At 39.4% G+C, this 72,089-nt stretch overlaps 1 protein-coding gene across 1 annotated transcript; it reads right to left on the bottom strand.

Annotated features, from left to right (window-relative positions):
* Positions 1 to 20,075: 20,075 nt before the first annotated feature.
* tyn (trynity) lies at positions 20,076 to 64,535 on the bottom strand. The gene is made up of 14 exons (XM_089234220.1): positions 64,163 to 64,535; positions 51,097 to 51,254; positions 36,889 to 37,158; positions 34,832 to 35,098; positions 34,612 to 34,724; positions 33,473 to 33,701; positions 33,233 to 33,370; positions 32,939 to 33,114; positions 31,368 to 31,501; positions 31,126 to 31,265; positions 28,370 to 28,451; positions 25,265 to 25,409; positions 25,000 to 25,168; positions 20,076 to 21,837 (listed from the first exon to the last, which is right to left on the bottom strand). Exons 2-14 carry the CDS (start codon positions 51,164 to 51,166, stop codon positions 21,677 to 21,679), a joined length of 2,094 nt encoding a protein of 697 aa, XP_089090346.1. The 5' UTR covers positions 51,167 to 51,254; positions 64,163 to 64,535; the 3' UTR covers positions 20,076 to 21,676.
* Positions 64,536 to 72,089: the final 7,554 nt, after the last annotated feature.

The raw sequence follows: 72,089 nt of genomic DNA, 5'->3' as shown, positions 1-72,089 counted from the left end.
CACCTGTCGTGGATCACCTTTCTTCTGATTTTCTCCCGTGGCCCCCTCCCCAGAATATCCCAGGACCGCAAGGGGGCCATATGGCCCCAGGATGAGAACCACTGCACTAACTGAATATAGTCAACTCTCTGTTTGGATTAAAAGTTAATAATATAAATCACTGAAAGTCCTTTTAATGACTCACGCACGTCGACAGCCAATCGTCGGCTTTCGAGCAAAAGTCACCGAGTCCAGTTTTGAGATTTTGCCGGTTAAAACCTTTGTGTGAGTTTAGTTTAAAACAGGAAAAATAAGTTTAAAAATTGGTAACTTCTGCGGTAGATAACTGTTGCCGGTCGAGTGGTCATAGTCGGGGCCGGTCCTAGAAATTCTGCCACCCGAAGCGAATAATATTTTGCCGCCCTTAAGATACGACTATCTAAACAGGGCCTACCGGGAGGGCCTCCCCCTCCCCTGAGAAGAAGGGCCTCACAAAAGAGCGATCTGGTTGAGATTTTCGACAATTTGCCGGGTAGGACCTCGGAAGAACCTCTTGGCCCCGAGGGCCCATGATGCTCTTGAGAAGACCCTGTAGCTGAAAAGAGTTTTCACCTCTATTACCTTGTTACACTGGTTCCCAAAGTGTTGGTCATGACCCCCTTGGCGGGGGGGAGGCGAGTGTAACGTTGATGATTTAAGATGTCACACGAGAATTTCCTAAATAAAAACGTTCTGATGGAGTAAATATATTCAAATCAGTATAATGATTCTTCTTTGAATGGGGCGAGGGCGGTCCCATAGAGGGTGCAGTTGCTTACATTTTTTCTTCTGGGTTTCGGAAAAAATATCTGCCTAAATTCATCAGGGATAAGATACCTATTGGCATGGCTTAACTGGATACTTGGTTAACCGGGCAACTACTCATTTAGGCACTCCCCTCGTAATGCTGAAGGACAGGTTAAGTGGTTAAATTCCCCCCCCCCCTTTTGTGGTGCACCCAGGGCACCAGACCCACCTGCTACCCCCCCCCCCCCCCACCCCAGTTGCGGCCCTGCCTATTGGTAATATTATGTGGCCATTCTAAGATTCAATGGTTTCCCTTTCGAGTCCGGGCTTAGGAGAATTTCGCGGCAAAATGCAAAAAAAATTTTTGCGGCCCCTCTAAAAATTATTTATATAGTTGCTCCCCGACTTACAAACTTTTCGAGTTACGAGCATAAGTCTTGAAGGGGGAAATTTTTTTCAGAAAAAACGCATTTTATTACTCATTTTTTCATTATTTCAGGAACGCGTTGACAGTCGCAATCAAACACGATCCATTGAGAGGGAATGGCATTTAAATTAATTTTATAAAATTCATAAATTATTAATAATAATTAGCGTTTGGATCATCTTTGGATGCCCTACCTGAAAAATTCTCGAAAAATTCAACTACGTCTAGTTTTTCTGATGAGGCCAGTGATGGTAGCATCGTCCAGTGAAATTTCACCTTGAAAAAATTTCAATTTCGACTATATTTCCCCCCACCCCCAACACACATTCCGAAAATTTTGCTGCCATCTATCGGTGGAAATATGGAGTCATGTATTTTTCACGAGAAAAAAAAGCATTTGTGTGTGTGTTTTGCATTTATATATTTTTTTCAATAAAAATTCTTTTGTTTGATTAACTCTCAAAATTTCCCATGTGGATCAATTTTTCCCACGAATATGGGAAATTTCCCACGAGTTACCATCACTGCTTGAGGCCCTTCGGGCGCGGCCCGGGGAGAGGCCTGCGTTGAGACGGCACTGCCTAAGGTTCGCACCAGGCGTCCTCCTTTTTCAGTTTTGAATCTGGTAACCCTATTATCTAAAGACCACATAATCCGTATTTTCACTTATTTGTTTGATCATCCATATTGTTCGAATGTTTTTGTGGAAAAAAAATATTATTATTTCTACATGAAAAAATCGATTATTTCAAATGTACGAATTTTGTTACCGAAATTTTCCTCTCTCTCTCTTTTTTTTTTCATCATCGCATGAATAGTCTGAAATTTCGAGATTAGATGGCAGCACCAACAGTACCAGTATCAAGTCTCAGAATCCTGTCGTCTGCTTCTCTCCAGCTACCTTGTTTTGGGCGTCTCCCTGTGCCCTGAAAAAATTACTGAACTGGCAGTTTGAACTTCCAGTTCTGTTTGTGAGCTTAGCTTGTAGGGAACCGAACAAACCGTCTGTCGTCTGCTCATTAGGAGGTTTTTTTGTTTTGGACGTCTCCTTATGCTCATATAAAATAACCGAACTTTAAGTTTGAATTTCCAGTTCAGTTTATGAGCTTCGTTTATAAGGAACTGAGCGGAATAAAGAATATAGTTTTTTTTCACTTTAAACTTCATCACCACTAGAGTCGCTTTTCAATTTGAGATTAGATGGCAGCACATTACTATAGAGTGGGAGTGCGAAAAAATTCACTTTTTACGATCTTACCTTTCGTCTGCTTGTGTGGAGGTATGTACTTTGTTTTTGATGTCTCCTTGGGTCTTGAAAAAATTACTGAACTGGAAGTTTGATCTTTCAGGTCAGTTTATAAGCTTTGTTTATAAGGAGCAAAGCTGAATGAAGGATTTACTTTTCTATACCTGAGCTTCGTCATCACCACATAAGGCACTTCTGATTTTGAAAGTAGATGGCAGTACCAACAATATTTTTAAAAATGAATGTCTTAAAGCATTCTTTAGAGCAGGGGTTCCCAACCGGTGCTCCGTGTGCACTTCCCGGGGGCTCCGCGGCGACTCGAGGAAAATCATATAAATTCGTAAATTTGATAGATAAATAAATAAGAGGCCTTCTGGTTCTCTTAAAATTATGTACAAAAAAGGGCTCCGCGAGTCAAAAAAGGTTGGGAACCGCTGTTTTAGAGTATATTCGCGGCAAATGCTACAAGTAAAAAAAAAAAAAAAAATGCTATTGGCGGACGGCGTAACGTTTCCAGTCACCCGGTATATACCAAACTCATTACTTCCTAGATACAATATCTATAGGACGTACTGGCCTAGTCGGGAAGATTGGATGCATTTATCGCACCCACGTCCTACAGCAGGGGTCGCTAGGTTGGGGCCTTAAGCCGGGTTTTCCTAGGAATAGGTTTGTTGCGTAGCGTGAACCGAATCAGACTATTTCGCGCCGACAGAAACGTGTTACATAATCACGCTACGCGTTTGTGTTTTCCTGTGATGCATCAGATCAGGGCGGCTATATTATAGTATATGGCCTTGGCATTAGCTACTCTGTCCTCTGCATGTTCCGGTTTGAATGGAAGGAAAAGAAAACAAACAAGAGTGAAGAAAGTATCGGCAAAACCGCGGCGCACGACGCATTTGAGTCCTCCAGAAGCAGTCGGCCAATTACGCCCGACGTAAAGCGCTGTCGTGAGGCGTATCGCGCTCTGTAGGAAAACAGTCATGCTGCTTTTCTTACTGGTGAGTGGACGGCGTGCCGCGCTGGGCGAATCACGTTGCGCGCGGCACGGGTTCTGGTTTACACGAGCACTAAAGATGCGGGCGCGCCCACACCCTTAGCTTGAAATTCGTGAATAAAAGATATTTTTTTTTCGCAATTTTTGTAATTATTTTTCTCCTTCATCCCTCATCCAGAGTGCCCATAGGCAGCCTAGAGCCATTCTTTGGTGGTTTAATCTAGAGCCCCGTAGAATATGGGTATAAAGATGCCTTCAGTTCGATCCTCGCAAGTAGTCGGTGGGAGAAAATATTTTCAAAAGATTTAAAAAAAAAAAAGATCTAAGATCTATCTTTTTGGAAAATATGAAAGAAAAATGGCGGAGACTTTCCTCAAAACGTCTGTGCGTAGAAACATTCACATCACAATTCTGTCTTAGGCCGGGTATTACACTATAAAAGTTTTGTAAAAACTCTTTGATAAAAAGTGAAAAATTCGACCAATAAGATCACCGGTTTCATTTGCTTGAATGCAACCGATGAGCCTATTGGTGGAATTTTTTAACTTTTATATAAAAGATCTTTTATAAAACTTTATAGTGTAACCCCGGCCGGATTACACTATAAAAATTGCATAGTAATTCTTTTAAAAATGCAACCAATAAGCTGATCGGTTGCATTCGAGCAAATGCAACCGATAAATTTATTGGTTGCTTTTTTGTCAAGTTTTATAAAATAACTTTCATAAACCTTTTAGAGTGAAATCCCCTCCTTAGATTAGTCACTTCTGAAATATAAAATTTCACTTTTTTTTTAGTTTATAGACTTAATATCGTGTAAAATATACGTGCAGGTATCGGGGGGGGGGGGGGCAACAAAGCTATTCAAGTGCTTAGGGCCATGGCCCCCCACATTCTGAAGCAGGGCCCCTAGGGTGGGATCTTTTACGGGCCTCCCGAACAGACTTTCATGATGAATTTATGAATTTATAGCGTGAAAAAACAAAAAAAATGATTAAAATCCTCCCGGGCCCCAGGGCTGGAGCCTTGTCAGCCCACCCCTTGTGGGGGGGGGCCATGCTTAAGGCTTTCAAACGTCTTAATGCGGCCCTGTTGATTTCATACTCAGGAGACATTCGCCAACAACTCAGATGAACACCTTGTGATTCATTCAATGATTAGCATCATGATTATTTCAGTTCAAACCATATGTCAGAGTTCTTGTGCGGGTGCTTTTCTTCTGGTGAGGGTTATAATCAAAGTCCTCGATCCGTGAATATGCCTCCCAATATGACAGGGCTTCAATCTCGTGAATTCCACCCATGAGTTCAACCGGGCACGGCACGGAGATCCATGGTCCCATGATTCATCTCGCAGTAGGGTCATAGGCTGAGATCTTTGGTGGTCCCCCAGTTAAGACTTTATATGAATCGACTCTATTATGAATTTGTAGTGTGAAAAACACAAATAGAATCACATCTGATGAGAATTATATCGGACCTTCGGGCAGAAGTCCTGCCCGACCTGGATACTACTTAAGCTATCTAGGAGTTATTGGCCCGACCTGGATACTACTTAAGCTATCTAGGAGTTATTGGCCCGACCTGGATACTACTTAAGCTATCTAGGAGTTATTGGCCCGACCTGGATACTACTTAAGCTATCTAGGAGTTATTGGCCCCACCCACTCTTTTTGTCGGAGGGCTATGCAAGGACCTCTGTCCTGCATAAAATAGAAGTCTCCACGGTAAGATCTGGCACAATGATTTATGACAAGGGTGACCCACAACTGCCCCGCGGGCCACAGTTATTTTGTGCGGCCCGCGACAAGGTAAAAAACAGCACCGTGAAAAAATTAAATTTGTGATCATTATCGGAAAGATCGGTTCCAACAGCAGATTTCTTGATTAACAAACTGTTTACAGACTTCTTATTTCTAGTGACGACACTAATTTAATAACTAACTAATTAATTCAATTAATAATGGAGTGGCTTATACACTGATGCGGCCCGCGACCATCCTGTTGGCCCGCGGACAGAAAGAAGTTTGCCACCCCTGCTTTATAACAATAAATATGCAAATTAAGAAGTGCTGCCTAGGCAGTCTTTCATTTTGCTCTGAGGCTATGATTTTGTTGGAGAAGCAGTAGTAACACGCCTTTTTCTTGGATTAAATATGCAAATATTTGTTTGAGTTCCGTAGAACAGCCTCATTATCATCATCAAGGGTTCCGCGGACTAGCCTTATAACTACTATCAACGGTTCCACGAGGAACTTTACCCTGGAATAGAGAGCAGATATAGGTATACAGAAATGGGCAGTCTCAGAACATTCCAGAGCTAAACAGCACCACATTAGAGATTCTTCTACACTCGTGTGCAAAATTAAGAGACTTTGCACATTGTGTGTGTCTATTTTCACAAAAAGTACTGAACCAACGGTGCTAATAATGCCACCGAAGAAGTATGCAAATATTCAGTGTCGAATACGTAAGCGGTACACGTGCGCGTGGGCGGTGCTGTGACCACGGAGGGGATGATAAGGGCACGAGGCGTTTTCCCCGATTCGTGTGCTCGTATTCCTCGGCGACACTCGCCATGTTTCTCGCAAGAGTTTGGCAAATTTTATAAGCTATCAGGTAAAATGAGTAGCCACGAACGTATGGATGACGGGATGAGATGGAGAATCGTCCGTAGATTGGAGGCAGGGCAATCACAAGTGCAGGTGGCAACAGAGCTCGATGTTACGCCCAGTGTCGTCTGCAATTTGTGGAAACAGTTTCAGGACATTAGATCCATATCGAGAAGACCTGGGCAAGCTCGACGAAAAGCTACGACGACCAATGAGGATCGTTATTTAGCACAGGACTGCTACAGCATCACAGCTCTCACGTGAGCTGCATGCTGCCGCCACTGGAACTCGAGTTGGACGGTTTATTGTTGCCCGAAGGCTTCATGAGAGAGGGCTTCATGCCAGAAGACCCACTGTTTGCGTCCCGCTAACTGCAGAACACAAGAGAGAGCGTTTAGCGTGGTGCAGACAACATCAGCCTTGGACCAGACTTCGATGGAACACCGTACTCTTCAGAGATGAGTCGAGATTCAGCCTGGACACTGATTCTCGACGTACACTCATCTGGGGAGAGCCTGGTACTTGATACCACCCCTTCCACATCAGGTAAATGTACCACTATGGTGGTGGAGATGTCATGGACTTGGCAGGCATCATGTTTGACGGCCGCACACTCCTCCGTGTGTTTGGCAGAGGGTCCGTGACTGCTAGGAGGTATAGAGAGGAGATCTTAGAGCCCTATGTTCGACTTTTCAGGGGCGCAGTTGGCCCGCGGTTTCTGTTCATGGACGGCAACGCTCGTCCACATCGGGCTCACCTGGCCAACGATTATCTGGAAAGTGAGGGAGGATATTCGGCGTAGGGATTGAACAATCAGATCTCCTGACCCTATAGGACATGCCTGGGACGCTCTTGGGAGGGCAATCGCATCTCGTCATCCTCCTCCGAGAACCATCCGGGGACTGAAAGCTGCGTTGCTGTAGGAGGGGGACCACCACCAAACCAACCGTGATCTCCGCTCTGTCCCACTAGGAAATATAAGCTGGTCCGTCTCAGGAGACGTGGGCCACGGTGAAAAAATCCAATGACATCCAAGACCAGCAAACCACCCACACCAAGCCACAGGAGTGGGACCGATTGCCACAGGGACTCCTCGACTGCCTCGTGTCCAGTATGCCGGAATGTGCGACCTGTCTGACTGTGAGGGGGGGGGGGAACCATACCCCATATTAGGCCAGTATCACACTATAAATGCTTTCTAAAAGTCCTTTTACAAAACTTGAAAAATTCAACCAACTAATAAGATTATCGGCTGCATTTACTCGAATGTAACCTATGAGCTTTATTGGTTGGATATTTTTTGGGTTTTATAAAAGAACTTTTATTAAAATTTTACAGTGTAAGGCCGGGATTACACTATAAAAGTTTGATAAAATCCCTTTTATAAAACTTGAAAAATCTAACCAATAAGGTTATTGGTTACATTCTAGAAAATGCAACCGGTGATCTTCTTTGCTGCATTTTTCAAGTTTTATAAAAGGACTTTTATCAAATTTTTATAAAAGTCCGTAATACCGGCCTTATACCGGCGAAAAGCCGGGTTTTCCTAGGAAGAGGTTTGTTGCGCAGCGTGAACCGAATTAGACTATTTCACGCCGACAGAAATGTGTTACAGTGCCCGAGTGGCATGGTGGTAAGATGCTCGTCTACCATCGTGAAGGTTGTTGTCTGGGTCCCGGGTTCGAACCCAAGAGAGGATATAGATGAGATATTTTCCATAACGAACTCGAGGCGACCACCGATAGACAGCGCCTTCACTTCCAACCCATCTCACTAATGGCAGTAAATAGCGATATGGCCAGAGTTGGTGTTTGGTGGCCGACACAAACGTGTTACATAATCACGTTACGCGTTTATGTTTTCCTAGCATGGCGCATCAGATCAGGGCGGCTATATTATAGTGTATGGCCTTGGCATCAGCTACTCTGTCGTCTGCATGCTCCTGTTTGAAGGGAAGGAAAAGGAAACCTGCTCCTAGGAAATCCCGGCTTTAGACTCATTTTCGGTTCGATCTCACAACGTGGATTTTGGACATTCCTGCGATGATGAGCTTTACTGACAATCATGCGTGCGTACTACGACTTTTGTAAGGTACATCTTTTTTTCTCCGTTATAGCTCTGCATTCGTACCAAATTTCATCGAAATCTGTCCACTAGTTTTCAGAAATTCGACATAACGTGCCGATTGTTTTAATTTTGCGCAACAGTGTATCATGGTATTGGCTGGAAGCGGCATTTGTCGGAAAATGAACAAGGAATCAAAACTTTGGGGCGATTTGACCAAAGAAAGGAAACTCAATTGGAAAAATGTTGATAAAGAGCGAAAAGATCTTTCACAAAGAAGAATAGGAACATGTGACTTTTTTCTTCACACTTTTTGGAAATGCAAGAAAGGAGGTGTGTGTGTGTGTGCAGGGCCATCATTTCAACTTTTTCCGGGGGGGGGGCAAAGCACATGCACTCAATGTATGTATATATATATATTTGTATATAGTATACATATATACCATTTTTAGTGTATTTTCAAAAGCCGGGGGGGGGGGAACGCCCCCCCCCCCCAAATGACGTGAATAGCGTCATTTCGACACTGAAAAGTATTGTATTTACCCGCGCTTATTTATCAACGCGGCTTTCCCTTCAAAATTATTTCGATACCTCGTCGCATCATGCCCGACGCCGGATCTGGTCATAATGACGGATTCGCATCACGAGGTCCTGGGTTCGAACAGCACCTCCTGGAGATAGAAGGCCTCCGCACTGTTTGCCATAAACGTCATTCAGACTACCTAGCAAGTTTGCGACATTTTGAAGCACAGCATCCTATTTCGTTTCTTTTTATTTTGGCGTAGAATCTTCCTGATTGGCTCACAAATACCGCATAGTGATTGGATGTGGGGCTTAGAAATCGCCAATTCTGAACCCGATCATTTCTTTTCCTCACAACGATAATCACGAGAAGGGAATTATAGAAGGTAATTCCTGGAAAATTTTGCTGTGATTATGGCTGGCAATATTTTAAACTGTTGCTACCTCCATAAGTCACTAATTCCAAGTCATACGAAGGATTGGATTATTTTGTCCAAGAGATATAAACTTTTCTCAAATCGTGATGCAGATACAAAGGAGGCCGAGGATGACAAAGCGGGTATCATGGCCCTGGTGACTAGACTTGTTAAGTCGTTAGTCACTGACGCAAAAGTCATTGCGGACATACCTCAATCAAGACGCATATGCAAGGATGACCTGCTGTTTAGACAGACATTCAAGAGTGCGATGCTGTTGGAAAAGCTGGGATCACCTGTGAGCAAGCAAAGGTCCAACCAAGTGTTTGAGGACTTCCTTACGCTTACAACGGTCTGCCCGGATGACTCATGCAACATTGCCCGAAGAAAGAAGTTCAAGCAGAGGATGGAGCATACAGTAAAATCGATGGCGCCGATTTTCTCTCCTGTACCTTTTCCCTCGCCAGGAATAATTGAGACTAGCGAAAGCGATCTAACCATTCCTCTTCAACCATTGGAGCCGACTACTATGGTTCCGGATCATGACATAAAGAAGAGTGAAGGGGACATCGACAAACCGCTACCCTCGATGATGGTGAATCGAGGCCAAAAAAGAAAAATTCCGCCCATCCATATCTCCAGTTTGGGGAATTGGAGAAAGATATCCAAAGAACTGGATGCCTTATGCCCTTCTGGATTTCAAGCTAAGATCGTGAATGATAAAGTCATGGTAACTCCAGAATGTGCTAATGATCACCGCCTCATATCAAGATATTGTGAGGCAAATAATATTGTCTTTCACACATATCTTTTGGACTGTGACAAACCCGACTCTTATGTCATCAAGGGTCTGGAAATTGATTCCTCAAGTGAGGATATTTTACTCTCTTTACAGGACTTAGGTTTCCAGGCAACCAAGGTTCAGCAGCTGAGAAGACGTCGGGATGGTAGAAAGCTTCCTATCTGGAGAGTCGATCTCCCGCAAGCCCCGGAGTCTTCAACGATCCTGAACCTCAGAGTCATCGACCACCTAAAGATCAAGGTTGAAAAGTTCAAGAACATCAATGGTCAGAGGAACATTATCTGCTATCGCTGTCAAAACTGGGGCCATCACAGCTCGGGATGCAAGGCTGGTGAAAGATGCGTCAAGTGCATACTTCCACACCCGTCTCGACTGTGTCCCAATGTACGTGGAGTGGATACGCCTCAGTGTTGTAATTGCTTGCAGTCTCACACGGCAAATTACCGTAATTGTAGGTTCTCACCGTATAGCAAGCAATACAAGCAGGCCAGAAAAGAAGTCAAGCTGAGCCAAGCTGATAAGATCAAGCCCAAGGTGAGTATCAAGGAAATTCTCCCGAAAACCCCGTCCAGAGAGGGGAAAAAAGATAGGTTGGAGCTTCTATCTCCAGATTATTCTCCTGGAACAAGTGTCGACAGTTGTGTTAATCCAGTTGATGAACTAGCTGTGGAAATCCAGCCGTTTATTCTCAAATTCATCGGCGAAAACAGCGAACTAAGCCTAAATAGGCTTATTCGTCAGCTTCAAGATAGCGTCAAGAAATCGGCTTCTATCATTATGAAGTCGCTTCCGGTCATCCAGAGGGACTGAGATTCAAGAAAACTAGGGGTTTTTTGCGTTACAGCCCGCAAGGGCTGGTGTTTTTTCCCCTTCTTCCATCCTGAACGAAAGAATTTTCGGCTTGCATCATGTCTGTTCAAGCTCAACAGCTATCAACCAATCAGATAGCAGCAATCTGTTGTTCGGCCAATCAGGGTGTTCCTGCCAAGGAGTCGCAATTCCTGAGGTGTGATTGGTGGCATCTTACCCTGCAGGCCAATTTTGGACCATTTTTCCCGATTTTGTCAAAATTTTTCTTACTTTTCTCAACAATTTAAATCAACACAACACAGGCAGTTCTCACAACCTAACAACAACTGGGTCGCCGTGACGAGTGGTCGCATTTTTCGGAGCTCTTCAGCGTTAGTAGTATAACGAGAATCTACGGAGAAGCAGTGAATCGTCAAAATCTACGGTGTTTGGGTGTCCTGCTTGGATCGCATGTGGATAATGCATCAGCTTGCTGTCAACGAAGATATCTTTTGATGGCGAAGCTTTCTCATCGTGAATCAGTGTGTACAAGTGTCAGTGTTTCAGTTCAGCCGATTTGTGTTCTCCCTGTGATTCCCCCAGTGGTTTCGTCTGCCCCTTTTCCCTTGTGTTTTTCCTTTTCAGATTTTCTTGTTGGATCTATCCAGGTGAGTTCTATTCTTGTAGTAAGTGCTCAATGGGTTTGATTTGTCCTTTTGCAAATGTGGGGAACATTCATGTTGTCAGAGAACTGTGCTCTCTGGCAGAGGATTACCATGATTCCCTTAATAAGAAAGAGGAATTTGAAAAACTTGTATTTAATTGGTTGAAAATCAGTTATGAAGAGGGTAATTCCCTAAATATCAATGACGAATGTGAAATAGCACTAAAACTTGAGGATGTATTTGCTGTATATGTTGTCTTGTTGGAATCCTCCCCTAGTGAGGAGGAAATTTTGCATGAAAAAGTATTAAAAATATCTCATGCATTTTTTGAAGAGGTCAATGCAAGTACATGCATTCATAGTAGCAAGCTTAGATTTAAGTCGGTAATTCCGAAACTTAGTGAAACCCCCACCTCGCCCTCTTGTGAAAAGAGGGCAAGGCGCAAGAAAGATAGGGGCAAAAAGAAAAATGGGAAAATGAGGAATACTGATGAAGAAGTTTCCAAAAAGGAAGATAGTCCGGATAAGTGTTATGATAAGGGGGATGATCATTTCTCTGGGACGAGCACCTCTAAAAGGGCAGGTAGGAGTAAGAAAAAGGTTGTACATAACAAAATAGAGTACGACTCAGTTACTTCGTCGTGCTCCAGTAGTGATACGTGTGACACCTGTACATCGGGTTCTACGGACAGTAGTTCATCTACTGTGTCATCAGATTCACCCCCGCCTGAGAGCTCAAGCGTGCTCATGGGGCTAAATGATTCTAGTGAATATACGCTTCCTATATTAGATATTCAGAATAGTACACTAAATTTTTCGATAAATGACACAATGGCTATGTCAAATGATAACATACCCAATAATAATTCGACGCTGTCTCCTTCTAAATTGTTACTGGGAAATACCTTGGATGTTTCAGAGGCAAATGATATTGGTCAAGTGTTGGCTGAACAATCGGACAGTGCTAATGACACACACAGCACTCCTGTACAAATTAAAACAGGTACAAAAACAAGTAACGACGAAAGATCAGATGGTAATGAAAGATGTGATGAAATTGCTGATAGCAATGATGGACTTTCGGTTATTTTTGGTAAAAAAAAGGAAAAATCAATAGATAACACATTGCACAATACACAACACTTACAGAACTTTCAAGTTAGTGTTCCCACTACTAATTCAGACTCTGATGGCTGTAATGATGATAACGAAGGGTTCATTATGGTAACAAAAAATAAAAAAAAGAGTAACATTCCCCCAATAATACTTTCTGATTGGGGAAACAAGTGGTTACAGGATTTCAGTGAAATTAAAGCAAAATGTGAATTTCCTCCGCAACAGAAGCCAACAGGTGATAAAATGACTTTTCAGGTTTTTTCGGAGAAAGATCACCGTACTGTCACAAAAATTTTTGACGAAAAAAAATACAAATATCATACATATCAGACTAAAGGTAATCGAACCATCAAATTTGTGATAAGAGGTCTGCCTGCGAATATAAAACCGCAGGAGATATCGGATGACCTGTCTAAACAGGGGTATCCCACTGTGAAGGTAGTTAATATGAAGAACTACTCGTCTGGTAGAGTACTACCGTTATTCTTAGTAGAGGTGACGATTGAAAATAAGAAGTTTGCAAATGTAAAAAACATAGGGGATATCCCAATCAGTATCGAACGTTATAGGGGTAACCAGGTGCCTCTTCAATGTAGGAACTGTATGTTGATGGGGCATAGTTCATATTTTTGCAAAAATTTGCCTGTATGTTCGTTCTGCTCAGGCAATCATGAGACTAGAAGTTGCGTTGTCAAAGGTGATAAGAAATATCTGAAGTGTTTTTTCTGTGGAGGAAGCCATACGGCTAGATTTTCAGGATGCAGTGCCAGACCTGGAGTTACAAACAGGAACACACGTACTTTTTTGCCTTTAATACCTACTGGTATTAAAACACCTAATCTTGATGACTTCCCAACCTTAGTTGGACAAGAGGAAGAAAATTTTAATATAGGGTCTAATTCACTTTTTGTTCGATCTAAACAAGGGATGGACTTAAAACAACATAATACTTCCCTGACAGCTCAAATGTGTACAGAAGAAGAAAAACAGGAATTACTGCGTAGACAGGTTGAGTTACACAGTGTTTTACACGAGGGCCCTCACCCTCTGGGTATTGGTAAAATGCACAGAACTACTGATGAATGGAAGGAGGAGTTACAAAAAATCTTACATCGTGATGTAATGCATGACATCATTACACACACTGAGGAACTTGACATGAGTGGTGTTGAAGTAACAGAGGAAGAAAATGTGCACAGTTCTGAGGAAAGTTTGAGAGTGCAGATTGAAAATAATCAAAAAACTGTTAACTTCGGTGCTAAGACATTAGAAGATAAGACACAAAATACTGATAACGAAGGTACTGTGGTCATAGATAAAGTTGTGAATATACTTGAGTCAGCTAAAATTGACTCTGATAAGGTTAAACTGATTATTGCAACTCTAATTCAAATTCTCGAACAGCCTAACAATAGCTCAATTAATTAATGCCCCCCCCAGGCCATTGACCCTAATGGCCTGGAATGCAAATAGCTTAAGAGGAAGTACAAAAGAGATTTTCAAACAAACTCTTTTTGATCATCAAATTGATATAGCATTGATAAACGAGACATGGTTATTACCTAGCAATAAATACGAGGTTAATGGATATCAATGTATAAGAAGGGATAGACTTCATAATAGGGGGGGAGGAGTCGCCTTATTTATTAGGAACAATATCCCTTTTCAGAATTATGCACTCTCTAACTCTTACAATATTGAAGCAGTAGCTGCCACCATATATGTAAACAGAGTGGCTATGAGATTCTGTGCAATTTACAAGCCCCCGAATAACAATTTAGATATGGATCTCTTAAAAGAGATTTTTAACACTACTTTACCTGTCTTGGCAATAGGAGATTGGAACTGTAAATCTTCTCTTTTCCACTCCAGAACAACAAACAGACAGGGTAGGATTTTGAGGAAATTCTGCCTGGATAATTTTTTGGAGGTTATATCTTCACCGGAGCCTACTCACCATCCTCCTCAAAATTTTGGGCTACCGGATGTTATAGACTTTGGAATTGCTAAGAACTTTTTACACAATATTAATATGCATGTCAAACCATTGCTTTCATCACCTCATAATCCACTTTTCCTTACAATAGATTTCTTGATTCCAAGGAAAAAGTTAATCTGGAATCAAATTGACTGGGCTCAGTACACTAATATTCTAGAGGAATTACCGGTCATTGAATTTAATGATCCAAGTGCTTTGGATATTGACCAAGCAGTTGATCATGTTACTACGGTAATTAATAACACAATAAAAGAAGTAACAACAGTTAAGCGAAGTTCCAAAAACAATTTTGGATTACCAAAAGAAATTCTTGAAAAAATCCAACACAAAAACAGAGTTAGAAAAAAATGGCAAAGGTACAGGGGCAATTTGGATAAAATTATACTAAACAGATTACAGAAAGAAATCAAAAAAGAGGTCGCAAATTATGTCAATGAAAGGTTTTCAGATTTCATTGGTAATGCAACAGCAGAAAACGGAGGTCTCTGGAAAGCTTGGAGAATCTGCAAACCCAAAAACACAAGACTTAATAAAATTCAGACAACAGCTGGGAATCTGGTTTTTACTGATCAAGAGATAGCTGACACTTTTGCAGAAGTGTATGAAAATCAGTTCACCAGGAATACCAATCAACCATTAAACACATATCAAAGACTGAGACACAGGGTGGCCTCTTATCTATATAATGCTGCGAATTCCCCACAAGGTCACATGGAACTAACCTCAACAAATGAAATTAGGGACATTATCAAACATCTGGATATTAAAAAAGCAGCTGGTATTGATGGAATTAGTAATAAAGCTTTAAAGTGTTTACCAGATAATACTGTAGAATCGATTAGGAATATTTTTAATTCTGCCTTACAAAACAATTATTTTCCTTCCCCCTGGAAGAAATCAATAATCAGGGCAATACATAAACCTAGTACTGATCCTATACTGGCAGGAAATTATAGACCAATTAGTCTTCTTAGTAATCTTAGCAAATTATTCGAAAGAATTGTGGCACCCAGGCTATTACAGTATATTGACACAAACAATGTCATAAGACCTGAGCAGCATGGATTCAGGTCCCAACATTCATGTGTTACGCAGCTGCTAAGAGTGTCTGAATTTATCACAAATGCATTTAATAATTTTGACCATGTTGCTTCTGCGTTCCTCGATATCTCAAAGGCCTTTGACCGTTGCGACCATGTCACATTACTTGCCAAGCTAATTCACCTTGACTTCCCACCATATTTTATAATTTTCTTTTATAATTACCTTTTGGGTAGGACTTTTCAGGTTAAGATACAAGATACTCTTTCAGATGTTAAAAATATCCGAGCCTCTGTGCCACAGGGTAGTGTGTTAGGCCCGCAATTGTTCCTCTTATATATTAATGATATACCAGCTCCGCTGAATGGAACAATTGCGTTATTTGCAGACGACTGTGCGGTGTTGTGTAGCAGCAGAAGTGCATCACAAGCAGTGGAAAATTTACAGGATACTCTGGATCACATCGAATACTGGTGTGATAAATCTGCTATCAAATTGAATGCTGCCAAGTGCAAATTCATGTGGTTTACGCGACGACGTAAACTTCCCAGACAACTTATCCAAATTGGTGACCAGTTTTTAAGACCAGTAAATCAGGTAAAGTATCTGGGATGTACACTAAACAAAAATCTTTCATTTTCTTCACATATTGAAATTGTCAAAAATAAGACCAATGGAGTAATGGGCATGTTAAACAAAATCACGTTTCCACAGGCCAAATTGACATTGCATAACAAAATCATCCTCTTTAAATCAATACTCAGACCTACCCTACTTTATGCATCCCCTGCTTGGGCCCATGCTTGCAAGATGAATATTAAAAACTTACAAACTGTTCAAAATAAAATTCTTAGAAGATTCACAAATGCTCCATGGTTCATCAGAGGTTTTAATATTAGAAAAGACTTGAATATTCCACATATATTTGACTATATTCAAACTCTAAACAAAGATCAGTTTGACAGAATGAGAGAGTCTACGTACCAACACCTTGCTGACATAGTGGACTATGATGTACAAGCCATAGGGAAATATAGGAGACCACAGCAGATATTCCATTTAAATTGGAATAATCTATAGCTGATAATTGTATATATGAAAATGTTGACACCATATGTATATATATAACGGTAGTTGGAATTTTATAGTGTATTCAATAGAAGTTGAATCTTGTGTTTGTACATAATTCTTAAATTCTGAGCACTTACTGAATAGAACTCTTGTGTATGTATATATCTCACTGTATACTTGATCTTGAACAATTAGAGTAGTAGTGGCATTTTTTAAATGTGCCCATCTGGTTTTTGACTGTTAACCCTTATGGAGTTGAAATGATGTTGGAGAAATACTAACTTACAGTCAGTTATGTATTAGGACTGCCATTAACTGGAAGGTACAGTAATAAGTTTGTTATGGAAGGTACTTAATAGGTTTGTTACGGAAAATTACATCTTCAAAACGTATATTGAGGTTTTTGCGCTGCGTCCCCCATGCAGTGTTTTTTCCCCCTTTTTCCCCCTGTATAGAAGGGACTTTTACGAGTGAAGCTTTCTATGGTGTTTCTGTTCTTGGTGTTTCTGCATAATGACTGTCGGTTGTGGTGGCATAAAAAAAAAAAAAAAAAAAAAAAACAAACAAACAAACTCTGGCTTAAATTTGTATAGTCTGACCATTGACGACCAGCTGATGTTTTTCTTTTTCTCTTTCCTCTTCTCCTCTTAAGCTTTTTTATTCTTTCACTCTTCATAGGCCTTCCTGGCCAGTTTGTATGCTGACAGTCGTCCATATAGGATGGGAATCAGCTAAAAGTTCTATTCTGGTCTGGTCTGGTCTTACTTTTCTTCCCACTGACATGCACACACAAACTAACTGACATATTTTTTCTCTTCTTCATAGGCTCACCTTGAGTCCGTCTGTAATCCCACTATCAGCCCTTTTTGGAGCTGGGCATGGGGGTAAAACTCTTATTCTGGTCTGGTCTGGAGAAGGGAATTTTTTCCCCCTGCATATTCTGAGGGAAAATGGACTACTTACTGACATCACAAGCAGAATGCGGAGACCTTCGAGGATGTGCTGGTTCGAACTCCACCGTTGCCACGGTGGTTGTAGGCCGAAGTTGGTTTCCTATGGTTCCTAACACCGAGACGCGAATGCGACCCGATCTCCCCGTTAAAAAGTCTTGCCACAGACAGCAGCAGGCCAACAACGGTAGTTATTCAATCATCTCACTTCGCTCATAGTTAGAAAAACTGATGTCGGATGGCATCAATACACAAAAGCAAACTTAACGTCAGGTTTGCTCCACGCACATTCCAAGTGCACCAGTTCGTTAGAAGTTCCACAGAGGAGTATGGACGAGCTGCATGTATGGTTCAGTAGTGATAATTGGATGAAATCATGAATCAACCGTGAAATAATTAATTGGAAATTCTAATCAATTGCAGCAGTTTACCAAAAGGCCAAGGGGTCTACCAAACTTGCCAAGGAGGCGACAACATTAAAAGACTTGGTTGTTCTACTTTGGCCGAGGTGTCACACGGTCATGCCCGCAATATCTTGAAAGACTTAATACTTCCTCTTTGGCAAGCTGATTGGAACAAGAACTCAGCGAAAGACGCCTACAAGATACATGTAGTATGTATGGCCGCGAATAAAAACGATCGATCTTTTTAACTGAGCATGGTCCGTTCCCGACATACCTGCAACGCTTTGAACGATCATCTCACAATGCTTATTGTAAGTGTGGTGCTATTCATTTTGATCAGATGACGGCATTCAAGAGAAGAATACTGGAAAGTCCGACGAACTTCTCGCGCATTCAAAATTTTGATTCAATTTTGAGGCAGTCTGATGGTAAAAGTGCCTACAGGGCTTATAGTGAAATACACTGCTCAAAACAATTAGGGGAGCACATGGTTTTAACAAAATTACGCAAAGATGCATACCGATAAGTAACATAAAATGAATCATCCGTAATTTAAAGCCTAGCAGGAAAGGGAAGAAGAAAACTTCATATGAAAATCAAAGTTCATGACGTTAAAAAGGAGATAAGGGCAGAAATCGGGATGTTGCAGAAACGTCTGTTTTACTGCCGTAACTGTGAAATTCGATTGCGCAGTATTGTTTTTTTTTGAGACAAGGTGACTCGAGGATGTTTCAACAACGTGATTTACCGGAATCCATGGCATGGCGTGTTATAGGCAGACTGGAATCCGGGCAAACACAACGTAGTGTCGCGGACGCTGTTGGAGTCGCCAGAAGTGTTGTTGCAAGGCTGTGGAATCGATTCCAAGAAACAGGAAATGTTAGACGTCGACCAGGGCAAGGTCGGCCACGCGCCACTACAGCAACTGATGACCGGTATGTACGGTTAACAGCCCGTCGAAACAGAACAGAGAATGCTACGCAGCTGCAAAGACGGTTGCTCTTGGCAACAGGACGAAGGGTGTCCATCCAAACAGTACGTAATCGGCTTCATGAGGGAGGGCTTTATGCACGTAGGCCAATTGTCTGCATTCCGTTGACCCCACGCCACCGTGCGGCCCGAAGAAGATGGGCTGCTGAACATCGAGATTGGGAGCAACATGATTGGAGCCAAGTGCTGTTTACAGACGAGTCCCGATTCAGTCTGGAGTGTGACACCCGACGTGTTCTGGTATGGAGGGACAGGGGCACTCGAAATAACCCCGCATTCGTTCGTGAAAGGTCGCAATACGGACGAGCTGGTCGGATGGTATGGGGTGGAATCAGCATAGGCCTGCATATCATTCGGAATGGCACTTTGACGGCCCGAAGGTATGCAGACGAGATACTGCGACCTCATGTCATCCTTTACGCTGGAGCCATTGGAGATTCCTTTGTTTTCCAGGATGATAATGCCCGACCGCATAGAGCTCGTCTGGTGGAGAACATGCTTGAAGCTGAAACAATACAGCGTATGGAATGGCCAGCGTGCTCTCCTGACCTGAATCCCCGGACGACGCATTGCTGCGCGACCAAGGCCGCCTGTTACTGTCCGAGACTTGCAGATTGCACTTCTTGAGGAGTGGAACAGTATTCCCCAAAGTCTGATCGATAACCTCATCGCATCCATGGCAAACAGGTGTGCAGCAGTCTTAGCTGTTCGAGGAGACCACACGCCCTATTAAAACTCATGCATCATGTCTAAACAGTACTTTTTTTTATCGTTTACATGTAACCAAATTGTTGCCCTAAATCATCTTTTCATGTTTTTTCCATATTTTCAAAGAATTAAAGCTTAATTCCAAATTTTTTACGTCTTTTTTCTGTATTGCGTATTGATACGCGTGTACTATCCATTGTATGCCAATACGTGGCTGTCTCGCACAGGGGTTTTCTTCACTTTTTTGCTTGCTCCCCTACTTGTTTTGAGCAGTGTATGAGGCTATGGGGCACGATAATTCAATTTCGTCAGTGAGTTTTACTAGATTGGCGAGCATTAATTGGAAATGGTGCTGGGGGGTAATTATCTGGAAATCGCAATTTTCGGACTTTGATGAACGCCGACGATACGTAGATAATGTGTGGATGCAAATACAATTAAAACCACAAAATTCTATTAAAAAACTTTATTAATAAATAAATTAATCGACACGCACACAAAGAAAATACACCTTTCAGAAAAAAAAAAATCACTGAGAGAAGTCGGAAAATGAAGTATTTACAAGCGACCATCACACCAACTAGTATTCGTTGTTTTCCAATATAATGATATAATAAAGCTAATAAAATAACATTGTCTTCTTCCTTTATAATTTCCTTAGTATCGGGCACCTGACCAGCAGCACCACCCATTTCCACATTGATTTGGATTTTGATTTGTTGGCTGAATACGAGGTAATCGGTATTATCGAGTGAAACAATTTTTCATGGTACTTATATCAATTTTTTTGATCAATAATTAATATCGGCCATGACTAGGTGTAGATAGGTCAACACATCAGAGGCCACGTCACCCCCCACCTCATGTGGGGGAAATGATGCCAATAGGAAAAGGCCGGGGGAACATTTCGACAGTTTGGCCTCTTCCAATAGGGCTATTTCAATGATACTTCGGGCTAATTAATTTTAGAAATATTTCATTAGTTTTGAATTCTTATATTATTCTGGAATTATTTTTCTTTACACATTGATATTGATTCTGGCATTATGCCAATTATGATATAGGTTGAGTTATCGAGCTTCCAATGTAATTGACACGAAAGAAACCTTAATTAGCAAAAACAAAACGAGCGATTCATATCATTACGAAATTAAATGGAAATATTTTTAGGATTTCATACATTACCAGTGATGGTAACTCGTGGGAAATTTCCCATATTCGTGGGGGAAAATTGGCCAAAATTGGCCCACATGGGGAATTTCTCGGCGTTTGTGGGAAAATTTGAGAGTTCAGCAAACAAAATGAATTTTTGTTGAAAAAAATATATATAAATGCGAAACGATATTTGCTTTTCCTTGTGTAAAAAATACTTGATTACATAGTTCCACCGATAGATGGCAGCCCAATTTTCGGAATGTGTTGGGGGAAAAATTTAGTCAAAAGGGAAATTTTGCTTGACGAGGTTACCATCACTGGGATTGACATTATCATCAAAATAATATGGTTTTGAAATTACCTCCGGATTTAGGATCGATCAAACGTTAACGAAATAAGTACTGGTACACACATTGCACTTGAACGCTCCAAAAATGTCGACACTGATCCCCCCATTTGTCGAAGGAAAAAAAGAAGCAAAACCTACCAACCAAAATCCCAATGTAAAAAGGAGGAAAATGAAAAAAAAAAGAGACAGTCTACACATCAAAACACGCACGCACACGTGTGCACACTGACTCCAAAACGGACTCATGAGTAATAAATAAATTATAAATTAATAAATAACATACATATAAACGTGGACATACACGTAAAAAAAATGGACACACGTGTGGGTGTCCGATAACACTAAAAGGAAAAACTACTGGGAAAACAAATGTCGCGCGCTGCCTGTGTCGTAACTAGCTTCAATGACTCTTATAACGAGTCTCACGGTGGACACAACTGTATAGTCCTGTGCAGATACCTGTATGTGTGTGTGCGACGCTATAGCTGCTTGTTCGGGGAGATGTACCGTTGCTGCACGTTGCTCGTCCGTCGTCCTCCTCGTGAAAAGTCCATTCTCATTAGAAAACTTGTCGTTTCGCCCTCCTTTTATCTAAATTCTTTGGCGACCCTTTTATGCGCCACAAAGTACGCCACTGTGCAGATGTAGAAAACTAACAGCAGGGCGCTTGTGACGCTCAGGGCCATTAGAGACGTCTTCGATGCGCAGGTGTCGACTCTCAGTGATGGTTCTTTGATTCCGGTGGGCTCTGTAGATAATGAAGGGGGAAAAATCAGTTTTGTGACCAATATAATTATCTATTCAGTACATACATTGTTTTTTTAAATGTATAATTAATTATCTTTACGTGGGGGGGGGGAGGGGATAATAAAGGAAATGTCCCAGGGCCTCAAGGTAAGCAAATGAGATGCACACTGGTGTTCAAAATGAAGAGAATTTTCACTTTGGGTCGATTATCTCCAGAAATTCTGGAGAAATTTCAATGAAATTTGGCATGTGCACACAGGGCCGCAACTAGGGGGGAGCAGGCGGGTCTCGTGCCCCGGGCGCTGGACCCAAGGAGGCGCAAATTTCATTCTGACACCTCTCCTTCAACATTACAGGGGGGGGGGCGTCAAAATGCGCGTTTGCCCAGAACCTCCAAGAGATAGAAAGCCTCCGCACTCAGCTTGTGACGTCAGTAAGCAGTCCATTTTCCCTCAGAATATTCAGGGGGAAAAAATTCCCTGCTCCTATGCCCCACATCCAATCACTACGCGGTATTTGTGAGCCAATCAGGAAGATTCTACGCCAAAATAAGAAGAAACGAAATAGGATGCTGTGTTTCAAAATGTGGCAAACTTTCTAAGGTAGTCTCTGAATGACGTTTATGGTAAACAGAGCAGAGGCCTTCTATCTCTAGGAGGTGATGGTTTGCCCCGGGTGACCGAGCATCTAGTTGCGGTCCTGTGTGCACATAGGTTGATATAATACAAACAAAATAAGCATGTTATCGTACACGTGCTTGGTCATTCGTAAGACGCATCAGTGTCTGACGGTCAACACAGGAAGAACTTATGATATCAAACAAAAGAAAAAGAGTTAGAAAGAGGGATGGTCCCTGTTATACTGTATATGCAGGGTCTCACGACGTGAATTCGTACTGGAAATCAGGCTGTTTAGGAATCTCAGTGGTAGTTAGATCCCCCCCCCCACTCCTCCAGCAACGCTGTTTTCGGGTCCTGGATGGTTCTGGGAGTGTGGGGGGGGGGGGACGATGAGCTGCGATTGCCCTCCCAAGAACGTCCCAAGCATGCTCAATAGGGTTTAGGTCTGGAGGTATGGCTGGCCACTCCATCCTCGGTGAACATCTTCACTTTCCAGGAATTCGTCGACCATACCATACATTACGCGCGTTGCCGTCCATTAAAATGAAATCAACGCCAACTACACCCACGGTAAAGGCAAACATAGGGCTCCAAGCTGTCATCCCCTAAACCTGACAGCACTCACAGATACTCTGGTAAAAGGTATGGAAGTCTGTGTGCCCATCCAACTAGTGGCGTATTTACAGGACTGTGGGAAGTGGGGGAGGGGGGGGACTTAGCAGGATATATTCTGGAGCGACAGGTTCGGATCGGCGGAAAAGTTTAGGAAATTAGCAGTGCCGTCATAATGCATGGGCACACCCGGGCACGGCCCGGGGGCGTCACGAGTAGAGGGGGTCTCATGAAAATGAGATCTGATTAAAATTTACTAGAATTTACCAGGTACGGCATCAGAAAAGCCACTTGGCCCGGGGAGTCCACGATGCTTTTAAGACCGCCCTGGAAATTAGTGTGGTTGAGAAAATTAGTGGAATTGCGGGAATGGTGACAAAATATGTTTCGCTCACAGGCGGTAAAACCACAAATACTAGGGAGCGAAGGAATAGGTCAGTGAGTGACCAAACAAGTTATCTAGAGCAGGGATTCTTAAAGTATGTGTCATGGCTCCTAGGGACATCAATCACCAACCTTTGCCAGGGGCGTCGTGATGAGCTGTGACCTTATTAATGCGTGCCTATTCAATACCATGAAACAGTTAGACTATTCTGGGGAGCCACGGGTACGTGTACGCCAGGGCAAGGCACAGCCGTGGAAGAAATAGGTTTGGGAACCACTGATCTAGTGAGTTTGTGAGCATGTGAGTGACCAAAAGAGCGACTAGGCTAGCAAGTGATCAGTAGAATGATAAAGAATTTCGAGTTTGAGAGTGATCAAAAGAGTTTGGGAGCTTGTGAGTGACCAACTAGCCACTTGAACCGGAAAAACCAGACACACACTCCCACGTTACTATTCCTATGTAACCTCTAACGTATAGGGAGTGTGCTGGAAAGTAGCCAATCCCCCGAAGGAATCCCAGAGGTGAACCCACCGTCACAACCCCATCGGCTCCCCACGGTTCGCAACTAGTGACCGAGAGAGAGTTTGGTATGAGGATGGTGGGCGATTGTAAGAGTGACCTAGAGCGTGTGCAAACATGTGAGTGAACCAAACAGTGCGCACTCATGCGAATGAATTAAACAGTGTGTACGCATGTGAGTGACCAAAACAGTTCGCAAACGTGATCGACCAGAAGAGCGACCTAGTGAGCAATGGGAAAAGTCCATGAACGGCCAAAGGAGTGACCTAGAGAGCGATTGGCCAAGTCTGTGAACGACCAAAGGAGTGATCCAGAGAGAGTGTGTGTGAGCATGGGAGTGATCAAAAATTGACCTCGAGCAACAACCTTCTATAGCAGAAAGCCTCCGTGCGAAGCTTTGATGTCGCTTAAGTCGTCCATTCCACCTGTAGCCATTGGATATAGCAGTTCGACGTATGCGAAATCTTTAACCTTTTTATGCAGTATATCCAATGATTATAGGTGAAGTGGACGACTTCAGCGACGTCACGAGCTTCGCGAGGGGCTTTCCGCTATACTATAGAATGTGTTGCCTTGAGAGTGTGAGGCATAGGAGTGAAGGACCAGGTCAGTGAACAATCAAAAGATTGAGCAAGAAATTGTGCAAGCATATGAGTTACGAAAAGAGTCACATAGTGACAGATAAGTGGGGGGGAGGGGGTGCTGAGCGTAGGGCGGTAATTTTGTGAAATAAGAATAGGCAAGAGAAAATCTGACTAGAATAGGAGAAGGGTGGCGGCAAAAATTTTGTGTAGCCTACGGGGCCGAAAATAGCTGGGAGCAAAAGCGGTCAGCAATCTTTATGGGGCAGCGTATTTTAGGTGGAACAGAAAAACAACTTTATAGAATTATCGACGTTTACCACATCAAAAAATCCCAGTGACGGCCCTGCCGACGGGAACTTCCGAGGCAGGATATCGCGACTACATATTCTATATAATGGAACAAAGCGCTGCAATCATGTAAATGGCATCAATAGAATGCATACCATTATAGCTGATGGTGTCCTTCATGGAGCTGACGGACTCATCGCCGAAATCGAGCACGAGTATCTCGTGGCTGAGCGTCATCTCGCTGTCCTGCTTCTCGATCGGGTGCGACGATCTCTTCCTCCTGCCGAATGAGCTCATCTTTTCCAGTCCGTGGCCGCATATCACCTAAAAAAAGGGAGCGCAAATGACAAATATACATACAGTACGTCAATAGCATTTCGAAGACCGCGAAATTTCTCGAGCATGAGGTCACGGACTTACCGGTTCGCAAGGACCTATGCAGTACTTGACGTTGCACTGGAATATCACGCCGTATGATTCCGTGAATCGGAATGCCTCGTAACTGCTCTCCAACGCACTTCCAGCCTCGCGGAACCTCGGGAAGATGTTGGCGTCCACCGGGCACCTGTTGGTGATATACATAAATAGTATTATAATTCACTCGTGGCTTACGGTCTTGAAGATGTTTCTATTGGGTGTGATCTAATAAGAAAGGTGACGAGGGCTGTAGATGAAACGTCTTTAAAGAAGACAAATCTATTGATTTGTAAATTGTGCATTAAGCGTGTTGGGAGAGGCGAGTCTTTGATGAAAAAAAGCACCGTGGGGGCTCCCCGGATCACACGGGGGGGGGGGCCCTCAAGTCAGTGAAAGCTTCACTACTTCTGAAATTATTTCCCGAATAAATTATTTATTAAATTACTCATTCTTTATAGAAAAATTAAACCATTAATTTCAATTTCAGTCGACGCTCGATATAACGACCCCCCTCCGTCCCGTCGGAAACGGACGTTATATTGGGAGGATCGTTATATCGAAAGCAAAACACGACGATACATATGATATGAAAACATTTGGCACTTGTACTACCGGTCGTTGTGGAATGCGAATGGTCGTTACAACGAGCGCCGACTGTATTTCATTAATTCTGGAATTATTTCCTCTCATTCATATTGAATCGTTTCTTTCGCTAATCCTGCATTTGTTTCGCTCATTAGTTTTCACTTATTCCTTCATACACTTCCGGAATCATCAATTTGGGGGTGTATCCACATCTCATTGATTTTCACTTATTTCTTTCATGAGTTAGGGACCATTCAAGCATTACGTAACCAGATTTTTTGCCATTTTTGACCCCCCCCCGTCGGCAAAACACTGACCCCTCCCCCCCGTCAGCAAAATTTCGTCAGCAGCTTAGAATATTTCATATCTTCAAAAAGGGATGGTTGATGACGTATAAGCAACCTTCAAACCCCCTCCCCCTTGTCATCAAAAGTCAGCAAATCCGGAACTCCCCCCCCCCCCCGATGCTGACGTAATACTTGAATGACCCCCTTAGGGAACAATTACTCTCCTCTCGTTATATAATTCTGGAATTACTACCACCTGATAAAAAAATTCCATAATTTGTTTTATACATAACATTGTGTAAAAGCGGGTTTGTTTTACTGCAATACACTTTTGTGTGATGCGGCAAAAACACTTTTACAGGGGGCGCATTGATATTAACGTATTTGAAAAAAAACAAACTAGTCGCCCCCACACTCTTGTGCTGTCATCTGGTATAAACCAGCCTTTGTACTTCATAATTTTACAGCAAGGGTGCTCAACCTTTCGAAGAGTGCGGGCCACTTCATTTGTTTGAAAACGTGCCGTGGTTCCACTTAATTAAGTTATCTGTATAGGGGCGTTCACAGAATTTTCTCGAGGGGGGGATTTCAGATTTTTTTTCGTTCTGGGGGGGGGGGTTACGTTTTTTCCTGCAAAATAACACAATAATCTTGGCTCGGAGGAGGGGGGGTTGAATCCCAAACAACCGCCCCCTTCCCCTTGCGTACGCCAATGGGAACACAGCACCACGGGTTACATAAAGGGATGTGTAAAATGTGCAGCGAGTCACACTTAAGTGATCTGGAAGCGGATTGCTTGAGTGATCTGTAACTACTTTGCGGGTCTCTTTTAAGTGATCTGGGATAGTCACTCGAGCGATCTTTTTTTTTTTTTGGGATCAGTAGCTGTGCCGCGGATCTCTTACGTGAGCCGCTGCACATTTACGGCTCATATAAGTGACCAGGTGTCTGGTATCTATATATGTGCCTCAGGTCATTTAAGTGATCTGTAAATGTGCCAAGGATCATTTAAGCTGTCTGTAAAAGTGGCGCGGGCCATTTAAGTGCTCTAAGATGGCACCGCGGGCCACTCAAGCGATCTGTAAACATGGAGCGGGTGACTTAAGTGAATCTGTAACTATGTGTGTTGCAGGCCTCTTAATTGACCTGGGACTACACCGAGGGTCACTCAAGTGATTTGTAAATACGCCGCGGATCATTTAAGTGATCTGGAAATATGCGGCGAGCTGCGTAATTGCTCTGTAACTGTGCCGCGAGTCACTGAAGTGATCAGTAAATATGTCACGAGTCTCTTGAATGATGTGAAACTGCACCGCAGATCACTCAAGTGACCTTTAAATAATGTATGTCGTGGGATATACATATTCGCTTTTTTTTCTCGAAGTTCCTGCTCACCCTCCGGTATGTGATGAGTAGAGCCCGGATTATATGCACAATAAAAAAGTGGCGAAATATGCTCTAAAAATATGCACTCAAAAATGCCAAAATATGCAAATATGCACTCAAAAATGCCAAAATATGTAAATATGCACTCAAAAATGCCAAAATATGCAAATATGCACTCAAAAATGCCAAAATATGTAAATATGCACTTAAAAATGCCAAAATATGTAAATATGCACTCAAAAATGCCAAAATATGCAAATATGCACTCAAAAATGCCAAAATATGTAAATATGCACTCAAAAATGCCAAAATATGCAAATATGCACTCAAAAATGCCAAAATATGTAAATATGCACTTAAAAATGCCAAAATATGCATTAAAAAATCTAAAAAAGAAAAAAATAGAACACTTGATATTTTTGGAAAATACGAACATCTCTATTAATCCACTAAATTCCACCTGCATCAGGAAAAACCGATGTTCTAAAGGAAACCCCCTCTTAACGGACACCCCTCAGATGCGGTCACCCTTCTTTTACGCCCAAATAATATATTTCCCTTCTATAATAAGAAATATGCATTCCAAACCAATGTGACCAGCGGTCACCCCTCTTTTTACGAACGATTTTTTTTGTCCCGTCGATGACCGCAAAAGAGAGGTTTTACTGTGTTATATAAAGCAATATTTAATTGCAAAAAAATTATAAATTATTACGCTTAAATAAACCTTCAAAACTATGCATTTATTGTCTGGTTAATTATTTGATTTTATGCATTTATATGCATTAATGCTGAAAAGGGCCAAAACATGCAAATCCGGGCTCTAGTGACGAGACAAGTTCAAACTCACCCTCTGTCATCGATGACTTCGAAGACGCTCCTGGCGTCTTTGGCCATCGCGACGCAACTCCTAGCGAATATACCGTATGGAGCTGTGTGAGAAAAAGAAAAATTATATTCGTTAACGTTTCGGACAGGAATACAGAATTGCATACTTCATGTGAATTCGGAATTGCATACTTCATGTGAATTCGGAATTGCATACTTCATGTGAATTCGGAATTGCATACTTCATGTGACGAGAAAAATATCTTTCCTTCTTGCCGTGATTACTAAACCGGAATCGACGATTTCAAATGGCAACTTAGATTGTATAAAAGTCTTGTCAACAATTGGCATATATTTCTTCAAAGAATAGTCGCGCGTGCTATGGAAAAAACCTCCATCCCATTTTGCGAAGTAATGACCAAAATATACAGGGTGTCCCACAAATTCGTAAATCGTTTAAAAATGAATAAAAATTGAAGGAATTAAGTGTATTAAATACTGTATATATTATGAACCTCGTTAACGTGAAAATAATACTTTGTCCCGTCATTCTCTATGCCGATATAATGCTAGAAAATACGCTTAACATGAACCTTGGGACATCGCTTAACTCGAAGGATTTGCCAACCCGGATACAAAAAATATGCTTTGTAGACAAATTCTGAGAAGATAAGGGTTGAATTATACAAGGTGGGCAAAAAGTCCGTAGAAACTTCATAACCGAAATAAACAACGGTCTGCAGGGTTAGCATCGCTAGGTCACGGGAAAAAAATCCGATAGGTGGCGCTAAAGTACGCTAGAATATTTTTTTATTCGGGTTGGCAAATCCTTCGAGTTAAAGAAAAGATACGGAAATAACGAACAGAATGCCTCCAAACCGTTTATTACAGCAGTATGTCTTCCACATGACCACCACCACAGGGGATAACACATAATGTGTATAATGTGTAATAATGTGTTATCCCCTGTGGTGGTGGTCATGTGGAATACATACTGGTAATAAAGGATTTGGGGGTATTCTGTTCGTTATTTGTTTATCTTTTCTCTAATCAGCGCCACCTATCGGCTGTTTTTAAAGTTAATTTTTTTTTTTTCCTGTCTTAAAAAAATTCCCGTGACCTAGTGATGCTAACCCTGCAAACAGTTTTTTATTTCGGTAATTTCTCTAGTTTTTATGAATTTTAAAAGTTTTTACGGACTTTTTGCCGACCCTGTATATATACATTATATAGTGTCGTTAATGCATTAGAGGTTAGACAACGGGGGGGGGGTGTGTAGGGCAGACCTTGGTTGTCATTGGGGAAGAGGACTTTATTGACCCCTGAGCGTATGGCGGGGGGGGGGGAGGAAGGAGTGATTCGTACACTCTTATAGTCGGCTCATTGCTGTCTTATTTTCAAAAGCTGATGTAACGATTTAAGATTATAGATGGCGCTGCGGCGTGTACTCTCGTCCGAGAGGGAGGGAAGAAAAGTTGTTCGCTCGCCTTTTCAGGCCGTACGTAGCTAGCTGTCCTTTGAAATGATTTTGTGTGCACGTGCGATGTGTCATGTGCAATTTTTATTCGTGTGAATGTCACATTTAATGTTGTGTTTCCCGTCATTAAATGTTGCGATTGTTTAAAATTTGCTGCCTCGTACATCTTTGCGTTTCCGTGTCACGCTACTACACTGTGCACGGTGCCAATCGATCGTTAATGTGGTTTACGAAAAAATTATTCTCATGAAGGAAAAATCAGTACAAATTTCTGAACTTCAGCCGGTGATTCGTGGCTGAAGTGAACCAACTTCACGAATAGTGCTTTATTCATCAACACTAGCTATAATAACTACTTCACCAACTCTGGCCATATCGCTATATTGCAATTTACTGCCATTAGTGAGATGGGTTTGGAAGTGAAGGTGCTGTCTATCGGTGGTCGCCTCGAGTTCTCGTTTGGGAAAATATCTTATCTATATCCTCCCTTGGGTTCGAATCCGGGACCCTGACAACAACCTTCACGATGGCAGACGAGCACCTTACCACCATGCCACTCGGGCACCCAGTTATAATAACTGTCGCTGCTTCTTCAATTACTGGGAGGACTGAAAATGTCACAAACCATTGTAAAGGAATAAATTAGTATACATATACTAGCAGCATTAAAGAAGTGACAAACCATTGTAAAGGCATATAGGCCTACATGTCTGAAACGCTTTGTTACGGAATCACGGAAACCAAAGTAAACATTCCAAAAGACATTGTTGAGGATCAGGAACCATGTTGCCAGACAGCTTTTTTTTGCCCATTTAGGGCTTTGCCTAACTCTGACGAACTTTTAAAGCAGCCTATCGATCAAGTCGGGTCCCGTTTGGTATAAATGCAAAATTTGGTGACGATAGATCTGAAATTGTAGATTTGTATAGAGAACATACACACACAGACGGAAAATCAGTTTTACGCATATAGATGTTAACATCACAGTGAAAACCTAATGTTAGCATCAATAACAGGAAATTTCAGAAACAAGCTGAAAATCGTATAGCCTGCATTATTCCTTGATTTTAATATTTCCAGTGATTTTATTCCATGCAATGCCCTCTATCGACAGAAATTTGAACTTTTTTCTGCTCCAAGGAAATCCCACTTCCATCCAATTCCTTCAGTTTTTATAAATTTTTAAACTGTTTATGAATTTATGGGACACCCTGTATAGTATTAGTTCTAGAATTTGATTTCAAGTTTCGAAGTGACGAAATTTTTCAAAAAAAACAAACCAGGAGAAATAACATCCTTACTATTCTCTGGTATCTCGATCCTGAAAGTCAGCTTGTCGCCGATCCTTACTGTTGACGCTTCTCGACCCTCTTGTCCCAGGATCACGATCTTAGGAAGTGGTGCCTCTGGTGCGGCCGTCACCTGCATCGTGTCCGGATCCCTGCGAAAGGGGGGAAAAAAAGGAATTTGAGATCGTGAAAAATGATCGATCGGATCGGGGGGTGGGTAAGTTCGTTGGAAAATGCCGAAAATGGTGATTTACCTTATGGGCATCATACCGAACGATATGTTCCTTGAAGCCACTTCGTATGTACATCGCACGTTGTACACCTTGTCAGTTCTCGTCATGACGACGTTGTGGTGCTGAAGAACAACGGTGTTCGTGTACACGCCTCCCTGGAAGGGAATAAAAACAAAACGATGTACTTAATTTTCGTAGAGGTACGCGTTCAAAGTGCTGCCATTTATCCGAAACTTGCAATGGAAGAATATTCTTATTCTTGTTGAATTATTTTCATGCTTGCAAATTCAAATGACGCAAGGTCTATTACTCTGACACCTTTTTCCTATCACCTTCGGTCCATTTGCTACTAGTGGAATACGCAAGCTAAAGGAGAAAAAAGTGTTTTTAAACGATGAACATAGGCAATGCAATGTGTAACACCGGTCCTGGAATCAGATGCAGATCTGAAAAGAAGTATATAAAATCAGTAGCTCAAGATAACACGGCTTTGAAACCTGATGCAGAGAAATGGTTCTGCCTTTGAAGAAAACTGTGGGTCTCACAGCAGACGTGAACCCGAAAAATGTGAGTCTGTTGCTGAAAATAAGGACAGAAGCATATACGTAATAGCGAAAAACGTATCTATGGGACTGCTGTGCTGTTAAAGTCTGCACACTGATGAAAAACAGACGCAGAGCCAGAAACGAGAAGATCCATTTGAAAGAAAACACGAAGCCGGAGACAGATCCAGCTGGATGTAGAAGCGGAGCCAGAGAAAGGAGGATCAAACTGAATTCAGAGGAAGGAGGATCAAACTGAATTCAAAGAAAGGAGGATCAAACTGAATTCACAGAGAAAGGAGGATCAAACTGAATTCAAAGAAAGGAGGATCAAACTGAATTCACAGAGAAAGGAGGATCAAACTGAATTCAGAGAAAGGAAAATTAAACTGAATTCAGAGGTGGGAAGATCAAATTGAATATAAACATGGAGACAGGGACAAGAAGATGAGAAAAAAAATATGCAGAAATAGACCTAGAGACAAGAAGAGCTAGCTTAATGTAAACACGGAACCAGAGACAGGACGATAAAAAAAATTCAGACATTGAACCAGATACAGGATGATAAACTGAATGTAGAGGCTGAGGCAGTGACAAAACTCAACTGAATATTAACACATAGCCAGAGGAGATAGGACAGTGAAAAAAATTTTGGGTATGGAGCTAGAGACAGGAAGATACACTGAATGTGTACGTGGAGCAATACCACACTAGAGACATCTCTAGTGTATTATTGCGTAGAGACACAAAGACAAGAAGGCGAATTTTTAAAGATCGTAACATACGAGTAACGCAGCAGACGCGGAGTCAGAGGTAAGAGGACCTACTGTTAAAGAAAAGCATGACTCAGGAAGCAGATGTAGGATCAGAGAGAGAGAGAGACTTTGCTCCGTAAATCACTCGTCCTTGCAAAAATCGCGAATTGGGCGAGGAAAGTTTCGCTTTCTATAATTTTTTTTATACGCATGGTGTTGATGATTCCCAGATTTTCTTGGCTACATTTTTCTGCCCAAGAAGCCATATGGATGTTAAGAGATGAAAAAGACCTACCATAGCTTGAGTGTTGCAATCCTGTCCGTGCAGGCTCAGGTCTAACCTAAACTGGTTGCTGTTTAGGACGTTGGCGTGACACGTTTCACTTCTGCCAAGGGCGTAAATCCGACCGTGGAAGTGACGGTTCGTCTTGACGTAGACAATTATCTTCGAATCCGTGCATTGAATGGAAACTGGAAAGAGAACGCACAGGATAAGCTAGGACTAAATTTGATAACCCGGGCTATTTTTCAAATTTGGTTTCTTTTTCCCGCGTAGGATGTGCGTGCAAATAGGTACTCATTGACTTACCGTCGTAGCATATGCCGTATACGTCACAGGATGGGTCCTGGGTCTCAGGGAAGTAGCTGGTGGTTGTTGGTTGCTGCTGCTGCAAAAGGTTCACGTTGCCTTTCGGGGGCTTCGGGTTATTCCTCTTCACTGTGTCATCTGCAAGACATTTCCGTTCGTGAGTACGCTTTTAAACGAAAACTCTCCGAAGCAAAGGGGAACGCGCATGTCTAAAAAAGACATCGGAATTTGTATACTCACTGGCGCAGATGGCTTCCAAGTAGACTCCGGTGCTATCCCCGGCGTCCAGAAGCGGGAAAGGATTGGGTGTAACGAACGTCTCGGCACCGTCTGGAAAAGTCACGTGATCCAGATGGAAGAGCTTGCAGATGGCTTTCTTGGTCCTGGGTTCGGCCCTGAACAGCACGGAGCGGCAGATGAACTCCCTCTCCAGCGAACATTGCTGCAGGCACTCCTGCCGAGTGTTGACCTGAAATTTTTAAGGTGGAGAGAGATTTAACGGTAAGCCACCTTGAAAGCTGGCATTGTCTTAGCCATTTAGCCATTGAAATTATAAAAATGGAAACCATCTCCATCACCGAGCGGTAGTTGTCTCTTCTTCTAGATTCCAGCTGATATAAAATAAGCAGAAGGTTCGTTGTGGAAGGACCCTTTGTGCCAGAAAGACGAGGGCCAGGGACCCCCCCCCCTTTGCAGAAAAGATGGAAACCACAAAAACCCTTGTTTTCTCATCTAAGATCACAGACTCCCCTGAAACCTCTCTAAGGAACCCCAAGGAGTCTGTGAGAAACTGACGTCGAACCTTCATAAAAGCAGTCGGCCCCGCCAATGATTGCTACTTAGGGACCGTTCAACTATTACGTCATCATCGATGGGGGGGGGGGGGAGGGGGTTTCCGATTTGCTGACTTTTGATGACAAGGGGGGAGGGGGGTTTGGATAACGCTTACGTCATCAACCACCCTTTATGAAAATATGAGTTGGATTCAGAGGGGCAGAGCTGATGACGAAATTTTCCTGACGGAGGGGGGGGGGGTCAAAAATGGCTAAGAATTTGCTTACGTAATACTTGAACGGCCCTTTAACCGTACATGCACTATTAAGCATATTTTGAAATAAAGATGGTAAATCCTTGGATTTCCATGTTATGTCAGTATCGTGTTGTAGGACTGCCTGCTCTTTGCGGAGAGACTTTTTAAATAGGAGATCGGCTTGCATTCATGACTCGAAGTTAGTTGGAAAATAGCAGAGGAACCAACTTTAGCCGACACCTACTAGGTGTCAGCGGGGTTCAAACCTGGATCCTGACGACACCCACACGACCTTATAGCTGCTGGATGGGTTTGCGTGCCCACCCCTGACTGCAGTAATTTTTCTTACCAGGATCTGTTTGTCCAAATAGTAGTTGAGATCTATGTATGACGTCAACGTCGGCTGCGGGAGGTCCACCGGGGCATAACCGTAGTTCTTGGGTCCTCTGCACACGTCATCCGCTGAAAAGAGAGGTACCAAGAGATTCACGAAATGGGGAAAAAAAGGAAAATCATTCGTTCATACTGATATATCCAGTGACTAGAAATGCGATCAAACAGAGACTCACGCTGCAAGCACGAGTTCTCGAAGTAATCCACTCCGTGGGACTCGACCATGTGGACGTAGACACCCGGGGACCGCCTGTCGAATTCGCTGAGCCGACACTCCTTGGTGACGTAGTTGAACTCGACCGAGCGACAGACGAACCGCACCTCCGTCAAGCAGGCCGAGAGGCAGGCCTCTTTGTTCGAGGTGAAGATTATCGCATTCTCGAGACCTCGCAGGCTCTGGTTGGGAACCCGTTCAAACGACCACAGTCGGTTGCAAACGCCCTCTGTTTGGGAGCACAAGGGAAAAAAAAATCATTTATATACACTATCACAGTACAGCAGTGGCAAATTTTAACCTGTTGATTGTACATGTTTGATACGCAAAGCCTATAATACGGTTTGGCAGTGCCGTCTTAACGCATGGATCCATTCCGGCACGGCCCGGGAGGCTCAAAAGAAGTGAGGTTTCACAAAAATGCGATGTAGTTAAAATTTTTGAGGAGTTTGCATGTAAATTTGCCTCAGAAAAATCACTTGGCCCGGAAAGGCCCACGATGCTCTTAAGACGGCCCTGCGGTCTGGTCGTCAGAGATAGCGGATCAGAACAATTTCGATCAGCCAGGTTGGCAACAATGTCAGAACGCGTCAACACTACCGTATTTCAGACGGAGATTCAGAGCTCGTGGGCAAAAATTTAAAGTGTGATCGACCTCATCTAAACAGTCAAGTTTTATCCTGTAATGCATGGTCGTAACGCAAACTGTGAACCGCTAGACGGCGCTGTCAGGGAACGCATAAATTGCTGGTTTTTGCAATTTGTTGTCATTTCTGTCGTGGATTGCAGAAGGGGTGACTAGTTTCATGCCCCCCCCCCAACAAGGGTGGGGCTAACAGGGCTCCAGCCAGGGACGATTTTTATCATTTTTTCATCATTTTATGTTTTTTTCCCTTTATAAATTCACTACGGTGCGGACCCGTCAAAGATCTCGGCCTAGGGACCCTGCTGACAAATGTGGGGGAGGGAATGGCTGGTTTCACAAATCAGGGAAAGGTGGACATGCATTTTATGTTTGGTGCCACGGACTGGGATGCTGGACTGGGACACCCAAAGATTGTATACCGAGAGTGTTTTTTCCCCAACAAGACGCATGCCAGATCGGAAAATCTTTAACGAACACACAAGTGTCTGTGAAAACCGAAACAGACTTCTTGTGGCATCCGCTCACTCCTGTCGCGTGCTGTATCTTGCATGCAGAGGACAAAGGACGCGTCGACAATCTGGCAAGCTCTGTATCCTGCATGGCACTCGCAAAGGACGTGTCACCAATCTGGCATGCCCTGCATGTTGCTGACAAAGAACTCGTCAACAATCCTGCCATGCATCCTGCATATCGCTGATAAAAGATGTGCCAACTATCAAGCACGCAATTTATCCTGCATGCAAGGGAATTGTGTTGCCGTCTTAATGCATGGGGGCTCACCCGGACAGGGCCCGAGGGCCTCAAGAGAAGGAGGTGCTCTCAAAAAGGAGAACGAGTTGAAATTTTCGAGAATTCACCAAGTAGGGCCTCAGAAAAATCTCTAGGCCCGGGGGCCTATGATGCTCTTAACACGGCCCTGCCTGCATGCGGCTGACAAAAGCCGCTTCGACAATCTGGCAAATCCTATATCCTGTATTGTACTGATAAAAGACGCGTCAACTACCGGGCACGCCCCGTCTCCTTCATGCAACTGACAAATGATGCCTCGACAATCTGACACGCGTATTGTCGGAAAATACTCCCTGTACAACCTTTCGAAATATTGCTATCAACAGCACTATGCATGACATGCATGCCACCTTTCCCAATCCGTTCCGCAATACACAACAGAAACTATGATAAGTTTTAAAATCAGCACTTCATTCACGCGATTACAGCGCTACCTATATACCGCTTGCTTTACGAATACGCATTGCATGACGAAAATTGATCGCGAAGAGATTATTTATTCCTCAACTCCTTGAATTTTTGCCCATGCACACAATTCCCTGAATCACCCTGTACCGTATAAATAGAAATTTAGGAGGTCATACCAGATCTTATGTTGAGTTTGACCAAGAAGTACGTGTTGACGGTCCTCTGAGGCAGGGAGTTCGCCTTGACCGCCTGCGTCTCGTTATGGAGCTGGCAGGTCGTCTCCTGCGTCGGGGTCAGAGGGTTAACCACGAAGCTGAAGGCCGCTGCGACGCACTCTACCTCTTCCCTGCACCATCCCAGGCACTCGTACAGCGAAACGTTCCACACGGTGTAGTACACGTTGCCGATGTAGTCCTGATTCGTGAGCTTCTCGAACGTCACTTTGGCTGAAAGAAAAAGAAAAAAAAAACACCAAATGGTTAATTTCACATTGACGTTAAATAAGAGGTCATAAAAACGTCTTTAGTCAGAATCCCATGGCCTCTATAATAGTGGGGCTGAGAGGGCTGCAGCCCGGGGCCCGAGATTGATTCTCGCCATTTTTTCCACTAAATACTGATGTGCCGTTTTTTTACTGTGTATTTAGGTTATCTTTTTCCAGTATTTTTCACGATGAAATTATGACAGCCTCATTCTGATTCACTGCAGATTTGAATTCAAATTGATTTGAGCACCTCATTTCCTTATTATTAGCTAGGGATTTTTAATAGTTTCAGCATCAATTAGCGACACTAACCAGCCGCCTCTACGAACTGATAGACGCATTATACGCGATTTCGATTTCGTTTCCGAACATCCAGCCACAAATGCGAGCCGATCTCATCGTTAAGAAGTCGCGCCACAGGGAGCAACAGGCCTCTCTAATTTACAACCATACAATTATTCAATCATTACACCTCATTCATAGTATGAAAAACTGATGGCAGATAGCGGCGCTGCCGCTAATAAATAATTATAAAGATAATTATACAACAGTATAATTATTCATTCATTACACTCACTATGAGCTGAGAAAAAACGCATAGTTTAAAAAAAATTGATTTCAGATTTCAGCACTACACATAACAAGCATTACACAGAAACAAGCATCACGTCAATTTCACAACACGTACACGCACATTCCAACATATACCAATTCCTTAGAAGTTCTGCTGAGGAATTTAGACAAGGTGCATGTCTGGTTTAGTAGTGGTCCCCCTTTGTTTCTGCCAATGGTAGACCCTTTTATGAGAGTTGGTAATTTTTTTTTGGCGGTTTCAGCTACACGATTAATTTGTTGACACTCTGGTAACACACTCCTTAATGCTAATTGGTGAATCCTTTTGTGATGATAATCTATGGCAGTCCTGGCAAAAATTGCGCCATTAGTTTAGAAATATTCCGTTCCTCCTTCATGAAATATGGTCACCGCTGTTAGATATTTCCCCCTCTTAATCGGTGAATAAAAGCATCAACTGCACTTTGATATGGGAAAGAAGAAAGGAAGAAAGAAAATATTTCTAATTACGACGTCAGTCAAAAATAACGATGACTTCCTGTTTCCACGTACGAAAAAAATAAAGTTACAAAATGGTTATTAGAAAATGAAAATTCCCGAAGCTCGTTCAGTAACCGTAACCATCGTGTTGAGAGAATATCTATACGCCGAAAAAGAAAATGTCTTTTGTTAGTGAAACGAAGACGAGCAAAATGGCAGTATAATAACTGGTGTGAAGAGTCATATCTATCTATCTTTTCCACAAAAGAATATTCTGCTCTCTTTTAAGGATACCCATTCTGTGTGCGCCGCCATTTTCTTTCTCTCTCTCTCATCTTCACGGTCCAAGTGCCAAACATGGAGGTCGCGGTTTCTTTTTTGTCTGTGTACCTGCTGGGAATCGTTGCTTCAATAATAATGATGATGACGATGGTTTTTTTTTGACAAAGTCTCTGCCTTTGAGGGTAACATCGCGTTGTGTCTTCAATTTGTAAGACTTTAAAAAGGAAAGACTTCTTTCTGGTAGATTAAAAAGCCAACAGTCGTAAAAAAAACGAAAGAAAGAAGGAATCGTAATAAAAATGGAAGGAAGATAATTTTTCCTCCCTCGAAACTATCTTCATGACTATAATTGAAAGAAATTTATTGCTAGAGATCACATTCGATGAATGGTTTTATTATTATTATCATCAGAAAAATTCTCGGTTCGATTGTTTCGGGTTCAAGAAATACGGAAAAGTAACGAAATAACGGTATTCTCACATGACCAGTGTGCGGTAGGCCTGGGAATTTAAAGGCCGTGAAGAGAACCGAGCAAATGCAGCCCTGGTTTGGAAATTATACAGCATTTTGTCGTCGATGATCTTGACCACAGAAAAGTATCAGAGGACACGCGTTCCGAATCCGTTGCTCATCTCTGCAGGCTCTTGCGTGTACAACTTCAGAAATAGCCCTTTCTTCTTCTGGCAAAGTCTGGTGGAACCGTACATGTCCAATAGATTCCTTTTCTTTGGTTACAAGTCGACTGCCAAACACGTACTCATCGTTAGACTCTTTTTAAATCTGCTGCCAAAGCCTACTATCATCACTATACCATCCTTCCCTTCTAATAGCTGCACGCCTGCTGTCAAGGGTCACTTCCTTTCTAGCTGCTACATGTCAGCTGCCAGATCCCACTTCTTTTGTAGTAGCTACATGTCTCATGCCAGATGCCACTTCCTTTCTAGCAGCTACATGTCTGCTGCCAGATCCTACTTCCTTTCCACCAGCCCCACGTCTGCTGTCAAAGCCTACTTATTATTACATCGCCCTTCCTTTCTAACACATAAAGCTACATGTCTCTTGCCAGATGCTATTTCCTTTCTATCTACTACGTGTCTGCTGCCAGATCATACTTCCTTTCTAGCAGCTACATGTATCATCCTAGATTATACTTCCGGTCTAGCAGCTACATGTATCATGCCAGATGTTACTTCCTTTCTAGCAGCTATATGCATCATGCAAGATGTTACTTTTTCCTAGCAGCTACACGTATGCTGCCAGATCCAGCTTCCTTTCAAGCTGCTATATGTCTGCTGCCAGATTCTAATTCCTTTCCAGCAATTGCATATCTGCCTCCAGATACTACTGCCTTTATAGCAGTTACATGTTTCATACCAGATGCTACTTCCTTTCTAGCAGCTGCATGTATGCTGCCATATCCTTCTTCCTTTGTAGCTGCTACATATCTGCTGTCAGATCCTACTTCCTTTCTAGCAACAGCTACACGTCTCCTGCCAGATCCTACTTCCTATTAGTAGTCCTTGCCGACCCGTTGCTATAATTTATCGCGTTGTCGATATCTCTTCCGGTCGAGCTTCGTTGCAGAGTCTAGAACAAGAGTCCTTTCTTTTGGCTATTTTGGCTACTTGTCTACTGTTAAAGCAATGTCGACCATCAGAGTTTAGTTTCTCTTTCTGACTATATGCCTGCCATCAAATTAGATGCACTTCTATTGCCAGAGCCATATGTATCATTCGGTTTTCCCACCTTTGACTATGTATCTGCTGCCAAAGCCGTGTTTATCATGAGAACTTTTCTCATGAGAAGACAGCATTTTCTCTATCTCTGCCTGATATCAAACAAAACAAAGTGCACACACCATCGAGCTTATATTACTGCGGAGGGAGCATCCAGCCACCGCGACGGCAGCGACATCAAATGCAAGGAAATCACGTGACTCGGTGAAAACAAAGTTCGTGCCTGGCAATTTGTTCATAGAAATGTACAGTTCGGTCTCTAAATATTGCGTTTTAAAGATTAGAAAAAAAAGGATAAAGGACTCATTTAAGATAAAAGAAAGATTAAATTATTTATTTCATTAATACTAGAATCATTTCTTTCGTTAATGCTGAAAATTTTCTTTCATCAATTCTGGAGTTATTTCCTTTATTAATTATTAGTTCTTTCATTACTTCTGGAATAATTGCTTTCATCAATTCTGGATTTGTTTCTTTTAATGCTGAAATTATTTCTTTCATTATATCTCAATAATCTCCAGAATTATATCTCATTAATTCTGGAATTATGTCTCTCATCAATTTTGGAATTATCTCTTTTCCTTTATTCTGGAATTATCTCTTTCATTAATATGGAGTTATCGATGCTGAAATTATTTCTTTCATTTATTGTTTTAAATTCCAGCAGATGCCATAAGAAAATAACGGGGGACTGTGTTTTCACCGAGCCACGTGATCTTCCGACGAAAGATGTTGGGGGACACCGTTCTCAGCACTGCCAAGGCGGAGACCGCTGACGTCATACTCTCCCCAGTAATACTGTATAAGCTCGATGGCACACACAGAAAATCTCAAGGGAAACAAACGGCAATAACTTGGCATACAATTTAAATATTATTGACGGGGAGTTCAGAAGACATTTAATGGTGTATATGATAGCATCGATGTCTGATGCAACAAACAAGACCACAAATAAATAAATAAATATATATATATCCCTGGTACTGTACTTTTTTTTTGTTTCAATAAAATAAAATAATAGTTTTTGGAGAATTTTAGAAATAATAGGTGAAATTTACTTCAAAACAAAAGAATTGTTAAGAAGTCGTTCACATCTCACGTCGTTCATTGTATAATGATGATTATTGCTACCGGAATCATCACTGTCGAAGATTATTAGAAAGAGAAGAAAACCCAAGACGACGGCGTCATGCACACGCTCAGAGATCGATCTCAACAAAATAATAATAATAACATTTGAAGAAAAAAAATAGGAAAGATATTATAGCTCAAAAATAGCGATGAACCGTGAGAATTCCATCATCATATTGTTATTATATGACGATACGCGCAACAGTTTTTTTTTCTCTCTCTCTCTCTCTTATTATTATTAACGGATCAAATATGGGAAGAAACAATAGAATATTTCTCATGCGAGAGCCAATTAAATTCCGCTAACCAAATCAACCGTGGATTCGTTTCTTAAACGTCGCGTGAATTTCAATTCGATGCCTTGAATTAGTATTACCCCGTTAAGATTTCCATCAGCTCGGATCAGGAAGTTTGGTAACCAAAAAAAATGTCCTAATGATGTTTTTGGCATGGGGAAAAAGAAAAAAAAAATTCAAATGATGATTATTGAGGAGGATATTAATAGTTACCGAGTGTGATCACACAGTCATCACGCATGAACTGACAAACTTAATAGATTAAATAATCGATTTTTTTTTTTTTCATTTCTTAAATACCAGGATGTGATTCGGATTTAGCCCTTGTTAAGTACATATCAATATCGGATCTGTGTTTGGGGTTTTTTCTTGTCTCTTTCTATCATCGACCTACTGATCGTTTATTTAGAAGATATCTTTGAAATGGCCTACTGCCCAACTCGTTATACAATACCATTCCAGATGATTTTTGGTAATCGGATGAAAAATATCTCTCAGTCACGATACCCTAGAAAAGTAAATGAATTCTGCAAGAATATAACATGAAAAACGAATGATTTTTGCGTAAATACTTTAAGAAAACAGCAACTTCTTAAATAGTCCTACAAGAAAACAAAGTGGTTTCTGCAGCTATGCTTCGCGAAAATGAAATGGGTACTTCAAGAAAAGAAAGTTTTTACGAAACAATTACTTCAGCAAGACAAAGTTGTTTATGAGACAATTAAGAAACAAATTTCTGTAACAATACTATTAGAAAGCAACATTGTTTCTAGGACAATACTCTGAGCAAACAAAAAGGATACTCCTTGTTTATGAAACCATCACTTTAAGAAAACAAAGTTGCTTATGAAAAATCACTTAAAAAAAGTTGCTTATCAAACAATACTCGGAGAAAACTATGCCAAGCGGTTTCTACAACAATATTCCAAGAAACAAAGTGATTTCTACAACAGTACTTTCAGAAAACAAAGTGGCTTCTACAACAATATTCCAAGAAATAAAAGGGATACTCCAAAAAAGCAAAGTCACTTGTGAAGCAATTATTCCAAGAAAGCAAAGTGGTTTATGAAACAATTATTCCAAGAAAGCAAAGTGGTTTATGAAACAATCACTTCCAGAAAGCGAAGTGGTTTCTACATTGAAGGACCGCTTCACATCTCAGAGAGAGACATCATGAGAGACATCAGAGTGGTTTCTGCAACAATATTCCAAGAAAACAAAGTATCTTCTGCAACAATATTCCAAGAAAACAAAGTATCTTCTGCAACAATATTCCAAGAAAACTAAGTTGTTTATCAAACAAATAACTTTAAGAAAACACAAAATATTTTCAACAATAATCCAAGTAAGTAAAGTGGTTTTTCAATGATACTTGAAGTACATTATTTTAATATGTTACAGATAAAGATGTTTCACACACACCACGTGCGTCGGCGGGAATGGTCAATTTGCACGAGTCAACCCTATCCAACAGAATCTGCACAAACGATCCTTTTTTTATATGCTAGAGATTGTAGAGCAGCAGTAAGTTCACGAAGCCACTAGAGGCTTTACTGAAATGATCGGAACTCAGAGTTGGTTTCGGAAGATTCTCAGTCAAATGAACGATTTTCCTGGAGCAGAAGATGAGTTTTCTGGCTTATTTAGGGCGGACAGAGAGAGCTTTGTTTCAATTAAAAGTCGAGTCGGAAGGCCCAGCAGAAATATAAAGAGATTTAAAGCTCCAGCTGTGCCATAACACGGAAGGCTTTCACAAACAAACAAAAAAAGATACAAATTATGGCACGATGTCCATCATCTTGAAAGCCATTCGCGCGTGAGCATTATACGTGGCATCATGCCGTCAGTGATCCGATCCATCTAGCGGGCCTGACGAGCGCACGCCCCACCTTTCCGGACAATAATCCTCACTTAAGTAATGGTCTTCTACAATAGGATTAAATCCATGGAGACAACGTTTAGAAATAGGATTTTCGTGGCGTTGGCCATCGGCCATCACATAACTCTTTTTTCTTAAGCCGCGAAAAGATGATTTTGTGGTCCGTTCGTTATTATTATTATGGTTCGCACGCGCTGCTTTGTTGTTTTGTATCTTAAAAAAAAAAAGTTCATTATGTATTTTCTGCGGAAAGAAAAGGGTCGATGCAATTGATGGCAGCAACAACCAACTCTCGCTTTATATGAGGTTTGTTCAAAGTTCAAGAACTGACCTCGCAACGCACCGATGGACGCCGAAATCCGCGCGCCGCGTACTTTTTTTTCACGAGGGCGATGAGTGCGAATGCGTACACCTTCTCTCGTACGCATGTGCTATTTATACAAGAGATTCACGGTCCGAATACGGGACGCGAAACCATAATAAACGGAAAAGGGGGAACCGTTTCCACACCCGTTATTTCTAACATTCCCCCATACCTTTCTGTTCACAGTTGTTATCACTACAATTATCAAGATTGTTTTCTTATCGTTAATTAGCTAATAGTTATAGCTTGATCTCGAGTTTAGATATTATCGGTATACAGTGAAAAAACTCGCTATAACGATACTCGATATACCGATAAAATCCCTCGACACCGATGTTTTTCTCAATATCTTGTTTGGAATTACCTGTAGCAGAAATCTTCAACCCGTTACTCGTGAGCACCATGGTGCTCTCTGAAGTACCTAGAGTGCTCATGTCTAATTTCGTGCTCGCGAGCACTTGATTAATATTCCAATTAAACATCTTAGAGGAATTGCATTCAAGGATTGAAATCATCGTCACTTCATGCATTCGTATTTTAAACTTGCCGTAAGAGTGCTCTTTTGATGATGGGTACAAGCAGTGCTCGCGACTGGAAAAAGGTTGAAGACTTCTGACCTATAGCCTAACATTAAACTCCTCTCGATACAACGACATCCTTTACTACGATAAAACCCTCTATAACGAGATTTTTTCAAGAGTTTTTGAAACTGTTACAACGATAAGTTTTTCACTCGAAATATCAAGTACAAACGCAATGCCACAACAGGCAAAATTCCCAACGAGGTAAAAGAGAAAAAGATGAACCGAGAAAAATTGCCAACTGAGAAAAAGATGCCCATACACACAGACACACACACACACAAGATGTCCTTCAATAGATTCATCACATATCTTAGTTTTTCCGAGGAAGTGTTAAAATATCGCTATTCGGCACCACGTGATCACCGAAAGTGTGTGTTTTCCTTAACAGGATTGTGAATAAATGGGATAGCTTACGTCCAGGGGTCGTAAGTTCTAGCACGATTGAAACGTTTAAAAAAAAATACTATGAATATATTGGGATAAATCGAGAAGCTATCCATACTTAGACGAGACAACAATAATTTTTTACGGGCAGCATATTTATATTGTATCATAGTCATTGGTTTTCTTACTGTTCTTATTGGTTGCTGTATAGTTTAGATATATATTCGACACCCATACTTTTTATAGGCATGGTTTTTTCAACTTCCTCGTTGGGAATTTTATCTATTGTGGAATTTGTATTTGGAAATGCATCACGATGTTTTCTTTAAAAGTAACAATGAAGAAAAATACAAATACAGCAGTAAGTTTCCGAGGCCGTTCACAAAAAAATGTCGTCAAGAAATGGTCGGAAATTGTTGAAAATGTCAACCAAAAAAAAGCCTTTCCGCGTGAATTTTCGTGAGAAGCATACAAAGACTATCATTTGTTCAATGAAAATTGTTTCGAGTCGTACATAACTATCATTTCACGGTACATCTGAATTCTAAATCCTAAAATCATAGATCCGAAAAGTTCTTCCCGATTCGGCAAGGCATCAAGATAAAGTCACGGCAAGTAAAAAACTCGCTGCTGCTGCTGCTGCTGTGATGCTGAGAACAGATTCTTCTGTCAGATGGCAACAGCGAAAGAAAAATAAAAATGAAACAGGAAGTTTACACGCTTCAATTTCCTTTTAATATTTTCATAGGAGGATTATATAGAATGTGGCAAAAATATAACCAGAAGAAGAGGTGGGGGAGTGTTGTTAGTAATTTAGGGCTTAACATTCGTTGTGGTTGTTGGAAACTTGGCGGGAAATTATCAGCTGCAAGAAAATAAGTAACCCGCCTTGTGTAGCAAACGAGATTATAATGTTTCGAGAAAGAGATTTGAGTTGATGATTTTTCCCTCTCTTCCTTCCAAACGCTACGGAATGTGATAAGTTGCTTACGTTGTTATTTCGGACTCAACAATTATTGTGTTGTTATCATTATTATTAGTTCTTTCCTTCTTGTTCCTCTTTCTGTGCTTTATTTCGATTTCTGATAGTTACAAGCTGGCTTCAAGGTAAATATTTTTTGTTTGGAATATGCCATATTTTTAAAAGGGTTGTTTTATAATTATATGATTTTTTTTTTTTTTGCTTTGTTATAAGTAAGAATGATTTTGAAATTTTTATCAATCAATGTTTACACTACAATAGTTTTTCCAGTGTATTTTGAATAATTTATACGAGTTTTTCATGTTTTTCGTGTGCCTATTTTAAACGTATTCTTATTCGTATTTCTTACAGGCTTTCGGGTTGCAATGGTTTTAAATACTGCTGTTTCGCAGCAATACCTCGGGTAAATAAAATAGCTTACAGAACTAATTCTTATGAATAAAGTGCTTCCTGTAATTATACTTCCGGAAAACAAAGTGGTTTCTTCTTCAATATTTCAGCAAAACGCAAAATGGTTTCTTCATCAATGTTTCATCAAAACAAAGGGATTTCTGCATAAATACTCCGAAAAAACGAAGTGGAAACTAACAGAAAACAAAAAGGAATTTCTTAAACAATTACGCTTAGGAAAAAACATGGTTTCTCGCGAATACTACGAAAAGACAAAGTGGTGACAAAGACGCAGCAGCACATGTAAACGTGCATTAGATTATATAACTGCATTGTATAAATATACTGCCCATTCGAAGAAAACGCGTATATTGCAACAGTATTGGAAATTGTAGTAAAGAATATGCCAAGTGTATGATATACATTATGCGAAGTACATTATTCCTGTTGTTTCTGCAGTGAATCGTAGGAAAAGCAATATGCTGTGTTTACTGCAGCAATATTCTTGAGGAAGAATTTTTTTTTTCAATGCCATTTGGGGACACAACAAAGGTTTTCTAATGCGTACTACATAAAAAAGACAAAAAAATTTGAAAAGAACAAAGAAATTCTGTTGAAAATAGTTTCTCGATTTCTTAAATTAAGAATATTCGCTTTGTTTTAAAAAAATTATATAACATCCCACAGAGAGAAACTCACGAATATAGTTCATGAAATTCTCAAGTTAAAAGTATATTTATTTCAACGTGGCTATATAATTTGCAGTTTCATCTTCTAAGGTTCTTCAGCATATTATTGATAAAAAAAATTGCATAAAGTTCACCGAATGTTTCCTAAAATGTCAAAATACTTTCCTCACTCTTATTTAAAAAAACGAATTAGAATACCTGAATAAAACAGATTATTACATAAATATTTTCACGTAAATGGACGTCAATTTGATCGAATAAGTGCTGTGAATCTTCCGTAGTTATGTATGCAATTTTAGAATGATACAATGAGCACATTGTAGATAATATAAGGTACCATGATACAATGATACAATTCTAGAAACGATTGCAACTTCGGGTGTAAAAAGAGGACATGTCTGTAATTATAAAATTATGCGTGCATCTGCTGTGACATAGCGAGAACAAACCTGCTGATATCGCGAGGATACATTTTGCTGTGACCATCTTTGACCTTGATCATGAATTTTATGAATCAAGACATTGAGTCTGTAAATCTCCTAAAAGTATCGTGCTTGGACCTCAACCACGTCTCTTGTAGTCGCTGTTGTTGAACCGCCTTTTGATCCCATGAAATTGTCATCTCCAAACGATAAAGGATTCTGAATGTGGAAATAATTGAAGACCGGAAATGGTAAACACAAGAGTATGTACCAAAAAAATATTTTTTTTCTACGTCAAAACACAGTTAATGCCAAGGTTCTCAACCTGGGAAACTATGTGAATGTCCAACTCACTCTAAATAAGTAAATAACGCGTCAGTAGATATCACTTTATACGTTGATTCGTTGGTTTATGGCGCTTGAAACTTTTTTTCCCGCTTCCTGTAAAATTTCCAATTTACCATTTCTACTACTTCACCAACTCTGACCATATCGCTATATTGTATTTTACTGCCATTAATGAGAGTAGGTTGGAAATGAAGACTGTGTCCATTGACGGTCGCCTCAAGTTCATTAGGGAAAATATCTTACCTATATCTTCCCTCGAATTTGAACCCAGGACAGTGACAGCAACCTTCACGGTGGTAGACGAGCATCTTACTACCACGCCACTGGGGCAATTCGCCATTTCTCGTCTTCCATTGCTTCTTTTTGGGGATGACATAATCTCTTTGCCATCAATATTTTGCCTACTTAATTTGCAACAGTTTGGTGGGCAACGGCAAAATCTCGAAAACGAAAATGCCCTCTCCGAACAAATTTTCAAATTCTGGAATCAGAAAGTAGTTAGGAACGTACACCCGCATCCAGAGAATTCTCCTAATGAATTGATTTTCATTTTCTGATTCCAGTTGCATTGAAGATGGAGAACGAAGTTATTATCAAGATTCCGGCCAAGTCCAAGACATCAAGCTCCTTTAGTTTCGTCATGCATAACACTTAATCCCATCGGGAAATTGTGGTGTCATACTAAAAAGAGAAGCAAATAAAATGTATGCCAGCTGTTATCGGCTCTACGACAGCGACTTTTCTATATAAATGACGTCAATTTGCACGAAAATATTCATGTAATAATCCGTTTTTATTTAGATGTTTCTATTCAATTGAAATAAGTTGCAGGATGTTCTGTTTCTTTTTAAAAAAACGCGTGGATGAAAGTGAAGGGGGAAAAGCTTGACGCCACGGGAAACCAAAAAAAAAAGCCACATTCGTAAAAATTCGTCCGTCAAAATTTATGGATGAAGCGAGATGTACGGAGTGGTGTTAACAAATCATCGTGAAACAATACTTTATTGTGCATATTCTAACAATTACTTAACGTCTTTTGGTTGGGTTGGCTCTTCAACAATACGGTTCGGAAGTACAAATATATGACGCAATGTATGAATTGAGAGGGAGATAAAGAGTCACCCACCTATGACTTTATGTATAAAATAAAAAGAGCTGTAAAAAAACAATGAAAAATGAAAAAAAAGCTTAACAATACATATAAGAAAAAAACCACACTTCGAACAAATGAGAATTTCTTTTCTTCTTTTCCAAATACATAACAAGGAAGAATAAAAAAAAGAAAAGAAAAAGAGGGAGATAACAACGACTAACTACTGTTACCACCGGTAGCAGACCGATCGTGTGCGTGCATAATAACGCATAACTAATCCAGTGATGCCGGAATGGTTTTAAATTGAACAAAACCTCGTACGATACGGAGAACGAACGACTGCGAGCGAGAAATATCATCGGGTGACGGTTCGTAACTGGTTACGGTTATTTGCTTGCATTTGGTATATTTATTTTTCTCCTCCACTTCATGCCTCTCGCAATAAGAGCAATGGCCCCAAGCTTCAGTTATATTAAATGTATTGTTCTACATTACACACGTGGTATAATAGTTGATTGAAGCAACGGAGGGAAAAAAACGGAACCTTTTTATTAATCGAAAACTAATTAAATGTTTATTATCGAATAAAAGCCGTCTGGGACGTCACAGAGGGCCACAACAGGCTAAATGCCCAGCGAGGTGGCTGAGAAAAAGATGCCCGTAACAAATATGGATGTCTAAAATACAGCAACCCATTTAAGAGTGCAATTATAAACACTAAAAACCATATATAGATGATATATATATATACGTATAAACCATATATACGTATTTATTTTTAAACGTGCCAGATGTTTTACAATTTACTACCCCCGGGTGGAGGGGGGTAAGCTATTCCATTTAATAACAACCTTTTTAGAGAAAAACTCCATTCGACACTGCAACCTTGAATTGTCCCTTACCAATCGATATTGGTATCCCCTTTGCAAAGCAGTCGATTGACGGCGTATTAATTTTCAATGGTCTATCCTGTTGAAAATTTTGAACACTTCGATCATATCTCTCGGACACGTGCGTTCTTCCAATGTAAACATATTCAAGAAATCAAGTCTTTCTGCATGGCTCAAGCCTTGTGTAACAACCAGAGCACGCGCGTAGCTCTTCTCTGCACCCTCTCAACCAAGTCTATATCCTATATCAAGAATACCCAGATCGGTGATCCTAGTTGCATCCTGATGTTGGGGTTGTTCGAACCAAAATGAACGACGAAAAGTTTTCGGTGCCCATTCGGACGCCGAAATTGGCATCTGCTTTCGATATTTTATTTTTAATAAATCATAAAGTATAACAAAATAAATTTTATATTACATTTAAATAAAGTATTAACAAAGTAAATGCAAATGTTTTTATTTTTCGATCATCTTGAGAAGGGGAAGGCCTTCTATGCCCCACTACCCCTGCGCAAGCCTCAGCCTCTAAGGGCCCCCAAAAGGCGTGCTTGCCCAGGGCCCTGAACTTACGTGGAACAGGCCCTGCCGAAGACGACTAGATTTCAGTAAGACGAGATTGGGACAACCAACAAATTTCCGCCAAATACAGTGTCACCCGTTTTCACCAAATATCGCCTGTTTAGGGCCAGTAATACAATATGTTTTTCAAGGACGACTCAAAAATCATCTGGACATGCGGTCTAGTCCTTCGAACCGGGACGTCTGGTCACTCGATGCATACCGTATTATTATTAGTTATTTATGTTTTTTTTTTTTTTTTTTTTTTTTTTTTTTGATGAGAATGACAATGTTTCATTTTCGATTAATATCCTTGACTTCTGTTGATAAAGTAAAATTTTTATCTGGGTGAGTTTGTTTCTTGTGTCAAAAAGAAGCATAGAGATACAAACATGGTCCTCACAAAAATAAAGAGGAACCCCCCCCCCCCCCTCCCCGTTGAAAATTCTGAACTGAACTGAAAACTATGCAACATGGCTCTCGAAACAAGGTAAAATTCTTGGAAGAAAAGCTTACAATTTATCTTTCTTTCTTTCAAACCGAGCACATGGGTGATTTACTACCGAGTAAGTTGTGCGGGAAGTGTGTGTGTACCCTAACTACCTGAGTGCGTATCTAGTGCTGCCATCCAAATTTCAAATTGTGAATGAAGTTTACTGATTGAACATTTCAGTCGATCTCCACTGTGACGCATGTGGGAATCGAACCCGAGTCCATCACCATGCCTACACGACCGCATAGCGGCGATAAATTTGTCTGCTGAAAAATTAACTCCAATAATCACATTATAATAATGACTACAAACAATGAACTACGTACCATGAGCGCATGTTACGGCTGTAGCTATGGTAAACACGATACACAACAAATTATTCAGTTTTAGAGTCATCTTTGGTTGATATTCGGTGTATTGATATTTCCGACAGATTCTCCTCTAAGACGGATATTCTTGCTTTCGAAACCGATAACAATCAGACCTAGAAGAGACAATGAAATACACAATTAATTTATGAATCATTGATTGCAACGTGCATTTGTGTAAAGTCAATGTTAATTAAGTTTACAAGGCAAGGTGGATATTCGAAAATTGAGTGGAAGACTAGGGCTATATGATGAGAGCTGCTTCATGACTTGTCGGAGTGGGTACCACTGACGTCATGCGTGACGTCAATGCCCTGACAGAACCGAGTGCGGTTCGACCGCTTTGCTACCTTGTTAATTACAATAGTTGGCAATCGCTGTACTGCCCATTTTACTGAATTATTTGCAAAATTATCTTTTCGATTATTGTCATTAATATTTTATTGGCTTGCTTCATACAACCATTTAAACATTTAAAATCAGAAATTTTGCATTTGCTTACGAGGTTAACTTCCACTAAGATTATTTTGCTCCAGCTATTCTAGTTGAATCACGTACGTGGTTTATCGAAAGTCAACTCGAGACAGATAATTTCAATTATCTTTTGAACTTTCTCATAATTTTTAAATTATATTTTTGTTTTAATTTGAATTAGGTGTAGCTTTTAGAAGCCTTGGAGACAAAGACTTCGTTATTACCAAAACAACTGCAACATAAAACATAGGAAACAAATATTAAAAAATATTCCGAATATATGCAATGTTTCAAGTTATTATTATTTTGAATGCTAATGTCAAAAGACATTATAAATCATCAAGCATTTCTTGGATTTTATCCATTTCCTAGCTTACAGATTATAAAAATATCACATGCTCCTACCAGTGACGCTATAACTAAAAATCCCTCACTTGAAACAGTAAAAAAACAATGAGCAACTGAAATTTAAACCAAGTTACGTCAATACAGCACGTTTTGTTTGCTGATGTCGTCTGCTGAAAAAAAAAGTATCAGGGACGTGACGTCACACAGCAGCCCCGAGACCACACCCACTGAGCCAAGGTCACAAGCGCGACTTCAACGGAATGGAAGGGTCCTTACTGTATAGCCCCGGTGGAAGGCTAAAAGCCACCCTTGTCCAATTTGTATCGTTCGCTACGCTAAATACGTTCTTCTTGACACGAGCGAAAGATTACAGCACTTATTATGGGAGTTCGTTCGGATTGATTATCGCGCACGACTCGGTTTTTCATTTATATTTATTTTTTTTCACTTCAAAGCGTTGGGAAATGGCCACGAGCTGAAGATTCCTCACTTCCCTCGTCGCATTTCTTGTTCCGAATGCCTGAGTCTCACTGAAGTCTTAAAAGCAAAGAAAGAAAATGTCGTGAGAATCACGTTTTTTTTAAACTCTTTCTAGGCATCGTAAAATCGTCGTAGAAACAGCGTTTTAGTGACAAAAGAAACAGAGCAAAGCATTGCACGTTAGGAGCATTTGCAGTAGAACGGGAAATAAAAGTTGGAATAAGCGTATTGGAAAAGGGTTGCCAGCATTCGTCTGGTAAATGGATGCGGTTTTTATTACTTCGTTGTTTGTCTGATAAATTAATGTGAAGAAGAAACTAATGTTCGTGGTGATGATGGCAAACTAACAGAGTGTTCCTTGATAGCATGGTCGAATTAAATAAATTGTGAGATTTTGCCGCGTGTAATTACAAATTCAAAGATGTAAAGTATATTATGGTTACAAATCCGATTTAAAATGACTGATATAAAAACTTTTACATACTACAATATCTTATAGAAAATGGTCTGAGCTACGTTTGGGGCATATTTTCTTATTCCTCCAAGTAAAACTAAGAGCTTCATGGCGTTTCAAAGACAAGTTTCAGTTCTTAGAACATTTTTAAGCGAAAAAAAACAAAAAATATCAGACAGCTATATCGTAAGAAAGGTAAATTTGTTACAAAATATCCCAAAGACCAACTTAATGTCAGTACATTTAAAAAATATTTGGGCTTTTTTCCTTAAGCATGTAAAACGGAGCATTATGAAACTTTCAATAACAAATTCGTATCTTCGGGATAAGATAAGATTGTTAAAACAGGACCAGTATATAGAATCATAACGTTGAGAATATCGACATATTCTGTTCATTATTATAATTTTGAAATTCTGTGTAACGTTGGTGACAAATATCAAGTGTAATCTGAAACATCTTTTGCATTGCTATGCTACAACGTCTGAAAGAATGATGCGATGTCCAAAAAGATACTTTGTGAAAAGCCTGTTTCTTTGTTTCAAAGTCATTCGATTCGAATATCGTAACATTGCGACGACGAGTACAGAAAGTTTGATATTGTGGAGTTGGACTCCGAAGCAATAGAATGATGCGTGGTCACCTCAATGCTGCGATTACTGGTCACCTCGCAGATGCGGTCACTCCTCTTTTACAGCAAAATAAAAATTGGTTTTTTTTAAAAAAAAAAGCTCCAATAGATACCCCCCCCCCTTTTTACGGTCACCCCTCTTTTAAGGATTTTTTTTGTCCCGCCGGTGCCTGCAAAACAGAGGTTTCACTGTATTAGAGTATTCCAATGTGAATCCATAGTGTGGAGACTTCTGAAAACTATTGGACTCTTGAAATGAATCTAGAGCGACACACTGGCCCGACTTTGACATAAGGGGTTCCTGGGCAAAGCAGGAGTTAAATGAGCACTTACGACTAGGGCCAAAGATGTTCCACCAGTCGGTGAATGAATGTTATTTAAATTTTGGTGCCCCAAAATCATTGAGCCCTGGGCAGATGTCCTACTTGTCCATACAGAAATCAAACCCTGGTGACAGGGCTTTTTCAAAACGAATCAAGGGTGTTGGGAACATTTGTAAAAACGAAACCAAGAACTTAAAGAAAGTATTTTCCATAACGGCTTTTGAAAATGAATTCAGGGGAATTAAGAAACTTTCGAAAACGAAACCAAAGTATAAGCACTTTCAAAAATGAAACTAAATTATAAAGTTTTTTGAAAATATATTGAAAACTTTAGTATTTTCAAAAAATGATTTACAAAGATGGCTTTTAAAAACGTAACGAACATGCAGGCACTTTCAAGAACGCGTACCAAAGTACAACCACGTTTGCCAACAAAACCAAAGCAAAAGCACTGTTTGAAAACGAAACTAAAGTATGTACTATATAAGTCAAGGGTTCATAATTTGAATATATGTTTTCTACATACTTATTTTGCCATTAAAGTTAAAGCCACTAACCCCCCCCCCTTTCGGAACAATATTAAGCACTCTCCGTAAAATTGATGAATTGATTGTTTTTCAACCATGTTTGCCATCTTGTTAAGAATCTACAAGGGGTCAATGACCCTTAAGAGCCCACTGGCAGACCTAAGCACTTTTTGCTTTTCTTTTTTTTAAAGTAAAATATTAAAATTTAATAACTTCTGAAAATGGATCAAAGTCATCTCCAGGTTTTCGAAATCGAAACCAAATCATACAGACAGAAAACAAACCTATAGGGTTAAGACTTCTAGAACGATTTTGCCGCTTCAGAACGTTTCAAAAACGAAGCCAAGAGCGCTATCTAGAAAATTTGTTTTATTTCTTCAAGATTTTTCCCGCATGATACGTCCTGAAAACATGAAAACAAATTATTTTATCTGGTTCCACTAGAACGTCAATGAAAACATTCCCTGAATCAGACAAGAAACGACAAAAAATAACGACAATTTCACCAATCGTGGTCGTTGCAAAATCATTGAATATGTATTGATATTAAAAATACATGTATAGAATTTTCCGAAATTCTTAGCACCGAAGCGTAAAATTTGGATGAGGTAAGATCACGAAAATTTTTTTGTATAGAATCAACGTCTATAATGGACGCAGTGAGAGTAAGATGTCACGTGACCATACGAGAAATAATAACAAAATCACGTTGATATATCACGATAATGATCAGATGATTCGGTATATTATCATCGAAATTTCTGTCAATTTCATTCTAATTTTTTTCTTTCTTTCGCTGGAGAATTCATTCCGTTTTGTTCCTTCCTTATTCTTTCTTACCCTTGAATTTCTTTTCTTTCCCTATCATATTCCATATTGAAGAAGTATGCAAGATGAATGACAGCGCTACAAGACAACCGTCAGACAATTTCTTTTTCCACACTGTTAACAATGCATGCGGGGTAACACTCGATGACCCATTGCGACCATCAACAAGGGAAATGGGTTGAAGAGGTTTATAACAATAGAGGAAGAGTTGTTTTTTTTTTGTGAACTAGGTAGGCATTGAAGGTAGGCTCTTTGTGTCAGCCAACCAACCCTCTCGTCGTCGTCGCGTGAAGGGTATAATCAACAATCCTTTGAGGCCGCGCACCATCCTCCTCCATCAAGAGCATTCCAAATAGCGATGATCATGGACATCGCAGCGTATCAATTGAACAGAGACCGTTGCCATCTGTCTGAAACCTGAAAAAGAGTGTTATTTGTAATGGCATTTTATTTTGTTGACTGAAACGACTCAATCGTGATCTCGATGATTGAATTTCTTTCGATGTGACAGCAAAATTGATGATCGCGCATCTACGATTGAACGGTTCGGATTCTTATAACGCTTCAATATGAGATAATTATTTTCGTTTCCGGAAAGAACAGAGCACAAAATGATTCACCAATGTAATTATTTTGCACAACCTATGGCTGGGTTATTCCTTTACGAGGGCAATGTCCGCCTGTCTTTATCTCTAAATTGATACCGTGATTTTTTGAGAAGATTCCGCATTAATTTCTTGTGATTCATCTTCAAGCCTCAATCATCAAGTGTCGTCACGACGATTGATGACACCGTTCCCTTTACGTTGGTGAGCATTTGGCATGTATGTATGAAGTGGTACAGAAGTCAGGGCCTGTTTTGAAAAAAAAAAGTAGAAAAAGCTGTTGAAGATAACGACAAAAGGCTTAAAGCATTTGAAAGAGAAGGTTTCAAAGTTACTTTTTTCTTCCTATTACAAAATGTCTACATGCCACCGTTAGTGACGCGGAGGATGTCAACCACCGAGGATGCCAAGCCTATATTGCATTTCTTGCTTTGTTATTTGAATGGAAAACTTTGAAACCTTCTCTTTCAAATGCTTCAACACATTTGTCTGCATTTTTAATGGCTGTTTTTAAAATATTTTTTTTAAACAGGTTCAGACTTCTGGACCACTCTATATTGTGTCTCACCGCTCTCTTCTGAAAGAAAAATGGTGAATTTTTGTACAAGATTGTGTTAGGCCCGGATTACAGATTACACTATAAAGTTATATAAAGGCTGCATAAAAACTGCAAATATATATAAAGGCTGTATAACTACTTTACGATTACCAGATGACAGCACAAATGTAGGGTAACTAGATTTTTTTAATATTTTAATTAATAAAAAATTTCAGTTAGATGTTTCACCTCCCTGTAAAAATGTTCATTTCATTACACTTTAGTGTAATGCAGTAAGACATTGCTTTCCACAAAATGTTCCCTAGCAAATGTAGAAAACAAATTATTGTTTTCTTTGTGGTAAATTAATATTCATCCAACTGTATTATTCAACATAGGCTAGTACATAGGCTAAGTACAATGTTAATTAATTCGTTTTGTGTACTAAATAATTTTTTTATTATTTTTTTTTCAGGCTTTAATTTGAACTAAAATGACCTACAAAAAAAATTTACATATGAAATTTTTTTTTCATTTTTCAGAATGTGGTAGATGAAGGGTTAAAGAGATGAATCCGAATTTTTAATGACAGATAAAAGACAAATTCGTGCAGCTGCTTTTGAAGACAGATTTCAAGTGTTGAAACGTCTCAAAGACAAACGCTGTGATTGTTAAAATATCTCAAAGATAAATTCAGATTTTTAAGCCGGAGACAGATGCGTAGTGTTAAAATCACAGACAGAGTGATTTTGAGAGTGAAAATCACACAGGGAGACATATTTTCAGTGCTGATATGTATATTTTTGGTGTTGAATTCTATTTCAAACAACAGATTAAATTCTGAGTGCTAAAATCTGGAAACCAATTTTAGATGCTAGAATTTAAAAAAAGATCACTAAAATTTCGAAACAGATTCGGAAGGCTAAAATTTGAAGACATTACGGAATAGTAGAATGTAAAGACATTGCGGAATAATAGAATGTAAAGACATTGCGGAATAGTAGAATGTAAAGACATTGCGGAATAATAGAATGTAAAGACATTGCGGAATAATAGAATGTAAAGACATTGCGGAATAGTAGAATGTAAAGACATTGCGGAATAGTAGAATGTAAAGACATTGCGGAATAGTAGAATGTAAAGACATTGCGGAATAGCAGAATGTAAAGACACTGCGGAATAGTAGAATGTAAAGACATTGCGGAATAGTAGAATGTAAAGACATTGCGGAATAGTAGAATGTAAAGACATTTGGAGCACAGTATTTGAAAACATATTCGGAATGGCAAAATTTGAAATGAATTCAGACTGTAAAAATCCGAAAACCAATTCTGAATGCTAAAATTTGAAAACAGATTCGGAGTGAGAAAATATGAAAACAGATTTGTAGTCTCAAATACCTGCAAAGATACATTGAGGATATTGAAATGCCTTTGAAAAAAAATACCAACTTCTGAAATGTGCTCAAAACGAATTCAAACATTTTAAATAAATAAGAGAATTGATTACGACTTCACGAAATGTCGTAAAAACAGACCCAAAGTTCATTTTATAGGCATTAATTCTTTATATGTATATACCGTAAACTGGGGTGACTTTGTGCTAAGGTTCCGACTATGTGTCATTCACGCATTTTAGGATGCAAACACTTCCTGGGAGCGTATGGATGAACTATCGGTTTCAAGATTTTTCATGCCGATTCAGGAGCTGTAGGTGATTCTGATTCACCTACAGCATTTATTCCATCATCTCCTGTCAGCTGTTGTCTGTAGAATTTTTTAGATAATATTGTGATTTACACGAAATTTTTCAAGTGCGTGTAAACCTCTCCTGCTGCAGGAAGTGTATGTTTCGTGGAAACTAGGTTAGTTAATATTTCTATGTAGAAGTTACTTACGATTAGAAATACCTATCTGAATTGTAAAAATACTGCATTTTTCGGCAGAAATATGACGCATAAACATAAAAATGGGGATTCAGGTGATGACTTTGTGCCACCTGTTTTTTCATCATTGACTTTTTTCCACTAGTTTGTTACTTTTTATTGTTCTAGCAGTGGTTCGCAACTACGTGTGGAAGCTGGGTGGTCGACCCTACCACAATGACTCAAATGAAACAGTTGAAGAGGCTCTTCGTGCGCAAGAAACAAGCAGATGCTCGCCAATTATGATCATATTGGGGAGGCGCGTGTAAGGGCCATGAAGAAAGTTGGCAAATTTTCCTCATGGTCTGACCCAGCCGATGAAATTTGGTATCCGACGAGCCAAATCATAATGAAAATGAAGAATCCTCGACTAATTGGCAGTGACAACAAGTTTATAGTAGATTTGGAGAAATGAATATTATTTATAGTGTTATTTTTCAAGAAGAACCTTATATTTTTAAGTTTTAAAATATCTATGGAAATTCAATTTTTAAGGGGGGGGGGACTTGATATCTTTAACATTGAAACATACACTATGCTCTAATAGATATCATTGAAATTAGTATCTAACCATTGATTTATTTCAAATTTTTTACACATGTTCTTGGTTGTATGTGCTATCTTATGCTGGTAAAAAGTTTTACATACCTTGGATATACCTAATTTCTTGTGAATTAAAAAAAAATGGATCAGAAACAGTTTGCACGCATGATAAAATACCATGACATTATTGTAATTGAATAAAAATTGATTCAATATAAAGAAAACTGTTCAGTTCCTGAAATGAAGCAAAAGTTTGGAATTTCATTGACTCAACCTTATTTAAAATTAAATTTTAAAATTAAAATTTTTTAAATTTAAAATTTAGTTTCAAACAAGATTGAGTCAATGAAATCCCATTCTTTTACTTCATTTCATGAACTCAATAGCTCCCTTTATTATGAATCAATTTTTATTTAATTGCAATGGTGTCATGGTATTTTATCATGCGTGCAAGCTGTTTTTAATGCATTTTTTTTTAAATTTACAAAAAATTCAGTAACAAGATACATAAAACATTTTACCAACGTAGGATAGCACATGCAATCAAGAACATGCGTAAAAAATTTGATATAAATTATTAAATAAATCAATGGTTTAATACTATTCTCAATGATATCACTATTAGAGCAACTTAAGATACGTGGGGAAATGAAATTTGTAAGACATGATGAGAAATTAAATTTCTAAGATATGTTTAATGAATAAAAATTTCGATTCAATTTTTAAGATATACAGTCGAACTTGGTTAATTCGAAGTCCATGACTACAAATTGAAATTTAATCAACTGGATAACAATAAATAGCCGCTGTGGTGGTCGAGTGGTTATAGTGCCGGACTCGTGATGCGAGGATCCGGGTTCGAACCCCACAGTGGTGGTCGGCTGAAGTTGGTTTTCTGTGGTTCCCAACTTCAAGGCGCAAATGCGAGCCGATCTCCCCGTTAAAAAGTCTCGCCACAGAGAGCAACAGTCCTACAACGGTAAAATCATTCAACCATAACACTTCACTCATAGTTAGTAAAACTGGGGGCAGATGACAGCACTACACATAACAAGCATTACACAGAAACAAACTTTACGTCAGGTTGCACTACACGTACACGCACATTCCCGAATGTACCGATTCGTTGGGGGGTTCCGCGGGGGGGGTGCATGTGTGGTGTAGCAGTAGTAGGTAGGGGCTCGGGGATCCATGATGTTCTTAAGTCAGCCACCTCGTTGGGCAATTTGCCTGTTGTGGCGTTGTATTTGTATTTGTATATATGCAATAAACGATGGAACAACATAGGATAACAATTATTAATCATTTAAATTTTATCATCAGTTACGAAACTGTTTCCCAAATGTTAAAATAACTTATAATTATAATAATTTATCTTAACAGCTACATGATTCCACTGTTCTGCAATCAACATCACTGCAGGATTTCTTGACCATGCTCAAAGCCTGATTTACGGAAACAGTTCACGATCATCCGTTATACGAGACTTTTTTCCCCCAAATTTTGCTTTGATTTATAACAACTTGGTCAAGAAAAGCAAAGTCTAACTCTTGTGGAATTTTTTCAAACTAAATTTGCTCATACAAAAATCATAATTATTTTCCCCAACTTCGAATTATCCGAAACATTCGAAAAAAGTTCGAATTTAACAAGAAATTTAACATTGAATTAGATAGAAAACTCAAGGAATTATCCAAAATTCAAATTAATCAATTTCTACTGTACATGGAAATTGAATTTGCAAGATATGTATAAATGTTCACTTTATGTAGAACGCAGACGTATATGTTCTCAATGGAATATTAAACAACATGCTTTTTTTTTAAATATGGAAATAAGTCATATAGTAATTTATTTTTCATGTATCATAAAATTAATGTATTACATGAAAAAGCTGTAAATGAAAATTAACTTTATATGTTGTTAACATGAAAATTAGCTGTATATCTTATATAACAATAAATCATAAACTTAATACTTCATGGTTTGTTTTCATTTCTTACATAATCATGTAACCAGTGAAACGGTATGTTTTATAACTAAAAGTTACGCGTATCTTATAAAGTGAAAATTCTACATTTTTTTGTTTTTATTTGCTTGATTACCCACATCAATGCACGTATATCACGTTTAAAAAGAAATACGATTGACTTTTTTGGGTAAATCGAGAAGCTATCCATACTTAGACAACCATAAATATATATATTTATGGGCATTCTTTGGGCATTCTATAATATTTTATCATGCATATGTAGTCTTTAGTTTTCATAATTACATTTTTAATTGGGTTGCTGTATTTTAGGAATATATGACATCGATATTTGCTATGGGCATCTTTTTCTCAGCCACCTCGTTGGGAATTTTGCCTGTTGTGGCCTTTATTTGTATATATAATACTGTAGATTCAAGTCAGTAAAGAAGGAAGTTTGAACGAAGAAAAAAAATTTAATTACGATTGATTCATTTTCAAGCAATGTAGAAATGGCAACTACGTAAAAAATATACAGATAAGCTGAGAAAAAATGTTTACTTTTTAGAATATGCAGGTGTACTCACAAATCTCAAAAGAAAAGTAGAAATGTTGACGATTATAACTACATATCTTGAAAAGTGCATATCTGCATATCTTACAATTAACGAATCTGTCTTACAAAAACGAATTCACTCGGCATAAACTATCGGGAATACGGAGCAAATTTCACGGATCCAGTTTAAACTCCATATCCGAATATAATTTATCGTCCGATTAATAAAATAACATGAATTTATTCATTATAATACAATGCGCACTTTATAAACGACATTCTCATCGAATGTTAATTTTATTTTTATATATTTTTTTATTAAAACATTCGTCTTTTCTGGAATATATTGAAAATCGATCCACTTATCTTACGGAAAAATGAATACGGTATGTGTTATTTATTTAAAAAATTACCTAAATTACGCTATTTGTCATCTAAATACTCACATTTATGTTTCATAGTCTTACTATAAACATTTTTAAAATGATATCAATATTTTATAGTTCAAACATTTTTATTTTCTCAATCAAATATGAGTACATAAATATTGATTTGCTTCCATTTCTTAAATACTGTACCGTAAAATTTATTTAAAACTTTACATTTCGTTAAACGATTTGTAATCGGACTTTCTTTTATTGCTGAATTTATTAATTGTTTTTCCTTTTGTATATCAGTTTCTTACATTTTTCTTAACGTTTAAATAAGGTACGTCCAATGTATTGAATATACTCATTTAAATGTATGCGTTTCTGCTGATGATTAAATATATCTTCAAAAAATAAATGATTAAAATATGAAAAATTTAGTTTAATATTTTCATTCACTTAAGAATATGAATCCATTTTTATGCATCTATACTAATTATTGCTATTTTTAATTTTCCACTAATACTTTATTTTTCAGAACTAATTTCGGATCTTCTTAATATGCTGAAAATTTGAAAACTATTTAAAAAAATAATTTTTCTGGGGCAATATGGAATAGGGGGGGTTCAAAATGAAGAAAACTTATTCGAATTGATAAGAAACCAGATTTAATGAGTCTATGAAAATGAAAAATTTCATCGTTTGTATTTTGTAGTTGATGATGCATAGTGGCGTCATAGTCTATTTACAAGAGTCACAAATGAAATCTATTCTGCTCCAAAGCAGTCAAGATGGCCCCACAAAGAATAGGACACATTATTTCTAGACATTCCCTCTTCTATCTTACTAAGCTTTCCCTCTTGAAGAGATATTCTAGCCCAACAAAGATAATACTTATAGTATTACATATTACCCGATACACATCTCATGAGAAAATAGCGTTTCATATAACTGGAGAGAGTCGGTAGCTGAAAATGAAAACAGCACAATAAAATACAATACTAATTACAATGTACATAATGTATACTGTACATATTGTGCTTAATTTCAAATTATTGGGATATTTTCAACAGTTAATAAACAATTTTTGGAAACTTGTCTAAGTAAATTTTTGGGAGTGGAAAAACAAATGTTCTCCTGTAGTAGCCGTTATAATGGTGACAATCGAGCGAAACTGACCCTATAGCATCATAAGGACATTTTGAAGTTGTTTATCACTGTTCTCCACTTGGAGGCCAATTTATATATATTATTCTTTCATAAATTTATCGCTAATATACATTGTTTTCAAGAATTAATTTTCTATCCTCTCCATATACATAGAAAAGTCGTCAAAAAAATTACTATTCACTAAATTTATCGTACATATCAAGTTTTTGAAAAATTAGTTTTAGCCGAAAATTTATTATAATTTTATAACCGCTAGTACTCTGTTTGCAAAAAAATTAATTTCCTATATACTAATAGGAAATTAATCAAAATAATAATATTGTAATAATATTATTATAATATATATATAAATTTATCGCTAATAATCCGTTTTTAAAAATTGGTTTTGTATTCATTCCATGCAACGAAAATTTACCCCAAAAATATTTTTTGCACTTCAAGTTTGTCACTTAAATTTAATCATTTTTAAAAATATATATTTTCTCAATTTATTTGTTACTCAGAAATTAATTTCCTATTTATTCCATTAAACGAAAATTTATCAAAGAAATTATTCTTTTCTACATTTAATTTTTTTTTTCCATATACCGAAAATTTATCCACAATTTCTTTTTCTAAATTTTCCGCCAATACTCAATTTTTAAAAAGTAATTTTGTATTCACTCCATATACATATGCCGAAAATTTTCCAAAAAACTACAATTTTCTTAATTTATCGATTATTCAAATTAAATTTTCCATCTACTCCATACAATAATAATTCATTAAAAAAAATTATTATATTTTCTAAATTTATCTATTATTCCAAAAATAATTTCCTATCTTTTCCAATACGGAAAACTTACCAAAAAAAACATTATTTCCTAAATTTATCGCGCAAATACTGTTTTTAGAAATCAATTTTATCCAACTTTTTTTTCTAAATTTTTATCATTAATACCTTAATTTCAAAAGTTACTTTTGTATTCACTCCATAAGCCGAAAATTTATCCAAAAATACATTATTCTTCCACAAATTTATTTCAATTATTCAAAAGCTAGTATTCTTTCTATCTATTCCATATACCAAAAATTTATGGAAAAAATTAGTCTCCGTATTTATTACCCATAATTCAAAAATTAATTTTCAATTTACCCTGAAAATTTATCCAAGAAATTAATTTTTCCATTTACTCCGTAAATTTATCCAAAAAGTTATCATTTCCTAAATTTATCACAAATCAGCTGTTTTAAAGATTAATTTTGTATTTATTCCTCGTAACAAAAATTTATCCAAATAAACTTACCAATTGAAACCAAAGAATTCCTTTCAAGCAATAAAATTGATTCGTGTTCGTAATAGCGAATGATCTTCAGAATTTTTCCAACAGCGAAATCCTCACGCGGCACCAACAAAAATCGAAATGTTTCCAATTCTGTCTAAAATACTTCCCTGTAAAAGAGTCTTCAGCGCAACGGTATCTCTCTCTCTCCTCAATAACAATAATAATAACGAGTGTTCGGCAACCTTGACTTTGTTAAAAGGAAGGGAACGGGCGGACGGCCACGACCGATGCTTCTTCTGCTCGTGGCGGAAGTGGAAAAAAAAGGACAAAAAACCAGAAGACACTCACATACAACAACACACTGATGAGATGAACCTTCTTCTCTCTCTTCTCGTCTGCTTTTTATATAGAGCTCGAGTTTTGGAGAATTAGCAGTGCATGAAATGACTGGGAGGCTCTTCTTTTTACCTTCGCGAAGGTAAGTGTGACTTTGATCCATCCCTTCTTTGGGGGGATCGTCTGCAAAGTGTACTGCGGCTGTTATTCTCCCCCCCCCCTCCCTTTAATGCGCATGGGGCTGTCACGTTGCCCTTCCCCCAGTAGGGAAGTTTTATAAATTATTGTAACAGTGTCACCTTTTTTTCGGACTAGGGCAATTTTGACAAGTGGTGTTTTGATGGGTGGGCCAATTGGGGTACATGTCAAAATGCATTTCCGTCAATTCTGAAATAGTTTCTTTCATTTTTCCTCATCTTTCATTAATTCTGAGAAATAATTTCTTCAATTATTCTGATCTTTGATTAACTCTGAAATAATTTTTATTTTTCGGATATTTTTCATCAAAATTCTGAAACAATTTCTTCCATTTTTCAGATACAGTAAAATCTCGATAAGTCGTCACCTCATGTTATCGAAAAATTATGACGGCTTAAGCGAAGTGACGTCAGTTTCAATGTGTAATATTGTGAAAATCGTATAAATTCAAACTAATATAACATTTTTTATGAATATGAATCGAAATTGCAACATTAATAAAATTTTTAGATAGCAAAAGAAAAATGATAGAAAATTTTTACCTTTTCTGATTACTTATTACTTAACTTATTATACTAAAATATACTGGTACACTTTGATTTCTACTAGTAATTTTTATTTTGGACTAATCAGAGAAACTGTCAGAATAGTCAGCTTTTCTTCACAGCAGAACTATTGAACATTAATTTTATAAATACTATATATTAATTTTAATTTCAGTGTTTAATTCTTCATCAGTAGTGCGTAATACAAATACAAGGTAATGTCGAACACAGTATCCGCATTTGACTTGGGAGGGGGGGGGGCAGGGAAAAGTAAACATTAGAAGACCTCAACTTTGGAAAGAATTTTTCAACAAAGATATTTTGCTTAAATTTGTAGCCTTAAATTAGTGAGGCTCCATGCAGTAATGAAGTCTAGCTCGAACAGTCCCTAACGTTACTTTCGTTACTTAAACTGTCCCGTTTTGGTACATAGGCTTTTATGGTGACTTTTAACCATATAGCAATGCTGTTAACAAGCCCTTTTTTTTTTAGTGGGTGCCATAAAAATAATCTGTTCCTCTCTCTCTCTCAAACTTTTTCATAGTGACGAGTTAACGAAATTAACGACGAGTAAACGAGGGTTGTCTATGAAAGTTGGAAAGGCCTGAAGGAAAACGATGACTTAACCGGAGTGACGACTTATTAGGGTGACGACTTAACGAGGTTTCACTGTATTTCATCAATTCTGAAATAATTTTTTTCCCCATTTTCTGATCTCCCACATTAATTCAGAGAAATGATTTCTTCCCTTTTTCTTATCTTCCATTAATTCTGAAATAATTTCTTCCATTTTTCAGATATTTCATCAATTATGAAACAAAAGTTTCCATTTTCTGATCTTCCATTAATTCCGAGAAATAACTTCTTACATTTTTTTGATCTTTGATTGACTCTGAAATATTTTTTTCCATTTCTCTCATATTTCATTAATTTCAAAACATTTCTTCCATTTTTTCTCATCTTAATTTTTTCTGAAATAATTTCTTCCACTTTTCTCATCTTTCTCATTAATTCTTAAATAACTTCTTCTATTGTTCTGATCTTAAGTTATTTCTTTGGTTATCTTATTCATATTATTTCTTAATTATTTATTTCTGAAATTATTTCTTCTGAATTTTTGATAGTTCTAAATCATTTTTTTTTTCATTATTCTGATCCTACTAATTTCGTTCTTTCATTAATTCTGAAATCAATTTCATTCAATAATTGTCAGTTTTATTGCTTCTCAGTTTTATGAATTGTGAATTTTTTTTTTTAAATCATCTATTCTGAAATCCTTTAAATTTAAAATCTGGATCAAGTCAGCACCAATAGGAATATAAATCTAGAATTTCATACGAAGTCTGATGTTTGCAAAGACCGGTACTGCACAAGCTACGAAAATCAAAATTGACGATTTGACTAAAGTCGGGGTTTTCCTTATAGGAGTAGAATTTCTGCGCCGTATGCAACGTGAAGGAGGAGATTGGTTAAAAACCTGAAATCAGGGTTTTTTTAACCAATCAGCGTTTTCACGCTGCACATGATGAAGATAACCTGCTCCTAGGAAAACCCGGCTTTAGGTAGATGAGAATGAAAAAAAAAAAATATATATATATATATATAATTTTTTTTTCAAATGTTGATTAAACCTTCCATCTCGGACGAAATCAGGTGCCTGTTGCATGAAAACTTTCCATTTGGATATGAACACATTTATGATTATGAAAACCATGCATGTATGTGTATCTGGTTACTATTTCTTCAGAAAAATAAATCTTTATGCGGCCACAAATAAAAACATGCATGAGATAAAAATAAGCAGAAAAAACACTTTCGGTTTAATCATTTCACGTACAAAGCTCTTAGCAAGAAATTTGAATTATCTGTATTTGACGAATCGGCGATAAATCTGGTAACCTCGTTCTAATTTAACCTCTCATTATAAAAAGGAAGGGAAAAAATATATAAAAAACGGAAAAATAATAGAGATAAAGTAGCAAGAGATTTTTTATTTTTTCGTGTGTGTGTGTGTGTGTGTGAGTCCCTTTTTCACCCTCACCCTGCGTGATCTTTTCCGCTGTTATATGTGCAGTCAATGCCGCTTATTAAAATCACTGATATTGTTATCATTTGGGTACTGCTATCACTTTCACAAAGAATGGAACGGCCCAACACCATATTATGGAAAAAATTCATTTGCAATTATCGGGACTTCGGTTTATGTTATCTTTTTTTCATTCCGTCAAAAGGGGGGGGTTTTTTTTTTTGCTCTTTTCCAAGCTAAGATTTCTCCATTTTTCCCTGTAAGTTATCGTTATCAGCCTGCAAAACTTTATCAGAAGCAAGAAAGTGTTCTCACCCCTCCCTTGTTGGGAAACATTTCCTGTACTTGATATAATTGGGCCGTAGTATTCGCTATGATCCATATACTGTGAAGTTCATTTTGCAATAGCCTTCCTATAGTGAAGAAAATGTTTGAGATAAAAAAAATGTATTTCCCTTCAGTTCTTGGTCACTTCTTTTAGCTGCCCAGATTGTCCAGTTTTCGCCTGAAAGACTTGCTCGAGATCTATGGAGCGTACTGTAAGTATCAGTGCTATGGAACGTACTTTTATGAATAAAAGGTATCGGAACTCATGATACACATTGTACAGTTATATTTCTAACTCCTCACAGTCACTGAACTAAAAAAAACAGTTAACAGGAGTATAGGAAGAAAGGAAGGGGAGGGGGGGGGAGAAAAAATATCTTCAGTTGATAGGGTTACTATAAAGCTTTGCGATGTTGAAGAAAGAGGAAAGAAAACACAGAGAACTTGTTTGAATTTATTCCACTGGCGTTTCGACGCAATATGACGTCCGTGATCGTAAAGTGGTTTAATAATACAATGAGATTTAAAAAAAATTTATGAGCACCTGTAAAATACGTTACGGAAGGGTTAAGGGGGCCGTTCAAGTACTACGTCAGCAAATTTTTAGCCACTTTTGACCCCCCCCCCCTCCCTTGTCAGAAAAAATCTGACCTCCACCCCCCTTATCAGCAAAATTTCTTCATCAGTTGTGCCCCTGCCTCATAACGCATATTGGTAGAATCAGAGACGTGCGTGGGGGGGGGGGGAGCTCGTTGTCCAACGACGATCAAAATATTTATTGTTTTAATACAAAAAATATTTGAAAAAAAGCTCTGGGGAGACGGCGGCACTCACTCGCAGATAAGCAGGGAAAGGGGGGCACCGCGGTCGGAAAAAGTTTTGAGAACCCTTGCTCAAAGGGATCATTCAAGTATTACGTTAACATCGATGGGGGGTAGGGGGGGTTTTCGATTTGCTGACTTTTGATGACAACGGGGGAGGGGGGTTTGGTATGAAATATGCTTAATGGCATCTTATTCGGATCATCTGTAAATTTTCCGCCGGCTGCTTAAGTGATCTGGAAATGTGCCGCAGTCAGTCAAGTTATCTGGAAATGGACCGTGGGTCAGTCACTGGAGTGGTCTGTAAATTCGTCCCCGGCTGTGTGTGTGTGTGCTTTTAAATGATCCAATACGGATCCGATGCCGTCTTAATGTATGACCCCACTCGGGAGGAGGGGGAGGGGGGTCATGAAAGTTAGATCTGATTGAAAATTTCGGGAGTGAACGCTCAAATTGGTTGGCAGACAAGCATTTCTAGATAGGTAAGGGGCCCTCAGAAAAATCACAGGCTGCGGCATGGGGAAGAAACAAGGTCCAGGTCCCCCACCAAATGATAGAAAATTACTGCTTTTTACCGAATAACGTGTTCAAATCTATCTATTGTTCTATCACTTTGGTCCCCTCCAACGAAATACTAGTCGTCGTCCAGAAATAAATTCCTGGCTACGGCCGTGGAAAAATCACTTCGCCCGGGGCAACCATGAAAGCCCTGGGACTTTCATGGACATGAAATGGGTTGAGGACAAAAACAATCTATGAAAATGATTTGCCAATACGAATGGGGGCAAAAATTTGGAATACGGTATAAATTTGTGAATACGAATGGGGAACAAAAATCAACGTCAATTTGTCAATACTGGGGGGGGGGGGGAAGAGAGGAAGGGGGGAGAAGGGGGGAGAAGGGGGGAGAGGGGGGGTGGAAGTTTGAACTTTGGATATGTTGCAGCCAAATCTCGAAATCGGCCAGTTCCGTCCAATGTCCGAAATTAAACAGAATTTTGGACACTGGCCGAAAGTCTGGAGATTCTTATAATATCGATATAATCTTTTCCCACCCCTGAGGTATCGATATATCGATTCCTTTGATCGTTAGGGTTGCCATAGCTAACCATAATTATAAATGGCCATAATTATCACATAAAAAATGACCCCGAATCTTTTTCAGTGGCCAGGGATTTGTAGCCACTTTACAAGCAGGCTGACTGACCAAAGCCCGAAATTCGAACATTGGCCGGCTAAATTGGCCGATTTTAGGCTTTGGCGGTAATAGATGCACATACAAGATTAGTCAAGAAGAAAAGAGTGTGAAGTTATACATACTGCATCATTATTTTCGAAATAAATATACCGTACTAGTAAATAAAACTTACAAATAACACATACGCACATCCTTTTCCTCTTTTTCAACGATGGGTCATTCAATTATTACGTCAGCATCGATGGGGAGGGGGTTTCCGATTTGCTGACTTTTGATGACGGGGGGGGGGGGGGTTTGGATGATGCTTACGTCATCAACCACCCTTTATGAAAATATGAAATATTCTTGATGGCAAAGAATTACTCGGCTCGTCAAAAACGAAAAAAAACCTTTCGATAGTTATTGGGCACCTGAACTAACATTCTCCCCATTGATAAGTCGTCTACAGAGCCATTTTGGTGATGCGTAAATGTCTCACGGATCCATCAAGTGCTCTGGAACTGTGCCACGCACCACTCAAGTGATCCGTAATTATACTACAAATCAATTAAGTGATCTGGAAATGTTCCGCGGGTAACTTGAGTGATGTAGAACCGCACTGGGGCCGCCTTAAGTGCTCTAAAACTGTGCCACATGTCACTCAAGGGATCTCTAAATGTGGCCACGGATCGTTTAAGTGTTCTGGAACTGTGTCGCGGGTTACTTAGGTGATCTTCGATTGTGCCACGGGCCTACTTCAGTGATCTGAAAATGTACCACGAGCCACTTAAATGCTCTGGAATTGTGCCACGGGTCATTTAAGCTATCTGTAAAAATGTGCCGCTTATTTCATTTTTACAAAATTGGGTTTGAGGGGGCAAGCCACATCAGATAACCTTCAGGGCCACATTTGGTCCCCGGGCCAAGGGCGTGCCATATATGGCTTAGAGGTTGGGTCATAATGAATTTCTTCAAGAGAAATTTTGAACTCTTGCCCTTCAAATAGCATTGAAACTAACAGAAATCGAATATAATAACATATATGAAAAAAAAAAAAAATCGTCGGGGTGGGGGGGGGGAAAACGAGTCCCCTATGCCCCTCCCGCGTACGTTTCTGATCCCACCAATATGCGTTAGGAGGTAGGGGGCAGTGCTGACGAAATATTGCTGGCAAGGGGTGGGGGAGGGCGTCAGAGCTTTGCAGACTTTTGCTGGCAAGGTGGGGGAAGGGGGGGGTCAAAAATGGCTAAACATTTGCTTACGTAATACTTGAACGGCCCCTGACGCTATATTCGAGACGTTTTTGGCGCTCTACACATGTGTATTATTGATTTACACAAGACGAGAAAACGGAAAAGCGGTAGAGATTCAAAAATATCAAGTAATTATATAAACGCTTGTTATATTTCAATTGAGCGTTGAGAAAGAAGCAGCGTGATTTGCGTTCATTCTCCTTCCCACGTTACGTATGTCAGCGACGCCATGAAACGAACTAGGTAGATAATGTTCGGGGGGGGGGGGGCATTTCAAACAGCGATGAATAATTTAATCATCAGCAATAATTCCGGTTCCGAAAGGAATCGTCAACTTACACAAATGGCACCTTATCTAAACAATTATTTGTGTGGCATTGCAATTTATGTTTTTCAGTTTGCCGTACCCCTTTGGAAATATCTCAGGACAGGCTATATATATAGCAGTGTTTCCTCAACCGCCGAGACGCGGCCCCGTGCCGGGCCCTAACATTAGTCACGCCGGACCCCGCGAATGATTCGCAGTTTCATTTTTCCCCATTAAATTTATCGTTAGTTGTGCGTATGACACAGGCCTTTCACTCAGCAGAAGAAATTTACCGGGCCGCGGGCTTCCAAAGGTTGAGAATCACTGCTGTATAGGCCTTCCCGCATGTGTTTGTGTATGCGCTCAAGTATTACGCAGCATCGAGGGGGAGGAGTTTCGGATTTGCTGACTTTTGATGACAAGGGGGGAGGGGGGGGTTTTGATGATGCTTACGTCATCAACCACCCTCTATGAAAATATGAAATATTCTAAATGGCATCTTACTCGGGGTGCGCCAAAAACGATCACATTCTCCCTAATGATGAATCCCTTACAGCTCCCCTTCATCGATCTATGAATGTTTCACGGATCCTTCAAGTGCTCTGGAAATGTGTCCGGGCCTCTTAAGTGCTCTGGAACTGTGCAACGCATCACTTAAGTGATTCGTAATTATGCCACGAATCACATTTAAGTAATCTAGGAATGTTCCTCGGGTAACTTGAGCACTTGAGTGCTCTAAAATTGTGCCACATGTTACTCAAGGGATCTCTAAATGTGTCACGGATCATTTAAGTGTTCTGGAACTGTGTCGCGGGTTACTTAGGTGATCTTTGATTCCTCCACGGGCCTACTTCAGTAATCTGAAAATGTGCCACGGGCCACTTGGATGCTCTGGAATTGTGTCAAGGGTCATTTAAGCTATCTGTAAAAATGTGTCGCTTATTTCATTTTTGCAAAA

This window comes from Pholcus phalangioides, unplaced genomic scaffold (genome assembly GCF_987345545.1).
Source record: "Pholcus phalangioides strain wild (caught in Gottingen) unplaced genomic scaffold, Ppha-v1.0 ptg000008l_1, whole genome shotgun sequence".
Classification (NCBI taxonomy): Eukaryota; Metazoa; Arthropoda; class Arachnida; order Araneae; family Pholcidae; genus Pholcus; species Pholcus phalangioides.
This window is presented reverse-complemented; position numbering and strand designations above follow the sequence as displayed.

Bases quoted from the DNA above. Each gene is read 5' to 3' on its own strand.
- tyn (XM_089234220.1), bottom strand. From the start codon at position 51,166: ATGACTCTAAAACTGAATAATTTGTTGTGTATCGTGTTTACCATAGCT. The intron at 31,266-31,367 runs GTAAATCACCAT...CCCCTTTCGCAG, and splicing joins TTCGGTATGATGCCCATAAG to GGATCCGGACACGATGCAGG. The intron at 21,838-24,999 runs GTATGCATTCTA...CATTATCTACAG, and splicing joins GGACACCATCAGCTATAATG to AGCCCACCGGAATCAAAGAA.